At 39.0% G+C, this 71,155-nt stretch overlaps 5 protein-coding genes, 3 long non-coding RNA genes and 1 pseudogene across 12 annotated transcripts; 3 read left to right on the top strand and 6 right to left on the bottom strand.

The window, feature by feature from the left end:
- Positions 1–4,314: 4,314 nt before the first annotated feature.
- Positions 4,315–6,883, bottom strand: LOC130988480 (F-box/LRR-repeat protein At4g29420-like). 2 transcript variants are annotated; one of them, XR_009090113.1, is made up of 3 exons: positions 6,301–6,877; positions 4,490–5,814; positions 4,315–4,448 (listed from the first exon to the last, which is right to left on the bottom strand). XR_009090113.1 is itself a non-coding variant. In XM_057912343.1 (2 exons), the coding sequence occupies exons 1-2, from the start codon at positions 6,752–6,754 to the stop codon at positions 4,922–4,924; spliced, it is 1,347 nt and encodes a 448-aa protein (XP_057768326.1). In that variant the 5' UTR covers positions 6,755–6,883; the 3' UTR covers positions 4,315–4,921. The 2 variants fall into 2 exon arrangements, 1 of the variants encoding a protein (XP_057768326.1); XM_057912343.1 differs by having other exon boundaries at positions 4,315–5,814; positions 6,301–6,883.
- A 1,358-nt stretch (positions 6,884–8,241) lies between these two features.
- Positions 8,242–11,069, bottom strand: LOC130988502 (uncharacterized). Its single transcript, XR_009090117.1, has 3 exons — positions 10,774–11,069; positions 9,613–9,696; positions 8,242–8,671 (listed from the first exon to the last, which is right to left on the bottom strand). It is a non-coding gene; the product is annotated as an uncharacterized LOC130988502 (long non-coding RNA).
- Positions 11,070–12,553: 1,484 nt separating this feature from the next.
- On the bottom strand, positions 12,554–15,010 carry LOC130988490 (cation-dependent phenylpropanoid and flavonoid 8-O-methyltransferase 1-like). Of its 3 annotated transcripts, none has more exons than XM_057912358.1 (6): positions 14,957–15,010; positions 14,450–14,548; positions 14,286–14,365; positions 13,451–13,595; positions 13,232–13,363; positions 12,554–13,158 (listed from the first exon to the last, which is right to left on the bottom strand). In XM_057912358.1, exons 2-6 carry the CDS (start codon positions 14,522–14,524, stop codon positions 12,871–12,873), a joined length of 720 nt encoding a protein of 239 aa, XP_057768341.1. In that variant the 5' UTR covers positions 14,525–14,548; positions 14,957–15,010; the 3' UTR covers positions 12,554–12,870. The 3 variants fall into 3 exon arrangements, with proteins under 3 accessions (XP_057768341.1, XP_057768342.1, XP_057768343.1); XM_057912359.1 differs by having other exon boundaries at positions 14,450–14,591; positions 14,957–14,985; XM_057912360.1 differs by lacking the exon at positions 14,957–15,010 and adding an exon at positions 14,659–14,852.
- A 6,897-nt stretch (positions 15,011–21,907) lies between these two features.
- LOC130988492 (cation-dependent phenylpropanoid and flavonoid 8-O-methyltransferase 1-like) lies at positions 21,908–36,472 on the bottom strand. Its single transcript, XM_057912363.1, has 7 exons — positions 36,347–36,472; positions 35,844–35,942; positions 35,680–35,759; positions 33,328–33,343; positions 22,605–22,733; positions 22,386–22,517; positions 21,908–22,312 (listed from the first exon to the last, which is right to left on the bottom strand). The coding sequence occupies exons 2-7, from the start codon at positions 35,916–35,918 to the stop codon at positions 22,025–22,027; spliced, it is 720 nt and encodes a 239-aa protein (XP_057768346.1). The 5' UTR covers positions 35,919–35,942; positions 36,347–36,472; the 3' UTR covers positions 21,908–22,024.
- LOC130988507 (uncharacterized) lies at positions 23,056–26,250 on the top strand. Its single transcript, XR_009090122.1, has 3 exons — positions 23,056–23,224; positions 25,397–25,464; positions 25,823–26,250. It is a non-coding gene; the product is annotated as an uncharacterized LOC130988507 (long non-coding RNA).
- Positions 31,428–33,243, top strand: LOC130988506 (uncharacterized). Its single transcript, XR_009090121.1, has 3 exons — positions 31,428–31,596; positions 32,595–32,662; positions 33,021–33,243. It is a non-coding gene; the product is annotated as an uncharacterized LOC130988506 (long non-coding RNA).
- A 591-nt stretch (positions 36,473–37,063) lies between the features above and the next one.
- Positions 37,064–38,482, bottom strand: LOC130988488 (cation-dependent phenylpropanoid and flavonoid 8-O-methyltransferase 1-like; annotated as a pseudogene).
- A 1,213-nt stretch (positions 38,483–39,695) lies between these two features.
- Positions 39,696–44,196, bottom strand: LOC130988476 (uncharacterized). 2 transcript variants are annotated; one of them, XM_057912336.1, is made up of 7 exons: positions 43,928–44,196; positions 43,619–43,751; positions 42,881–42,984; positions 42,572–42,743; positions 42,304–42,441; positions 42,055–42,196; positions 39,696–41,980 (listed from the first exon to the last, which is right to left on the bottom strand). In XM_057912336.1, the coding sequence occupies exons 1-7, from the start codon at positions 43,993–43,995 to the stop codon at positions 39,903–39,905; spliced, it is 2,835 nt and encodes a 944-aa protein (XP_057768319.1). In that variant the 5' UTR covers positions 43,996–44,196; the 3' UTR covers positions 39,696–39,902. The 2 variants fall into 2 exon arrangements, with proteins under 2 accessions (XP_057768319.1, XP_057768320.1); XM_057912337.1 differs by lacking the exons at positions 43,619–43,751; positions 43,928–44,196 and adding an exon at positions 43,321–43,549.
- A 5,728-nt stretch (positions 44,197–49,924) lies between these two features.
- On the top strand, positions 49,925–50,677 carry LOC130990461 (uncharacterized). Its single transcript, XM_057914694.1, has one exon. It carries the CDS (start codon positions 49,925–49,927, stop codon positions 50,675–50,677), a length of 753 nt encoding a protein of 250 aa, XP_057770677.1.
- Positions 50,678–71,155: the final 20,478 nt, after the last annotated feature.

Below are 71,155 nucleotides of genomic sequence, written 5' to 3'. Positions count from 1 at the left end.
TAATACATATATAAAAACTTTCCCAACAATTCAAACCAATATTATTATTCACAGAATAAAATATCCGAACTCAAAATTTTGACATAACCAAATTTTTTTGACAGCCGCAATTGAGAATATTGCTTACGAATGCACGACGCTTGCTTCCGTAGTGAGGACATGCATGCTCAATTCTCAAACAAATTCTAAAAGCTGATATCTTTTTAGATATTATGATAACTTGAACACAAATACTTATTTTTTTAACATCCCAATTAGCCTGATATCTTTGAGAACAATCAGTAGGACCATATGATATTTTATAAGGATACACAAGAATTTACTTGGATCTCAATTCAACAAAGACAAGCTGCTTGCTTCTCATAGTGGCTCTGGTGTAGACGACAACCTGATCGGAGCGCAGCGGCGAGACAAGGAGAACAACGAAATATTGCTTACGAATGCTTCCGTAGTGAGGAGAACCCGATCGGATTGCTTCCGTAGTGGCGCTGGTGTAGACGATTTGCATACAAGACACCGATACATGTAAGATCTATATGGTGTACACAATTTGCGTACAAGTAAATTCAAAATTAAATAGAATTCTAATGCAATTAGAATTCTACTCTTATCATATTTTTAAGATCCGATACATGTAACTAATGGAATAAGAGTTTGCATTATTATAAAGTATTAGATTTATTTTATAAAATATATGATAAGGGTAAAATAGGCAATCCACAAGTTGTCCCATAAAATGCTTAGGCTCTTTTTCTATTAGTATAGATAAAATTACATTGTTACTCTTATTTTTTCTTTTGCCATTTTTTTTACTTTGCTCTCACTCTTCTTCCATCTCTCCCGTAACCATCACCTTCTCCTCCAATTCTCTCTCCCTCTCTCCACAATCCATAAGCATTCTCTCTCTATCCATTCTGATGAAGCTCCACTCATTAATTATAATGAACAGTGAAGAGGAGAAGCAGTGTAGAAGAAAAATCAAAAGGATGTGATGTAAGAGAGATAAGTTCGAACTGATTATGTATTTATCGAGATAATTCGATTTTGGTTAGAATTTGCGATTTTGAAGAACGGGATGGAAATTTGCTTCAATTCTGCCTCTATTTGATCAAAAGTTGAATACGGAAATGAACAACATTGTTCATTGTAATTAATTGAGTTTGCATCGTTAGTATTCTTAAATTCACAACTTAAACATAAGTTAGTTGTTAATTCAAAATTTAAAATTATAATTTATAATTTGAATATAGATTGATTGTGAATTTAAATTTTAAAATTAAAATTCACAATTATGAGTAGTCAGTTCGAATTATAAAGATAAGTCAAATTTTAGTTGTCAGTGTTATGGGTGGTAAAACGGATTTGGTTATTCGGTTATGACCGTAATCGAACCAAAAAATCGATTTATCGGTTAACCGATAATCGAAATTAGCCGATTTGGTTTGGTTACCGATTCGTAAATTTTAGGTATACATTATTCGATTTAATCAGTAATCGACCAGTTAAACCGAATTAACCGGTTTAACAATAATTAAATAATACCCCCTCGTCCCACTCTAATAGGCTCGTTTTTCTTTTTGGGACGTCCCACTAGAATAGGCTCATTTTTCATTTTGAGTAAAAAAAATGTATTCCCTCCATCCCACCGAAAGTGGTGCACTTCTTTTTGGCACAACATTTAAGGAGAATAAGATTGTAGTGTAAAGGTGTGTAAATGTGTGTTGGGCCACATTGTTTGTAGTGTAAAATTATTACCAAAAGAGGAAATGCACCACTTTCGGTGAGACAACCCAAAAAAGAATACGCACCACTTTCGGTGGGACATGGGGAGTACTTAATTAGTGTGGACCACACCACTTTACTCCTAAAAAGTAAGTTTATTAATCTTTGTGCCTAAAAGAAGTGAGCCTATTAGAGTGAGACGGAGGGAGTATATTTTATTAAGGGAAAAGGTGCAGATCTACCTCTATAGTAGAGGCCCCTATAGCGTATTGCTCTCCATAGTCGACATTCAATCAAATAGGTCTTCGAAGTTCGAAAAATCGATCAATTAAGCTCGTTTGACTAACCGTTGTTAGTAAAACGTTAGTTATTTTTTTTTACCCCCAATTTCTTTCTTCTTCCAATTTCTACCCCAATTCAAATTCAGCCACCGCCGACATCTCCCTCGGCCTATCTTCTCTTCCGGTGGCGACGAGGCCGCCGGTCACCTATCCCTCAATCCAACGCCGACATCTCTCTCAGCCTCTCTTCTCTTCCGGCGGCAACGAGACCGCCGGTCACCTCTCTTTCTCATCTCATTCTCTCTCGCTTCTTTCTTTCTATCGAGCAAAAGTAGTTCAGATTCCAGACGAAGGGAGACCCAGCGGCGATTGGTGTCTAGGGTTGTTCAAGCCCGATTCAGGGGGCTGTTGGGCCACTGGTGGTTGGAGGCGACGCCCCTTGCCGGATGATCGAAGGGGAAGAAGTTGGGTTGGATTTGTGTTTGTTCAAGAGAGATCTGAGCGAGGGAGAAGAGAAGAACTTCGTGTCGGACTCGGGAAGGGAGAGAGAGATAGAGGGAGGTGCGCTGCTGCCGCTGGCGAAGAAGAAAACGTTGCCGCGTGGGGCGGTGGCTAGCTGGGCGGACAAAGTGGGTAGTAATTTCAAAGTAAAAAAGAAAAAAAAAGAGGGTGCGTCTCCTTCCAGCCTGGTTCGGAAAAAAAAAAAGAAGGGGAGACATCCCTTTCTCCTGTAACCCTCCCTTCGTCGAATCAGAGAAGATAGTGTCGTTCAGTTCTTCGCCGGAAGAAGGGCCGTAGCAGTGGTAGACGTGGTCGTGGGGTCAAAGAAGGAAGAGCGGCAATGCTTCGCCGGAGGAAAAGCCGCCGCGGTGGTCGCTCCGTCTCAATCTCTCTTTCACCGTTCAACAGTTTTGGAGAATCGGCTCGTGAGATCTTAGACTAGAAAATCGAGCTTTAGAAATATGTCGGCGTTGGATTGAGGGAGAGGTGACCGGCGGCATCGTCGTCGCCGGAAGAGAAGAGAGGCCGAGGGAGATGTCGGCGATGGCTGAATTGGAATTGAGGGTAGAAATTGGAAGAAGAAAGAAATTGAGGGGAAAAAAATTTGACTAACGTTTGAGTAACAGCGGTTAGTCAAACGAGCTTAATTGATCGATTTTTCGTACTTCGGGGGCCTATTTGATCTAATGTCGATACGCTATAGGGATCTCATTTCCCTTTTATTAATGATGTTTGTATAATTTCAATTTTCAGACTTTCAGTTTAGGGATGCGCCTCCACTCCTGCTTTAATTATATACAAATTGGCTTACTTACACTCAGAATCTATGGCGGATGTTTGGTTTTATTCATAGTTTTAATATTTTCATTGCAGTTCAGAAAGTGTATCGCTTCCTCAGAAACAAATGATTTTTGGTGTTGCTGAATGATTTGATATTTTGGAGTTGTAAATTTGTAAAATGAAAATATGTTGGTTCAATTTTTCTTTTTCAATTTTAATTTTTGGTTAATATGAAAAGATATAATATTATTGTGGTTAGGATGAAGAGTATATATAAGTGGCGAGTCTTAATATAATCATGATATTTTGTTATAATGAATGATATGTAATTGTAAAAAGTGTAGGTAGAAAATAGAATGCAAATGTGGTTTCGAGTTTCGATGTTTTGCATATTTGAGAATTGGATACATATTTAAGAATTAGAAAGAGGAGTTAGAAATAATACTATCAGACATACTCATAGTAATTGTTAAATAAAACGGTTAATTCGATTAATTGATTAACTGATCCAATTATAAACCGGACCGATTAATCGGTTAATCAAACCAAAAATCGATTTGATTACCAATTAGTCATTTCATGCTTAATCGAGTCCGATTAACCAAAGGTTCAGTTATAACCGAATCGGGCCGATTACCATCCCTCGTCAGTGTAAGTCAAATTTTAGAGCCAAAATTACAATTCAATTATACTTTAGTTGTCAGTTCGAATTATAAAGATAAGTCAAATTTTAAAGCTAAAATTACAGCTCAATTATACTCTTAAGTGTGAAATTTTATTTATCATTTTTTTTATGATAAATTTACAACCAAAGAGATCGCACATTCTATGTCAATTTGAACATTATAAAAATCCACACTTACAAATTTACCCTCTAAAATATCCAATGCTATCAATAACATTCCAAAAAAAATTATACTTTCGAACCTTTATCCTAATCATCAGTTAAACATCACCTAAAAAAACCGTTGGTTTCGCTGAGTGGATGGTTACCAATTCAATTGACATCCAAATGGGATACACATGGATATTTAAAAGAAATTGGAAATGATAATTTGAAACTCATGGTCTTACGGAGGTAAAACTTGGAATGCTTGTAGAATTTGCTAAACATTATTGAGTTGGTCACCGGATAAAAGACGATTATGGGCTTTGCATATTCACCTAAGATGTGTACATTTCCATCTATATAACACACTATATACATTTCCTCAACAACAATCTTTCAGTCACAAATTCTTTACAGGTAGATACAGCTTATCAATTAAACAAATATGCTGACTTAACTTAACTGAAAGCTCATGATGCTGAAGTTATTAACTGATACCTGGCTTAAGCTACCGGGGAATTATGCCAAGGGTTTGCATCTTTTCTCGATTTTTCTCCAACTTGCATCCTCTGATTGTGGTCAAGCACCCAACTAGCTAATCAATCAACTTCACAAAACACCTTTTCATGGATAACTGTCCTTACCATCATCAGGATAACAAACACCAACTTGGCTGCATCTACCGGGTTGAACTTTCCGTTGCCCCACAAATTCTTTAGGTAAGTCAACTGACATAGAATGGAAAGCCCATTTATTTCAGAAAATCCAATCCATTGAACAGATCAGATGAAGTTTTTAATTGAGGTTCCTAGATTCCATCAGAAATCCAAGTGTCTCTTGTTCCCTCTTTCCACATTCCCCATTTCCATCTCACCCTAGTGCAATGGGCCATACACGCTGAGATAAGATTGCTCGTCACATTAGAAACAACATCACGGTGGATGAAGATTGCCATGTTAGACAGGCCACTACAACTATCCAGTAAAGAGAAAATGGTGGACAAAGTAACCCCAATGTCATTTACAGTTAAATATGCTGTAATCTCGTTCAATCCCTTCATCTGAACCCTGGACTCTAAGTCTTCCAGACCTGTATATGTTTCAAACTCAGACCAAACTCTTGAAGTCAAAGTAAGACAGCTAACATTAGGACACACATGAAGCAATAACTCGAGAATGGACTTGGAAACTGCGACTGGTGATTCCCACTTTGTTGAGACAGCAGTTAGATTCTCAACAGTTCTGCTGAAAGGAAATGCAAGAAGAAGATTGCGGAGGCCTGAAGATTCAAGATGAAGCCCTTTCAAATGAGAGAATTCTTTCACTTTCAAGTTGCAAGTGCTATCAACAGACAGATTCAAGCTGGACAATAACGGAGCTTCAATGAAAAGGAGATTTGGCTTCACGCATTTAAGAGTGAGATCGACAAGACTAGGTGCAATAATAGATATAGAGGTTGGAGCATTAGACACAGACCAATGACATGTTCTAAGGTGCATGAGATGGACCTTGGGATCTTTAAGTCCTCCAACCCCAATTAAATTAAGGTCTTTAAGCAAAGGGAAACTGTCATTCACCTTTTCAAGGTTCTCATCATCCAATCTAATAAATTGAAGCGTCAAGACCGTGAGGTTTGGCATAGGAGTTAAGCCATCAACAGATAGCCACGCATTTTTAACTTCTAACTCATGAAGTTCACAACCTGCACAGCCAGAAAATAATAATTCAGATTTCAATTTGTCTGTAAGCATCAAACTATGTACAAATATAAGCAATCATCATTCTCATTTCTCAATCCTCTTTAGAGGCTTAAACAAATTCATACTAAGAACCACTCTACAGGTTTAAACCATGAAAATCCAACAGTGATGAGAATCAATTATAAAAAGCTTCCAACTCTATTATGCAAAAACTAACCCGTAAATGAAATAACGATCAAGTAACTCAATCCCACATAAAACCAACGATCATTGTCCTTCTGTTTCCTAAGTGCTTCCAGAGAAAAGCAGCACTATTTTGATATCTCTACATTAAAATCAAAGCTCTTAACTTATTTATGAGTGATTGAATACACTTCACATACAACAAAACAGACGAATTATACGAAGCAGTATATCCGCACGAACAACAACAACAAAGCACGCACGTCAACAGAGTAGATAAGCAAGAAATGAGAAATGCAGCTCACAATAAGAAGAAATTAGGGAAAGCACGTCGGTTCGCCTCCAGCAGGACTGCACCCAAAAATCCGATATGGAAATCGACTTCAAATCCCGGCAAACCTTGGGCAGCCACTCCTTGGCGAAACTGACGTCGCTGAGGAACAAATCATCGTCCTCATCCTCGACGTCGTCGAACGCCACGAGGAGCAGCGGCTTCTCGACGCCGATGAAGACGCGCTCTACAACGTGCAACTCGGAGATCAATCTGCAGAAAACTTGCTTAAAAGGCGTGATGGAGGACCGGGTGAGAGGGGATCGAGACTTGGCGTAGCGGAGGTGGGAGCAGTAGAGGTGGACGGACCGAATCTCCCGCGCGACGGAGTTGAGTGCGCGGGAAGCGACGCGGCAGCGGGCGACGTCGGCGGAGTCGGAGAGACGGCCGAGGATCTCGAGGAGAAGAGGCGCGGGGAGATCTTCCATGGAAATTGAAGAAAATTGGATGAGATCAAATTAGGGGATTAGAGTTAATACAACGTCGAAATCAAAGTGTTAGATAGACTTCCAAACAGAGTGTTGAATTTGATGCCAATTTATAGTCTCTGTGTCCACGTATCTCACTCTAATGTTCTGTCTATATATCCCATACACGTATTAGGAATTTTTTCTATTCACTCCCTTGTGTTTGAAATCGTTTGATACTATAAGTTATAGTAATAAAAATATACTCCCTCCGTCGGTGTTTTTTTTCTATTCACTCCCTAGGGTTAATAGTGTTTTATATATCGAACTTTCAGTGTTTTTCACAAAATGTTCCAAACTTTCATTTTCTCCTAAAAAATTCTCAATTTTCAATTTTTTCCATAAAATGTTCCACTATACAAAATTCGGTAACAAAAAAATGAATTATCTCGCCGAAAGAAATATTTTGGGGACCACTATTGTTGGAAAATCATACTGAGAACCACCATTATTGGAAAACGGTGAAAGTTCGGAGTTTCTTTTATCATCTTTTTGTCACGGGATTTTATATAGTAGAATATTTTATGGAAAAAATTAAAAATTGAGGGTTATTAGGAGAAAATGAAAATTTGGAACATTTTGTGGAAAACACTGAAAGTTCGAGACATAAAACACTATTAATCCTTAAAAATATTATTGAAAGTATTGAAATACAGAAAAGATGTTGATAATGAAAAACTTTTTTCGTTATCAATTCCTTAGATAAATTTAATAGAAAATTCTTAAAAAAATTGTCAAGGATACTGACAATGGAAAAATGGTGAGTTTTAGATAAATTTATAAGAAAATTCTTAGAGAAAATTATCAAAGGTACTGGTGATGAAAGAAGGATGAAGGTGGGTATTCTTTTCATAGATAACTTATAAAAATTGATATTTTAAATTCTCACCCTTGATTTATATTTTTACTAAATTATGGTTTGAAGTTTAGAGTTAAGTTTTTAGAAAGTAACCCAAATCAAATCAAATCAAATTGTAACCAATAATACAATTAGAGAAATTACTCATTCATTGCTCTTCTCACAACAAAAAATAAATTTTTTACCGAGGGAATATTCCCTCGGTAAATGCATGGTTTTCCCTCGGTAAATTTTTTTCCGAGAGATCGCCGATTAAAACCGCCCGTCGTTATTTTCAATGTCGGTAAAAATTTTACCGAGTGAAAATTCCCTCGGTAATATTACCGAGTGATTCACCGAGGGATCCGGCCTCGGTAAAGTTTCGTCGGGTGTGGTGTCGGTTTATGTGTTAATTTTACCGAGGGACATTTCCCTCGGTAATCCCTCGGTAAATGCCCTAATATTACCGAGAATTGTGTTTCTCTCGGTAATTTACGGCTATATTTTTCAAATATACCGAGGGACATTTGCCTCGGTAAAGGTTTTTATTTTTATGTTTTTTCATTTTTGTTTTTTTACGTACCTAGTTACGACAACTTGTTTATTAATAAATCCAATCATAATTTAAAATTCATTCGATATTGTTCAATATCCAACAATATGTTTACGTGTAAATATCATAATAACATAAAAAGTAGTACTAAATAAACTACATATAAGCAAAATATCATAATAATATATCAAAATGTACTAAATATACTACATGAAAACTAAGAACCTCCTGAGCCACTACTCCTTGACCGCTGGGACCTCAAGAACTGCTGGAGCAACTCATTAGTTACCCGAAGTGACTCCTCCAATCGGACTCTCTGCTCACGCTCCTCCCGAAGCTGCTGGAGTGTATGCTCGCGCTCCTCTGAAGCTGCTGCTGTCTATGCTCGCACTCCTCCTGAGGCTGCATCAGATACTATCTCCTCTAACATCTACATCTGAAGCCGATGCTTGCAATGTCAATGATGCACGGGATGTTCATCTGCACTCTGAGGATCACTTAAGCCATTTACATGGAGGAGTAGTGAAAGAGTAAAGAAGCATTGCTTGAGAGTTGGGATCCAAATTAAATGGACATTTTAGCTACCATTACAACAGACTGTGTGAGCAGAGAAAATATTGTTTCAACAAATATGTAACTGCAGGAGAGCACCAGACAGAGAACTTCACCAATTATTGCAAGAAAAATCACAATTAAGAGATAAATTCTTGTGAAAGGCTGAAATGTTCTAAAAACACAATTCATTTGAAACTTAGCAACAGAAACTTCCAACTTAAGCTGAACATACTTGAACTGTTACAAGCAAAGGAAACTCTTAACGCGGAAGGAGATTTGTAAGGACTAAGATCAGAACATGGCACACAGTCAGAATCTTCATTGATTGACAAACAACGATCTCATTGTTAAAAGAAGGCTTAAATAAACCGCAGCTTTACATACATTTCAATTGTATAAACTGTAGCTTCACATGTGATTTAACCATACCAAAACCGGAGAGGATAGATAGCAATAAAATAAGAGGAAAGCAGAGAGCAAATCTGATCTTAATCAGCTAATAGCAACAATACAGAAAATTGAAATTATAGTAGACTAATCCAAATGACGCAACTAACAGAAAATTCAAGCTCAAAAACATCACAAGCAGCTGAGATCTCTACTAAACCGAAGCGATTAAACTGAGGACCGGCAACGTCCATTACCATCGTGTGGTAGGGATTAAATGTTAAAGATAATATTTATTTTCTAAACAAAAACACATACACGGCTCCAAGCCATCACCACAGCAACAAATGGGATGGAACACAGCCATCCCCCAACCTAATCTCCATTTACTACCTAGATACATGCTCATCTAACGTATTTAAATATGATCATGGCCGCCATTTGAGCCATAATTTAAGAATAAAAGAAACTGTTCAGAAAACTAACCTTTGTTGCTCACAATCTTTCGATCTCTTTTCTTGTTCTTGACTTCTTTCTATACTTCTCACGAGTCAAGCGCGGAGTGGTATACTGCAAAAGACATAAATTAAGTCATGTAACTTAAATATTAATTAGAGCTACTCAACTTCTCGATTAAAAACTTGCCCTATTGAACTTGGGCCTAAAATAGTTGTTTCTCAAATTGAGCTCTTGAAGCAAGTTAAAGTAGAGAGATCAGGCAGTCTTTTGTTGCTTGATTTCTTGGATAACCATTTCCTGAAATCGTATAATGAGAATCGGATGATCAATCTGCTAACAGATTAATTAGTTGGCAACAGTCTGTCAGCATCAATATAATTTAGACAGAGGGAGAATATATAAGTAATTGTCAAAATTTAGGATAAATAGCCAATGTTCTTAATGTTCTTATTTATAATGCTTATAATTAAACTTACATACATACATCATATTAATATTAATATCAGAAAAGGGACAACTACAGTGAGTATTCCCTTCATTAAAGTTGAGAAGCAACCTAGTATTCAAAATCCAAATCATAACACCCCATATCCAGACAAGAAAAAAACTTCATTTAACTATACTGTTTCCTATCAAAAACCCTTTTACTATATTCATTATTATTTCAAACTTCCCAATAAAGCATACTAACAAATTCACAAATCCCCCATCATCACTGTTTCTTACTCTGCAATCTGTTTATGTATCGACAAAAATGAGATGTACCTGTATATATAGTTATTTATTTTTTAGTAATTTTCTTATCTTTTTCTGCACTACTAAAATGCAGTTTCTTCTGCGAGAAAATTTAAATCCCAAAAGGGTCAGTAGGCAACAAATAGTAAATGTCATGAATACTTGCAACTGAAATTGAGAGAGGCTAAACCTATAGAGACAGAAACTGTATGCAAGAATAAAGAGAACCTATGTATCCAGCTCAACCCTCACAATTGTTCTAGCCACAAAAGCTATCTATGTATCCACAATAATCATAATGACCGAAGAAAAAATTGAGTATTAAACAGTTAAATTAAGCAACACACATTTACGAGCAGCTTAATTCAAATGAAGCAAGAAAAACAGGGATATCAGAATTTAAAAGTTCAACAAAAGTAGTATTAAAGGAAAGTATGAGAAATAAAAAATCACCTCAATCTCGAAGCAGAGCAGCAACAGCGGCGCGCGGCGGCGACGGCGAAAGCTGACGGAATTGCAATATACAATTAGAGAGAGAGAGAGAGAGAGAGAGTGCTTACAGAGGTGGGGGTGGCGGACGGCAGCGGCAAAAGGAGGTGAGGAAGACTAGCTAGGGCTTTGAATTTGCGGAGGGAAATGTCATTGGAAGAAGAAGCGGAGGGAAAGAAATGTCATAAGGAAGAAGCGGAGGGAAATGTCATAAAGAAGAAAGCCAGCAACGGTAGTGATAGTGTGATACTATGATTTTAGTTTAGTTTTACCGAGGACAAGCAAACTCGGTATATTTACAAACAATTTAGGGCCTGTTTGATATGGGTTTATAGGTAGGATAAATTAAATTAATAGAGATTAGTGTGATGTTTGATATCATGTGCAGTTAATATGGTCAACTCCTACTTAATCCCACTTCTCCATGCTATTTTGTGGGAATAACCCATACTAATAATCCGCCCCTCCCCCCTTGGATAACTTTAATACTGCGAAGTTGGATAAAACATCTGCTACCCTTCCTCACGCATATCGATGCAAATGCCCAAGTAATGGTGGACACACATGGTATTTTTAAAATTATATGAGGATAGTTTTGGTATTAGATAATATAATCCAACATAATCCTATGGATATCAAACACAATATAGGATTAAGTAGCCATGATATCAAACACCCGTGAAATAGTATAAATCGACACTAATCCACACTAATTTTTCAAGATAATTTTAATCATAATCAATCCTAAACTGCAAATCAAACGGACCCTTACCGAGTAAACAAATCCCTCGGTAACTTTAAAATATACATTTATAATTAAATTTATTTTGGATAAAATTAAAACTAACAAGTACCGAGTGATAAATTCTCTCGGTAATTTTTTCACTCGGTATTCCCTCGGTAAATTGTCGGTTTTCTTAAAAATATATTATCCCTCGAAAAACTCTCGCCAAATACTCGGTGATTACCGAGGGATATTATTCTGTCGGAAATCCCTCGATAAAAACATGTTTTTTTGTAGTGTCTTATTAGTTTAACATTCCCTTAATTAGTCCCTTAATTAGTACTCCCTCCGTTGCCGTCCCACTAAAATATGTTTATTTTCTTTCTTCAGAATGTCCTATTAGAATAAGCTCATTTTCTTCTTAAAAGTAATTTCTTAATCACCGTGTCCAAAAGAATTGAGCCTATTCTAATGAGATGGAAGGAGTATTAAACTTTCGGACACAAGAATTAAAGAGGTGTGAATTGGTTAAAAAATTTGTCTGTGAATTGGTTAAAAGTGACATGATTATATTTTTTCCAGGATTAGTTTTTGTTATTTATGAAATATGTCAGTTGTAATAGAACAATTCAAAATAAAATACATACCACTTATAATGAGATTAACATAATAGTATTATATAAGTACATACCATAATTTTTTAGGAATAAAGAATACTCTATCCGTCCCTAAAAATTGTGGACCAAAAGAGATGATACAGATTTTAAGAAAAAGTGTGGTAATTGTATTTAAGTGGAGATTTGATCCCACATTTTTTTGTAAATATTGAGAGAAAAAGTTAGTGGGGTTATTTCCAAATAAGAAAATACCACAATTTTTAGGGACGTCCCAATATAGTAATAAAGCCACAATTTTTAGCGACGAAAAAAGTATAATTATGAACAGCAAATCAAACACCCCACTAAATCATGATTTCATTTTAATACAATTTAATTTAATTTTGGTATTAATACACTTTAATTTGATTTCACAAAATCACTAAATCGTATATAGCTTACAATTTATTTCAGTTTTGATGTCAAATCACACCAAACTAAACCACAAACTTGCAATGATCCAAACTTAGATGCATAGGTGCACATTACATTTTCTCATGCACCCAATGAATCATATATATTCATTTTACAGACTCAAACCACACCAAAATTAGAGGGAATGCAACAAAACCATATCATATCATATCACATAATAATTTGCATGCAGAGCATCCAACTTAACAATTTATTCCGACATATTGAAATGCATGATGAGGAGCATCATCCAAAAGATGAAGAATTTCAGTTGCGGCGACAGATAGTGATCCCATCACCAAGAGGGACTTGAGAGATTTGCACTCTAGCATCACCTGCAATGTACTTGTTAAACTCTATCGAATCCTTCCTCGTCGCCAGCTTGCGCTCCGGAACCGAACCCTCATCCATCGCCACCGTCCCTTGCCAAAGGGTGTTATCGTAAACAGCAATACCGCCCGGTTTCAGAAGCTCCAACACTCTCTCATGGTAATTTGCATAGTCAGCTTTATCAGCATCAACAAAGGCAAAGTCGAACGTCCCCTTATTCTCAGGCTGCAGCATCAAACACTAATTTGGTTAGCATTGGCCATTGTCTCCTGGAGGAAAAGGGAAGCAAAACTCTTACATCTTTCAGCAACTGATCAAGAGCCGGAAGAGCCTCGGACTCGATAAAATTGATCTTGTGCTCCACCCCGGCCTTCTCGATGATAGGCAATCCAATCAGGTACGAGCTTCGGTTCATGTCTATGGCCGTGATCTATGCCCACATTTTTAATGTCATAATTAAATATGTAGCTATAGCAACCAACTAAAACGATATCATGTAGGAAAAAGTGTGTGTAACCTTTCCATCATCTGGAATTGTGAGGGCAGTTACGAGAAGGGAATATCCAGTAAACACTCCAATTTCAATCGTCTTTTTCGCGTTGATTGCCTTTAAAAGCAAGGCCATAAACTGTCCCACATCAGGTGCCGTACCCATCACAGCCCTTTGAAAAAAAATATGAAGATAATATTCATTAATCTCCTGATCAGATGCAATGATAACAAACAATTAATGTTGAACATGAACAAACTAATTAATCTTGTAAATATCTACCCAAAAAATAAAAAAATATGTCAGCAACAAATTTCACTGGAAAATTGTACATAACTATCAGAATCATGGAATGTTTCTATTTCTATTTCCAAGTATGTATTAACAGTGGCGGAGCTACGGCCAAAGGAGGTGGGGCAATGCTCCCCCTAATTTTTTTTTTAATATACCTAATATATTCTTATATATATACATATTTAATTATAAAAAATATATATATTTGCCCCACCAATTTTTTTTTAAACAAGGGGCAAATTATTATAAGATTTATACTAATATTGTTTATTTGTTAGGTTGGTTTGGTAATTATAAAAACGCCAAAAATGTACGAAATGCTCCCAAAAAATTTGTAATATATATTGAAATTATATAATCTATGAAAATGTTATTCTTTATTATTACTCTTATAATTGTCTTTTAATAAAAAATACCTAAAATATACGGAATGCCAAAAAATTCAGCCCCCGAACTAAATTCCTAGCTCCACCACTATACGTATACATGTGTTTGGATAGTTACTAGAAAGATCCACTAGTACTTACAGCCCAAACTAGTCTGAGTTTAGATGAAGCAATTATATTACCTTGGATGAGTGGATGTGATAGCTCTGAGCTCCTTGAGACATTGTTGTTCTCGTGGATACACGCTAGTACCCATTATATACTTGTGAAATTAATTAAACAGAAAATGTAATTAGTTTAGTGGTAACATACAAAATAAACATTATATTTGTAAGAGAATGGTGACCTTGTACAACTCTGCAGTTTGCAACAATCCTTTTTGTTTAGGAGTACTAGTATTGATCACAGCTTTGGTCTCCATCACCAATTCCTAACAACTCAAATCCTTCAAATACAATCAAGAAATCAGTATTCTTGCTGCTGCAGAGCTAACAAGTCCACAGAAATCGTAGCCATTATTTAGAATAAAAAGGCTGTCAATAAGGGAAAACTTACCTCGCAAATGGAAATAAACACCCAATTTTTATTTTTATTTTTGCAAGAAGAAATCAAACGAACATTCAAATGAGCCATAGAAGCAGATGAATTCTAATCACACAAATAGATAAATCAAATCAGAGCAACAAAAAATGGCAATATTAGCATTGGTTAGTGATCCATTACTGAAAGGACACAGCAACAACGAATCACGACAACAGAGCAAGCGAAAACAACACCAAACTCAAATCATTGCCGAAAAAGATCAATGTTGGGAATTAATATTTCATTTCAAAAAGGAAACACACACTAGTACCTCTGTGCGTGAAAATTTGAGATGGAAGCTCCAAGTCAAAATTAATTGTATTTGAAGCCACACAGATACTATTCCATTCACCTACTCTATTTAATAAAACACTAATGATTGCAAAAGATCCTCGAGCGCTATTTGTAGGAGAACTCTTGAATAGATCCGTTGGCGTAGAACGTCCTCAAGATTTCTTCCGTTGGAGAGCAATTCGAATTTGGGCTGAGGCTTCAATCTTCGAGGTTCCTTGTCTGGTGGAAACGGCTCTCTTGATAGACAGGAGATGTGACGTCTCTGATAAAGTAGCCACCAGATAGGAATGACCTCTACAAAGATAAGATCCTGAGATCTCTCTGTACTTCGTGATCCTGAGATCTCTCTGTACTTCGTGAGTACGTGGCTTCCTTTGAACGTTGGAAGTTCAGTCCGAGGAAGCATGTTCAACTGATACTTGACTTTAGTATCAGTCCGTGGCACGCATTAAGTAATCAGTTCCAAACTGATTCTTCAACTGATACTTCAGTTGGTATCTTCAGTCTTCAGTCTTCAGTCATTCGTACTTCAGTCTTCAGTCTTCAGAACCGCATGCTAAACTAGAAAAGAACTCTAACACTTGAGTTCAAAACAGTTCTAGTCTATTACAATTAAGACCTATGAATTTTGGTATCATCAAAACAAGGATTAGGATATTCCACAAGTTTCCCAACAATAAATAAACTGGAAAATAAATAAACTAGAAATAAAATTGTCAGAAAATAAGTAAATTGAAAATTCGAAAATAATTAAATAACTAAACCAAAAATTCAGAAAATAAATAAATAAACTGGAAAATAAATAAACTAGAAATAAAATTTTCAGAAAATAAATAAATTGAAAATTTGAAAATAAATAAATAAACTTAAAATTCAGAAAAAATATAAATAAACTGGAAAATAAATAAACTAGAAATTAATTTTTCAGAAAATAAATAAACTGAAAAATGAATATATAAATAAACTGAACAATAAATAAAATGGAAATAATATAATCGACCCATTTAATTAATATCAAAATTGGATTAATTAGACAAGTAATGATAGAGTGTGGTGGGTCCAATTGGTAAATTGTAGTAATTTAAAAAGTAAGGGAGAATATATATGTCCATAAAGCAAAGTAGGAAGTTAATTGATGAACAAAATTTTAGAGACAAAGAGGAAGTTGATTGGTGAATGGAGGGAGAATGTTACTAGTCTATCACCCATGCACGCAATATGCGTGGGAATCATTTCATTTTCATGACGTTAAATAAATTTGTAGATATAAGTAATATACATATAAATTTATATAAGAGCTTTATTAAATGAAAAAAAATTATATATGTACTGAAGTTATACAAAGAAGGCAAAAAAAATAATAGCAATAATAAACATACTCTATTAAACATATTTAATTATGAAAAAAAATAATAAAAATTGTCCCACCAATTTTTTTTTTTTTTAAAAAAGGGGCAATCATTATAAGATTTATACTAATATGCATGATTCATGTGTTAGGTTGGTTTGGTAATTATAAACTAGTACGGAGTATATAGCAATAATAATTAATAGACGGCAGGCATCGACAGTTACTTTTTTAAGAAAAGGGGCAAATTATGTAGTGTTCTCTTTAGGCTGCGTTCTCTTTTGTTGTAAATTTATCTTTGGAAAATAAAAGATAAACAAAATTTTACCATTTAAATTCTTCATTTCTTTTCCCACATTTCCTACTTGATCCTTACTCATTCATCATTTACACTACAAAAGAGGGATAATATTATCACACCATTTTTGGTGTGATAATATTATCCCTCTTTTGTAGTGTAAATGATGAATGAGTAAGGGTCAAGTAGGAAATGTGGGAAAAGAAATGAAGGATTTAAAGGATAAAATTTTGTTTATCCTTCATTTTCCCATGATAAATTTACAACCAAAGAGAACGCACCCTTAATTGTAAATTTATCATGAGAAAATGAAGGATAAATAAAATTTTACTCTTTAAATTATTTCTTTCTTTTCCCACATTTCCTACTTGACCCTTACTCATTCCTCATTTACACTACAAAGAAGGGACAATATTATCACACCATTTTTGATGTGATAATATTATCCCTCCTTTGTAGTGTAAATGAGGAATGAGTAAATGTTAAGTAAAAAATGTGGGAAAAAAAAGGAAGAATTAAAAGGGTGAAATTTTATTTATTCTTCATTTTCTCATGATAAATTTACAATTAAAGAGAACGCACCGAGTTATACTAATATATGATTAATGTTTGGGTGATTCTATTCACCGCCACTATTTTACTCCATATAGCCTCTCATATTAATGATAAAAAAATAATTATAAATTTATTATTTTACCCAATAGATTATAATTTCTAAATTAAATATAATTATTTTTTTAACTAAATTAATCAAATCTGTCTATTTTTTTTTTTTTTTGAAACATTCAAATCTGTGTATATTGTATAGCCCCAATCTAAGAGAAAACCCCCCTTCATCTTCATATCTTCTTAATCAAATCCATGTGTTGTATAGCCCCCAATCTAAGAAAAAATTCCTCTTCATCTTCTTCATACTACCGCAACTCTCCTATTCCGGCGAATATCATCGCCGCTTCGACCACCACCATCGGCCCTCTTCTTCTCTTCTTCTAACCCTCTCTCTTTTTTTTTCTCACGACCCAGTTGACGCACGCACACAGAGAGACGCGACCCATTAGTTTTGGGCGGTTCTTTTCCAAGCAGGCATTATTGTATTTAGAATTCGATCACATGATTTTTGAATCATGTGTTGATCAACTGTATATTACTCCATCATTTCATATACTATTACTTTGTTGATTTTCTCAAAATTGTATATTAGTGTTTAGATGACCATGTGCGTCGTCATCATCACCATAGTAGAAGAAATCGGCAGCTATTATTAGATTCCTCAAATCATTATCATCATCTTTGCATCACATTAATTCATTTCCGATTTCTACTGTATAGTTTGGGGCTGTATATAATTTGAATTTTAATTTGATTATAATGAATTATATATATTTTTTGAGAAAATTATAATGAATTATATTTAATTTATGGTTGTATATAGGATAAAATTGTAAAATTTATAATTATTTTTTTATTATTATTTAATATGAGAGGCTATAGGGAGTAAAATGGGGGCTGTGAATAGAATCACACATTTGAGAATCCCCAATTCATTTTCGTGAAAATCATACTTGAATTTGAGAATGTCACAGCCCAAAACCGTTTACTTCCTTTGCAAATTTTATTTGGAAATTATTATATTTTTAAGTTATTAAAATATATATCTATGAGTCGAGTTGTGATGAATTATCTAGTCGCGCCCCTACTTAGATAAATGACTTTAAATTATAAATTATATCCCCAGCAATGGAAATTTATTTTATACTCACATACATTAATTTAAAATTTAACCATGAATAAATATTCGCATAATATTCTTTATTTTGAGCCTAAATAATTTAAATTCAAATGTTGAACCTACTATAGTTAGTAAGAATTTTCTTTCATGAGCCAAATTGTTTTGCAATGATTCTAAAACAATTATTCAAATTTCAACATTAATGATTTCAAGGATTTGGATACCTGCAAATTTCCGATTCCTATTTTATTTATTTACATTTGTTTAAAGTAGTCTCCAAGCCATCAATTATAACATAGGGAATATAATCATGTCACCACTGACTTTCTATAACTACAATCATGTCACCACTGACTTTCTATAACTACAAATATTTCTTTGAACTGCATAGTATTATTAATCAGGTACAAATAATTTACATTAAATCACGTGATGGAATATTTTTCAATCTACATGTACAAATATAAAAAATTTGTAGTTGAATATTATTAATCATATCACCGGTGAGCCAAATGAATTTGGGTTATACAAATAAAACAAATTCAATCACACATTTTTTCTTCAAACTCCAATCATGTTTATTATTACCCCAATAACTATTACTCCCTCCGTCCCAATATTGTTGGCCACATTTTCTTTTTAGTTTGTCCCACTATTGTTGGCCACTTTCCTAAAATGGAAATATTTATCACATTCAATCTCTTATTTTATTACATTCTCTCTCCTACTTTATCACATTCTCTCTCCTACTTTATCATTATCTCTCTTACTTTATCACATTCTCTCTTCTACTTTATCATTTTATACTATATTACCCACACACTTAAAATACTAATCTACAACTCCTTAATTTCCGTGCCGAAACCAAATGTGGCCAACAATATTGGGACGGAGGGAGTACTATTTTTTAAAGAGTAAAATTTTGAAGTAGCCAAAATGAAGCACAAAACACAATTTATGGCCACACATTGAAAAAACACAAATTTTGGCCATTTTTATTGATTTGGACGTTTTTGCCCTTAATGAGGCGGACTGGGTAGGATCAGGCACGCGGGTCGCGTGCCGAGTCGGGTTAGGCACTTATGGCACTATTAGTGCCATAAGTGCCAAGATGGCACTTATGGCACTAATAGTGCCATAAGTGCCAACGAAATTCAAAATAAAACTAAGTAAAATGGTCATCAGCACAAATACAGAAACAACAACATCATTTAAACCCTAAATGGAACATCTAAACCCTAAATGGATAATCTAAACCTTAAATGGAACATCTAAACCCCAAATGAATAATCTAAACCCTAAATGGAATATCTAAACCCTAGGGGGAAGTGTGCACTTATGGCACTTATGGCACTATTAGTGCCATAAGTGCCATACGTGCAGCACAGATCAGATCAGATCAGATCAGTCGATGGCTGAAATCGAAGGAGGCGGAGATCAGATCTGCCGATGGAGGAGGCGGCGCAACGATCAGATCAGATCCACCGTCGCCGCCTCATCAGATCAGATCCACCGCCGCCGCCGAGGAAGGAGGGAAGCATGCCGCCGGAATTAGAATCGCGATCGATTTCTGCTCTTCATCGACGCGGAAGAGAGAGAGCGCGAAAGAGAGGGCGCGCGAGAGAGAGAGAGAAGGGAAGCTTGGATCACACGTACTGTTACTTGGTTGGAGATGGGTTGGAGATGGAAGGGCAAATTAGGCATTCCGCCTAATTAATGGCTAAAATTTGATGTTTTAAGATTTGAGGCTAAAATTTGATTTTGTATGCCCAGTAGGGCCATTCGGCCCTATTATCTCTTTTTTAAAATCTAATTATATTTAATTTATCGTTGACTCTTTCTCTTGATCTTAGCTATATCTATGTAATCTATGTAATATATAAAAGATGAGTTTTCTCCCTCTTTTTTTCCCTTTTTTTTTTTGTGTCTCTTATCCCATCAATCTTTTTACAATTTTTTTTTTCTTTTCTTTGTATAATTTTAATTCTTTTTTCAACATTTTTATATTTATTATTTCTTGTTTCTATTTAATATTTTAATTAATTTATTTAAATAGATCATTTAATTTATCCACAAATATATTCAGCAATATGCTCATCATATATATTAACTTCTGCTCCATCTCTGCAATTTTACAAAGCAAAAACTATACTCACAAAATAATCAAGTTTTTCTCTCTAGCAGCAGATCAATAAGCATCGTATTTGTTTTGAATCTATGAAATTTCTATTTCAAGGCAACAATTTATCATTTTCTGTTTTTACATCTCTGCAACTGCAAATTTTGTTGTTCTAAACATTCAATATACATATATATTCAGAAAATCACAAGCACACACCTAATCACTAATCATTTTCCTTTCAGTAGTAATCCATATATATTTTTAGCATAAATAATTAAAAGAATAATGAGAAATTAGAGAAAATGGGGGAAATCGGGTGTATGATTGCTGGAGAGCAGGAGAGGCGAAGGGGGAGCTGGCTATTAGGCGTCACCGGGCACTGCCGCGCCACGGCGGCCGGCGAAAATGGGCAGGGAGGCGGCGACGGTGGTTTGGCAGCACCAGATCTGGAAAAGAGGTGGCGGCGGCTGGGGTGTGCTGCTGTCGATGCAGAAGCGGCGATGGTGGCAGCTGCCGTCGACCAGTCGAGGGGGAGATGAGAGGAGGAGTGGTAGGCACTGACAAGGCGGCGGGAGTCGCCGGAGAAGGGAGGCGGCCGTGGCCAGGAGAGGGACAGAAAGGGGGACGAGAGATGAGAGAGAGAGAGACACACACACACAAAGAAGAAGAGAGGGAAATGGTGCGTGAGTTAGACATTTCCGTCAAAAAGGGGGTGCCAATATAAATTTGCATTTGCAAAACCACAGAAAAAAATGGACTAAAACCAGAATCAAAAAGTGGGAAGTATTGGTTTGTATGGGGGGACACGTGGCCCAAGATCAAGGGCCCTGCGTAGTGAGCGGCCGCCTAGGGTAGACAAAGCCTGCAAAACAAGAGTCCGAAAAACCGGTAATATGATTTATTACAAAATCGGTCTGGGTTCTCGAAAGTCTCATAAATGACGTGTCAAGCGATCAACGGCAGTGCGTTTTACGCCTCGGCCTAGGATAGACATTACCGATAAATGCAGCAAGAATCATGCGGACTTGGAATCAACGCCAGCTGTAGAGCATGCATTATTAATTTTTATAAGACTAGCGTGTAACCCGTGGAATTTCAAGAACGATTTTTCTGAAAGAATTGAACCAAGTTGTCGTAATCTAGAAGCTTCGGATGAACATGGCTAACTTTTTGGCTCAGTCTTTCTGTGGGGCAGTGAGGCCTGTTTTGCTAATCCCAGAATCTGCCTTGTCGGAAATGTGTTGATATCCCAGAATCCTTCAAGTTGTCCAATTGACTCGTATCTTTTTGGAGTTTCGTAAGTGGTGGCGTTTCAATCCCTGCCATCATCAGGATCAACTGCTTCTCATCCATACACACTACTTTTTCTCATGCACCCAATGAATCATATATTCATTTTACAGACTCAAACCACACCAAAATTAGAGGGAATGCAACAAAACCATATCATATCATATCATATAATAATTTGCAGAGCATCCAACTTAACAATTTATTCCGACATATTGAAATGCATGATGAGGAGCATCATCCAAAAGATGAAGAATTTCAGTTGCGGCGACAGATAGTGATCCCATCACCAAGAGGGACTTGAGAGATTTGCACTCTAGCATCACCTGCAATGTACTTGTTAAACTCTATCGAATCCTTCCTCGTCGCCAGCTTGCGCTCCGGAACCGAACCCTCATCCATCGCCACCGTCCCTTGCCAAAGGGTGTTATCGTAAACAGCAATACCGCCCGGTTTCAGAAGCTCCAACACTCTCTCATGGTAATTTGCATAGTCAGCTTTATCAGCATCAACAAAGGCAAAGTCGAACGTCCCCTTATTCTCAGGCTGCAGCATCAAACACTAATTTGGTTAGCATTGGCCATTGTCTCCTGGAGAAAAAGGGAAGCAAAACTCTTACATCTTTCAGCAACTGATCAAGAGCCGGAAGAGCCTCGGACTCGATGAAATTGATCTTGTGCTCCACCCCGGCCTTCTCGATGATAGGTAATCCAATCAGGTACGAGCTTCGGTTCATGTCTATGGCCGTGATCTATGCCCACATTTTTAATCTGATAATTAAATATGTACCTATAGCAACCAACTAAAACGATATGATGTAGGAAAAAGTGTGTGTAACCTTTCCATCATCTGGAATTGTGAGGGCAGTTACGAGAAGGGAATATCCAGTAAACACTCCAATTTCAATCGTCTTTTTCGCGTTGATTGCCTTTAGAAGCAAGGCCATAAACTGTCCCACATCAGGTGCTGTGACAGCCCGCACTCAATTTATTTATTTAAAATTGTTTATCTTTGAATTATTTGAATTTTATTTGTTATGAAGTCATTGGAAATTTTATCATGCTCAGTTTATGAATTTTCTAGTCGCGCCCCTAGTTAGATATATGATTTTAAATTATAGATCTTCTAAAAATATATACTATATAGATTTATGTTTTAAATATTTTTAATTAATTTGGACCATAGGCAGATATTTACATAAAATTATTATTTTGTTGGGCCTTATATTATTGATGGGCTGGTATCTTTTTATAGTAAAAGCCCACATATTAATTATATTGTTACTTATCTTGAAAGTTGAGGTGGCTGTAGCCGACTTTAGCCAGATGTTATGATCTAATTATGGAAAGACACGTATCAGTGTTCATTCTATTAAAACCCTTTCATCAGCTGAACCTACCCTATCTCATTTGTGCTCTCTGTTCTTTACCAGCATTTAACTTCTCAGAATTTCCATCGGTAAACTCTCTTCTTTTATGAAATTTTTCCATAATTTTGATCATCCCAGTTATCAATCTAAAATTGTTCATAAGAAATTGTAGAGTTGGAATATATATATATATATATACTGAATACACAGAAAAGAAATTAGAAATTTAGAATGGAAAATAGAAGAAGAGGAAGTGGGTTGAGGCTTAGAGTAGACAGGGGAGTGGGCGTCTGAACGGCGCCGGTGTGGAGTGGAGGTAGGCAGCGCCCTCGCCGGAGAAACAGGCGCGGTGGCGGCGCCAGATCTGGGGTAAAGGGGAGGAGGCGGCGGAGCAGCTCTGTTGTCCGCCGAGGTGACGGCGACAGCAGTCGTTGCTGCCGGCCGAAGAAAGAAGAGAAGGGGGACAGCGCCGGGCTGGAGGAGACGGCGTTCGGTGTAACGGCGGCGGCTGGCTGCTCGCTGGAACAGGGGCGGCGCCGGCGCTCTTCACCGGTGGCCGACTGGTCGAGAGGGTGAGAGGGGTCAGGGAGAGAGATGGAGGCTGGGAGAGAGAAGGAAGGCGCTGGGCGACGCCGTCTTCAGGCGGCGGCGGCAGCGGGAAGGCTGAGAGAGGGAGAGAGGGTGCGCTGGTTTGTGCGTGTATGAGTGTGTTTTCTGTGTGCGTGTGTGTATTGAATTAGGGAGAGAGAGAGTGAGATTAAATGAGGTATGAAATGGGTGTTGGGCTGCTAATTCTTGGGCCTAATTTATTTAAATGTGTGAGCTCAAATTTTATTTTATTAATGAACACTAGTACGCCCGCCTGTGCGATGCACAGAGAGCATCGAAAGTAAACGATATTTTTTTTACGTTCTTTTGTGCAATGCATGGGTACATGATATATTTTGTAATATATATATATATGCACACACCAAAAAATCATCATTTATGATTTACATCAATTGATAACAAAATAATAATTTATATTAATTGTATTTTATTTTATTTGAAGTAGTGTGTGATAATAATGTTATCAACTCAATGAATATTATATTAAATTTAATGAGTATCTTATATCAACATTAAATTACAAAGAAAGAGTAGAATTATGATAACAATAACACAATTTGATTTTATTTTATATAAATCAATATATATATATATATATATATATATATATATACATACATACATTACAAATTTTACAATAAATAGTCTATTCTAAATGTAATTAACAATAAAATAATTACTCTATCATATCATTACTTCAACTCTATATCAAAATTTAACATGTCACTGAAAAAAATGAAAAATAAAAATAAATATAAATTATATTTTTAATATATATGCATATCAATATACTTCCTCCGTCCCAACTTTTTGTATCCACTTTTAGTTGTATTTACAACTAAAAGTGGATACAAAAAGCTAGGACGGAGGGAGTACAATTTAATTTAATTGAGATAAGATAATAGAAAAATACATACATATGGTATTTTATAGCATATGCTGTAATAATTATTTTTTGATGCATGCATATATTGTAGTAACATTGAATATTGTTTCAATTTTATTATAAAATTGACAACTTGATTAAGACACAATGTAACTTATTTTTCTTCTTGTTTTTCGTTAGTTTATCGTTTTGTTTTTATTTAGTACAATTGACAAATGAAAAAATGAGGATAAAAATACTTATAAATAATTTTATCATCTCTCTCTTATATTTAGTTTGATATATATTTAGTATTTTATTATTGATCAAACTACATGATTATTAGATATAAAAAAAAGGGAAAAAAAAACACGAAAAAGTAATTGAAAAGGGATGAGATTGGCTCAACTTGAGTCATATCCACATTTTCAAAGTTGGACGACAGATGAAATGATTACGCCAAATGCGGAAGATAGTTAACAAAAACTAAAATTTGAAAGAAGGCGGTAATTTTTATCCGTTAAACTCCTGCTTTATATATAATATAGATTTGGGCTGCAATTTGATGTTATGTATATGCATTTAGTATTTGGGCCTTCGAATTTAAATATATATTTGAGCCCAATTTTTGTTTAGTAAAGGATCTCTTATAATTTATTAGATCAACAATTTTAATGGTCTTTTTTTAAAAATAAATTCTAAATATTTATATTTATATTATATATTTATATTATTTCTAAATTTCAAGTAGGTTCTTATTTTGGTTATTTGAATGTTATCTGACTAGGTGCGGCGCGACTAGAACGTGGACTGTGATTTTGAATTACTGAAGTTAAATTTGCAAGTCAAGTTAAGGTGTGGGATTTATTTCAGTACATGCTGTGGTTAATTCTTGTCCATTTTAATAATATGTGTTTACCATATGTGTTATGACGTATATTTTGAGGATATCGTTAGGGGCCCGTAAATAGGGTCCAGGACTTCACCGTCCTTGGATTGCCACAATGCGATTTGATGTTTATTTTGAGGATGTCGCCAGGGGCCCGTAAATAGGGTCCGGGACTTTAATAGTCCTTGGGTTGCCACAGTGCGAATATTGAGGATATATATGAAGTGACCGTATGTGTTACCGTTTTATTAACGTGGACAATTATTGCATGACATCCCACACTAAGTATACTTTGTATGCTTATCCCTTATTTAACATTTTCAGGCAACTGATGTTGGAGACGCGTGGAGGGTCGAATGGGCGCGTCGAATCTTTTTGAGTCAAAATAAATTATCTTCTTTTGAACTTTGTACAGTATCAGATACTTTTGTTTTAGTAACATCGTTGTTTCTTTGTCAAACTGTTTTTCAGGTCATGTTTGACTTTGTAAGTTATAATATCGTTGTGTTATGTATATATTAGAGTTTGATATTTTGAAGTTATCAAAAATTATTGATTATACGATGTTAGGTGTTAAATAGTTTCTTTAATTTATATTTTATTCTTTAGTTAGATTAGGGTGTTACAGCATGGTATCAGAGCAGGTCTACTTTCCTGTAGACTCTGCAAAATGATTTTTGCATAAAAATTTTTAAAAGTCATTTGCATTAACGCCATTCGACTACCACGCACTCCGGCTTCAAGGTAAATGTATTTTAAAGTTTTTTCATGGGGATAAGAATAAATTGTTTATATTCCGAAATTATGTTGAATTTGCTGCAATTGTTAAAGTTATTATGAGGAAGTTGATGTTCATATTACAAGTTATTATGTTGAGGATCAATTGCAGCTATGAATTTATTTCGGAATTGTCAGTTCATGATGTTAAATTTCGAGTTATGAAAATCTTATTTATGATGTCGTCCTCGAATTAGGAATAACCTAGAATTTTCTTAGAAAAGTCTTGTCATATATTCTTTCATTTCAGTAAGCGTGAGTAAGTTGAAACTGATAGTACCTCTGAGTGTAGGATCATGAGGAATACACGCGCTCCTCCCCGTAATACTGAGAACACAAGTACGAATCGCGAAGAAAACGATGGACATCAACATCAACCTGGTGGTGAAGAAGTCATGAACCAATTCTTGAATGTCTTGCAAGGATTTGTCCAACAACAAACTCAAACTCAGGCCACCCAACCTAATCCAACTCAGGTGACTAACATGACGGATCAAGCTGTGGAACGATTCCGAAATTACAACCCGCCACGATTCAACGGACGTGATGGGCCGTTAGCAGCCGAGGAGTGGTTGGAAGAGCTCGAACGAGTTTTCACTCATATCAACTGCACCGATGAACAGAAAGTATCTTGTGCTATTTTTCAACTCAAGGAAGATGCACGCCAATGGTGGAAGCATTTTTATCGCCTGTTAGGGGAAGAAGACCGCAGGGTTTTGAATTGGGATATTTTCAAGAAAGTGGTGATGGATAAGTACTTTCCTCTCTCGTTTAAGGAAAAGAAGGAGACAGAATTCTTTGAGTTGAAACAAGGAAATACGACAATAGAAGAGTACGAGCGAAAATTCAATGAGCTGGCTCGTTTCGCGCCACACTTGGTTGACACGGAAGATAAGATGATAGCTAGGTTCAGGAGAGGGTTGAGAACTGATATCAAGGGGATCATGGCTGCACATATAATTGATGATTTCAGCGATTTGGTCAAGCGAGCCGAAGAGGTAGCGACGGCTCTTGGAACAAACATCTCTACACCAAAGCCAATCAACCAACCTATGAAACGAAAATGGGAGAACTACAATCAAAGCAGAGGGAACTTCCAAGATAAGAGACAGAAGTTTGGAGGTGACACTGGTGCAGGATCAACAGGGACGAGACCACAATGTCAGAAATGTGGAAGGTTTCACTATGGAGAGTGCATGCGGGGCAAGGGAGTTTGTTTCTTTTGTCATGAACCAGGACATACCACAACTGATTGCCCTAAACTAAGGAATAATGTGCCAGAAGGGAGAAAGAATTTTGGGCCAGATAGAAGAGGAGGTAAAGAGCCAGAAAAGAGAGGAAACGCTCGTTTCTTCGCCTTAGCACATCAAGAAGCAACAGATGATGAGGACACTATGACTGGTATGTTACTCGTATCTGGAACACCTGCAGTCGTTTTATTTGATTCTGGAGCTTCGCACTCGTTTATTTCTGCTAAGTTCTGTCAAAAGAATAAGATCACTTGTGAAGTGGAAAACTTAGCACTGAACATAAGTGTCCCTTCTGGAGAATACGTTAAGACCAATAGAAGTGCTCGGAGAATTCTATTGAACTTTAGAAGTAGAGAACTTGAAGCTGACTTATATCTCATCGATATGCGTGATTTTGATGTGATATTGGGAATGGACTGGTTGAGTCGAAACTACGCCACAATTAGGTGTCGTGAGAGAGAAGTTGTTTTTAAGATACCAGGGGAAGAAGAATTTTCTTTTCGGGGATCAAAGATTGGTAAAGTACCTACGGTGATATCTGCGATGAAAGCGATAAAAATCTTAAACACGGATGGTGGAGAAGGCTATCTAGTGAGCATTGTTGGCAAGGAAAACGAAGAACTTACCCTCGAAAATGTACCAATAGTACGTGATTACCCCGATGTTTTCCCTGAGAACCTACCTGGAATACCGCCAGATAGGCAAGTGGAGTTCGCGATTGACTTAGTGCCTGGAGCAGTACCTGTCTCTAAAGCACCATATAGGATGGCGCCAAAAGAATTGGAGGAATTAAAGACACAATTGCAAGAGCTTTTGGACCTAGGGTTTATTCGGCCAAGCGTGTCACCCTGGGGAGCGCCAGTCTTGTTTGTCAAGAAGAAAGACGGAACAATGCGTATGTGCATTGACTACCGTGAACTCAATCGACTCACCATCAAGAACAAATATCCTCTGCCAAGGATAGAAGATTTGTTCGATCAACTGAAAGGAGCAGGAGTGTTCTCGAAGATTGATTTGAGGTCAGGTTATCATCAACTCAAGATAAAGGGGAGTGACATACCAAAGACGGCTTTTCGAACAAGATATGGTCATTACGAGTTTGTAGTCATGCCCTTTGGTTTGACCAACGCTCCTGCAGTATTTATGGATTTGATGAATCGTGTTTTCCACCCATATTTAGACAAGTTTGTTATAGTTTTCATTGATGATATCCTGATATACTCAACTGACAATGCACAACATGAGGAGCACCTCAAGATCGTACTGGAAACATTGAGAAGCGAGAAATTGTATGCCAAATTTAAGAAGTGCGAGTTTTGGTTAGATCGAGTAGTCTTTCTCGGTCATGTGGTGACTGCTAATGGAATTGAGGTGGACCCTGCTAAGGTCGAAGCTGTAAATAACTGGAGGACGCCTACGAATGCTACGGAAGTGAGAAGTTTCTTAGGACTTGCCGGCTATTACAGAAGATTCATCGAAGGGTTCTCAAAAATAGCAGGCTCGATGACACAATTAACGAGGAAAGGGGTCACTTTCAAATGGACTGACAAGTGCGAACAAAGTTTTCAAGAGTTAAAAAGAAGATTAACTACGGCGCCTGTGTTGGCAATACCTGATGGATCAGATAATTTTGTCATCTATACTGATGCATCGAAGCTAGGCCTAGGGTGCGTTCTAATGCAGAAAGGAAAGGTTATTGCTTACGCATCAAGACAATTGAAGACGCACGAGCATAACTACCCAACACACGACCTGGAGCTAGCTGCCGTAGTGCACGCACTAAAGATTTGGAGACACTATTTGTATGGTGGAAAATGTGAGATCTTCACCGACCATAAGAGCCTGAAATACTTCTTCACACAAAAAGAGCTGAACATGAGACAGCGGAGATGGCTAGAGCTCGTGAAAGATTACGATTGCACCATACAATATCACCCGGGAAAAGCTAATGTGGTGGCCGATGCACTAAGTAGAAAGAGCAAAGGGCAACTCGCTTCACTGATAACTCAACAGGATGTCCTGATAAGAGAATTTGAAAGGTTGAAACTGGAGGTGGTAACTCCTGATACCAAGAAGGCCAGGCTAGCAGCGCTAGTTGTTAAACCCACACTACGAGATAGAATTAAGAAGGCTCAGGAAACAAATGATTTTCTCCAGAAAATGAAGAATAAAGGAATGAAGGACGATAATATGGGTTTCTCGTTGGCAAGTGATGGGGCGCTTATGTATGCAGGCAGAATCTGTGTGCCCAAGGATAAGGAATTGATAAGAGAAATTTTAGATGAAGCGCATTGCACTACTTACACAGCACACCCCGGAAGCACCAAGATGTACCAAGATCTGCACAAAACGTTTTGGTGGAGAGGAATGAAGAGAACAATAGCCGAATATGTTGGGAAATGTATGACTTGTCAACAGGTGAAAGCCGAGCATCAACGACCATCTGGATTGTTGAACCCTTTGGAGATACCTGAATGGAAATGGGAACACATTACAATGGATTTTGTGGTGAGACTCCCGAAGACGACACGTGGACATGATGCAGTTTGGGTAGTCGTTGATCGACTTACTAAGTCAGCGCATTTTCTCCCAGTGAAGATGATGTACTCAATGGATCAACTGGCAAGATTGTACATTCAAGAGGTGGTGAGACTACATGGAGTCCCAGTATCTATTGTTTCTGATCGAGATCCAAGATTCACGTCCAAATTCTGGAAAAGCTTACACGCAGCCATGGGAACTAAGCTCAACTTTTCAACAGCATACCATCCTCAAACAGACGGACAGTCCGAAAGAACTATCCAGATTTTGGAAGATATGTTGCGAACTTGCGTCACGGATATGGGAGGAAGTTGGGAAGCTCATATCCCGTTGATAGAATTCGCATATAATAATAGTTTCCAAACAACTCTTGGCATGGCTCCATACGAGGCATTGTATGGGAGGAGGTGTAGGTCACCTTTATATTGGGATGAAGTCGGTGAACGAAAAGTGTTAGGCCCAGAGATCGTCGAGAAAACAGTCGAAGTGATTGATAAAATAAAAGAAAGGATTAAGATGGCTCAGGATCGACAGAAATCCTATGCGGATCGCAGAAGAAAGGAGTTATATTTTGAAGTTGGCGAAAAAGTATTTCTTAAAGTGGCACCCATGAAAGGGGTACTTCGATTTGGGAAGAAAGGGAAATTGAGACCTCGATTCATAGGACCGTTTGAAATCCTAGAGCGTATAGGGGACGTAGCATATCGTCTTGCTTTAACGCCAGGATTGTCAGCTGTACACAACGTGTTTCACGTCTCAATGCTGCGAAAATATCTACATGATCCTAGCCACATCGTTCATCATGAAGATCTTCAAATCAACAAGGACCTCACATACGAGGAAGAGCCGAGTGTTATACTGGATCGAAAGCTAAAAGTCTTGCGAGGTAAAGAGATACCCTTAGTCAAAATTCAATGGACTAGACATGGACCTGACGAAGCAACATGGGAACGCGAAGAAGAAATTCTAGCTCGTTACCCTCACTTAGAGCCAAGTAAGTTAAATTTCGAGGACGAAATTTTCTTTAAGTGGGTAGGGCTGTGACAGCCCGCACTCAATTTATTTATTTAAAATTGTTTATCTTTGAATTATTTGAATTTTATTTGTTATGAAGTCATTGGAAATTTTATCATGCTCAGTTTATGAATTTTCTAGTCGCGCCCCTAGTTAGATATATGATTTTAAATTATAGATCTTCTAAAAATATATACTATATAGATTTATGTTTTAAATATTTTTAATTAATTTGGACCATAGGCAGATATTTACATAAAATTATTATTTTGTTGGGCCTTATATTATTGATGGGCTGGTATCTTTTTATAGTAAAAGCCCACATATTAATTATATTGTTACTTATCTTGAAAGTTGAGGTGGCTGTAGCCGACTTTAGCCAGATGTTATGATCTAATTATGGAAAGACACGTATCAGTGTTCATTCTATTAAAACCCTTTCATCAGCTGAACCTACCCTATCTCATTTGTGCTCTCTGTTCTTTACCAGCATTTAACTTCTCAGAATTTCCATCGGTAAACTCTCTTCTTTTATGAAATTTTTCCATAATTTTGATCATCCCAGTTATCAATCTAAAATTGTTCATAAGAAATTGTAGAGTTGGAATATATATATATATATATACTGAATACACAGAAAAGAAATTAGAAATTTAGAATGGAAAATAGAAGAAGAGGAAGTGGGTTGAGGCTTAGAGTAGACAGGGGAGTGGGCGTCTGAACGGCGCCGGTGTGGAGTGGAGGTAGGCAGCGCCCTCGCCGGAGAAACAGGCGCGGTGGCGGCGCCAGATCTGGGGTAAAGGGGAGGAGGCGGCGGAGCAGCTCTGTTGTCCGCCGAGGTGACGGCGACAGCAGTCGTTGCTGCCGGCCGAAGAAAGAAGAGAAGGGGGACAGCGCCGGGCTGGAGGAGACGGCGTTCGGTGTAACGGCGGCGGCTGGCTGCTCGCTGGAACAGGGGCGGCGCCGGCGCTCTTCACCGGTGGCCGACTGGTCGAGAGGGTGAGAGGGGTCAGGGAGAGAGATGGAGGCTGGGAGAGAGAAGGAAGGCGCTGGGCGACGCCGTCTTCAGGCGGCGGCGGCAGCGGGAAGGCTGAGAGAGGGAGAGAGGGTGCGCTGGTTTGTGCGTGTATGAGTGTGTTTTCTGTGTGCGTGTGTGTATTGAATTAGGGAGAGAGAGAGTGAGATTAAATGAGGTATGAAATGGGTGTTGGGCTGCTAATTCTTGGGCCTAATTTATTTAAATGTGTGAGCTCAAATTTTATTTTATTAATGAACATTTGGGCTGCAATTTGATGTTATGTATATGCATTTAGTATTTGGGCCTTCGAATTTAAATATATATTTGAGCCCAATTTTTGTTTAGTAAAGGATCTCTTATAATTTATTAGATCAACAATTTTAATGGTCTTTTTTTAAAAATAAATTCTAAATATTTATATTTATATTATATATTTATATTATTTCTAAATTTCAAGTAGGTTCTTATTTTGGTTATTTGAATGTTATCTGACTAGGTGCGGCGCGACTAGAACGTGGACTGTGATTTTGAATTACTGAAGTTAAATTTGCAAGTCAAGTTAAGGTGTGGGATTTATTTCAGTACATGCTGTGGTTAATTCTTGTCCATTTTAATAATATGTGTTTACCATATGTGTTATGACGTATATTTTGAGGATATCGTTAGGGGCCCGTAAATAGGGTCCAGGACTTCACCGTCCTTGGATTGCCACAATGCGATTTGATGTTTATTTTGAGGATGTCGCCAGGGGCCCGTAAATAGGGTCCGGGACTTTAATAGTCCTTGGGTTGCCACAGTGCGAATATTGAGGATATATATGAAGTGACCGTATGTGTTACCGTTTTATTAACGTGGACAATTATTGCATGACATCCCACACTAAGTATACTTTGTATGCTTATCCCTTATTTAACATTTTCAGGCAACTGATGTTGGAGACGCGTGGAGGGTCGAATGGGCGCGTCGAATCTTTTTGAGTCAAAATAAATTATCTTCTTTTGAACTTTGTACAGTATCAGATACTTTTGTTTTAGTAACATCGTTGTTTCTTTGTCAAACTGTTTTTCAGGTCATGTTTGACTTTGTAAGTTATAATATCGTTGTGTTATGTATATATTAGAGTTTGATATTTTGAAGTTATCAAAAATTATTGATTATACGATGTTAGGTGTTAAATAGTTTCTTTAATTTATATTTTATTCTTTAGTTAGATTAGGGTGTTACAGCACCGTACCCATCACAGCCCTTTGAAGAAAAATATGAAGATAATATTCATTAATCTCCTGATCAGATGCAATGATAACAAACAATTAATGTTGAACATGAACAAACTAATTAATCTTGTAAATATCTACCCAAAAAATAAAAAAATATGTCAGCAACAAATTTCACTGGAAAATTGTACATAACTATCAGAATCATGGAATGTTTCTATTTCTATTTCCAAGTATGTATTAACAGTGGCGGAGCTACGGCCAAAGGAGGTGGGGCAATGCTCCCCCTAATTTTTTTTTTTAATATACCTAATATATTCTTATATATATACATATTTAATTATAAAAAATATATATATTTGCCCCACCAATTTTTTTTTTAAACAAGGGGCAAATTATTATAAGATTTATACTAATATTGTTTATTTGTTAGGTTGGTTTGGTAATTATAAACTACTAGTATATAGAAATAATTCATAGACGTCAGGCAATGACGTTGATGTGAGCTGATATTATGCTAATCAAGATATTAGGTTGTTTATAGTTAATTTATGTTCAATTATCTTTTTTGTCATGAGATTATGTTATAATTACGGCCTTAATCTATTTGGAGTAGGATTCTAGTTAATACATTTGTTCTATGTTCTTAATTGAGTTCTAAGAACGTTTACTTATAAAGATTTTAATTAAAAAGGGACGAATATTTTAAATTAAGTGTTCGTTTGGTTCAAGTAGAGCAATGAAAAGGGGATAGAATCAAATAAAGGAGTGGAATGATAATAATAATCCATTACTTTTATTGAGTGTTTGGTTTAACAATGAAAATGAATAATTAGTAAGAGATTCGCTTTCTTTTGTTTCCCCTCTATTCCGAGGGGTAACAAATTGAGTGATTGAGTTACCTTCAAGTAAGAGTAATGATAAACTCATTACCAAAACCAAACAACATATATGTAATTAATTAAATTAATTGAATCCCTTTCTCATGCCATCACTATGTCCTAACGTGCAACCTAACATGAAATATAAAAGTAAAACTTAAACCATAAACCAACAACTTGCTTAACAAGAGAGGAAATATGGACATAGCTTCAACCACAATTCAATACAAGAAGTATGAATATATGGGCAAGGGCGGAGCCAGGAGGCTCTAGCCCTCTCCCAAATTTTGTGATTTTTTTTTTCAAATTTTAAAATAGATATATATGTATAAAAGAATGTTGTTTTACAAAAATTGATTTGTTTGTTGTATTCCCTCGTATATATTTAATTTAAGGTTAAATGTGTTATTTAAAATTATATAATCTATTGAAAATGTTGTTATAAAATTAATTTTAAAATCCTAAAAATTACATTAAAAAATTACTCCTTCCGTCCTACGAATCTTGACACGTATTCCTTTTTGAGCCGTCCCACGAATCTTGACACATTTCCAAATAAGGTAATAATTATTACTTTCTCTCTCATATTTTATCACTTTTATTACCTTATCTCTCCTACTTTATCACTTTATACTTTATTAACTACACTTAAAACACTAATCTACAACTCCTTAATTCACGTGCCGAAACCAAACGTGTCAAGATTCGTAGGACGGATGTTGTTTTACAAAAATTGATTTGTTTGTTATATTTCCTCATATATATTTAATTTAAGGTTAAATGTGTTATTTAAAATTATATAATCTATGAAAATGTTGTTCGTTATTATTATTGTGCTTATGAAAATGTTGTTCGTTATTATTACTATTGTGCTTTATTTTTTTAATAAAAAATGTCTAAAATGTAAGGACTGCCCCCCAAAAAATTATAATGTATTGAAACTAGTTTCTAATGTATTGAAATTATAGAATCTATGAAAATGTTGTTCTTCATTATTATTATTATGCTTGTCTTTTAATAAAAAATACCTAAAATATACGGAATGCCCCAAAAAAATTTGGAATGTACTAAAACTAGTTTGTAATGTATTGAAATTATATAATCCATGAAAATGTTGTTCGTTATTATTATTATTATTATTATTATTATTATTATTATTATTATTATTATTATTATTATTATTATTATTATTATTATTATTGTCATTTAATAAAAAAAATGCATAAAATGTACGGAATGCCCCCCAAAAAATTGTAATATATATTGAAATTATAGTATAATTTATGAAAAATTGTTCTTTATTATTACTCTTATACTTTTTAATTAAAAATGCTTAAAACGTACGGAAGGCCAAAAAATTCAGCTCCCCAAACTAAATTCCTGGCTCCACCACGGTATGTATACATGTGTTTGGATAGTTACTAGAGAGATGCACTAGTTCTTACAGCTCAAACTAGTCTGAGTTTAGATGAAGCAATTATATTACCTTGGATGAGTGGATGTGACAGCTCTGAGCTCCTTGAGGCATTGTTGTTCGCGTGGATACACACTAGTACCCATTATATACTTGTGAAATTAATTAAACAGAAAATGTAATTAGTTTAGTGGTAACATACAAAATAAACATTATATTTGTAAGAGAATGGTGACCTTGTACAACTCTGCGGTTTGCAACAAGCCTTTTTGTTTAGGAGTACTAATATTGATCACAACTTTGGTCTCCATCACTAATTCCTAACAACTCAAATCCTTCAAATACAATCAAGAAATCAGTATCGTTGCTGCTGCAGAGCATCCAAGTCCACAGAAATCGTAGCCGTTATTTAGAATCAAAAGGCTGTCAATAAGGGAAAACTTACCTCGCAAATGGAAATAAACACCCAATTTTTATTTTTATTTTTGAAAGAAGAAATGAAACGAACATTCAAATGAGCCATAGAAGCAGACGAATTCTAATCACACAAATAGATAAATCAAATCAGAGCAACAAAAAATGGCAATATTAGCACTGGTTAGTGATCCATTACTGAAAGGACACAGCAACAACGAATCACGACAACAGAGCAAGCGAAAACAACACCAAACTCAAATCATTGCCGAAAAAGATCAAAGTTGCATTTCATTTCAAAAAGGAAACACACACTAGTTAGTACCTCTGGGCTCTGTGCGTGAAAATTTGAGATGGAAGCTCCAAGTTTGTCTCCTTTGCGTTAGGCTTGCTGTCTTTATATTCGTTTTGAGATGAGAAATTATTTGTGCCAACTTTTAAAATTAATTACTTGAAGCCATACAGATACTATTCCATTCACCTACTCTATTTAATAAGACACTAATGATTGCAAAAGATGCATGATAAATGCAGCAAGAATCACGCGGACTAGGAAGCAACTCCAGCTGTAGAGCATGCATTATTTAATTTTTATAAGACTAGCGTGTAACCCGTGGAATTTCAAGAACGATTTTTCTGAAAGAATTGTCGTAATCGGATGAACATGGCTAACTTTTTGGTTACTAGAATCCTTGTTTTAGGAAGTCTTGTACAGCATCTGTGTCTTTACATTTGGCTCAGTCTTTCTGTGGGGCAGTGAGGCCTGTTTTGCACTAAGCTAAGATTCTTGCATAATCCCAGAATCTGCCTTGTCGGAAATGTGTTGATATCGCAAATTTGAGTTTGATGAGCTGGAAAGATGAGCATTTCCCTTCAAGGACTGAAACTGTTGCTCTTTGCTCCATTCTGATAGAAGTCCAATTGACTCGCATCCTTCTGGAGTTTCGTAAGTGGTGGCTTTTCCATCCATGCCATCATCAGGATCAAGTGCTTCTTCTTCTGAGGGGCTCATCCAACTAAACCTTAAACTTGCAATCATTCAAACATGGATACACACTACTTTTTCTCATGCACCCAATGAATCATATATTCATTTTACAGTCTCAAACCACACCAAAATTAGAGGGAATGCTACAAAACCATATCATATCACAACAGACGTTGTCAAGTGCTTTTCACAAGAAAATAAGTATCCCGATAACTCCAACCTTGGATAAAAAAAAAAAAAAAGAAGCGTGTATATATATCAGAGCATCCAACAACAATCATTTAACAATTTATTCCGACATATTGAAATGCTTGATGAGGAGCATCAACCAAAAGATGAAGAATTTCAGTTGCGGCGACAGACAGTGATCCCATCACCAAGAGGGACTTGAGAGATTTGCACTCTAGCGTCACCTGCAATGTACTTGTTAAACTCTATCGAATCCTTCCTCGTCGCCAGCTTGCTCTCCGGAACCGAACCCTCATCCATTGCCACCGTCCCTGCCCAAAGGGTGTTATCGTAAACAGCTATACCTCCCGGTTTCAGAAGCTCCAACACTCTCTCATGGTAATTTGCTGCAGCATCAAACACTAATTTGGTTAGCATTGGCCATTGTCTCCTGGAGGAAAAGGGAAGCAAAACTCTTACATCTTTCAGCAACTGATCAAGAGCCGGAAGAGCCTCGGACTCGATAAAATTGATCTTGTGCTCCACCCCGGCCTTCTCGATGATAGGTAATCCAATCAGGTACGAGCTTCTGTTCTTGTCTATGGCCATGATCTACGCTCACATTTTTAATCTGATAAACATGTAGCTATAGCAACCAACTAAAATGATAGTAGGAAAAAGTGTGTGTAACCTTTCCATCATCTGGAATTGTGAGGGCAGTTACGAGAAGGGAATATCCAGTAAAAACTCCCAATTTCAATCGTCTTTTTCGCGTTGATTGCCTTTAAAAGCAAGGCCATAAACTGTCCCACATCAGGGGCCGTACCCATCACAGCCCTTTGGAGAAAAAAAATGAAGATAAGATTCATTAATCTCCAGAGATGCAATGATAAGAAACAATTAATGTTGAACATGAACAAACTAATTAATCTTGTAAATATCTACAAAAAAATTAAGTGTCAACAACAAAATTCACTAGAAAATTGTACCTAACTATGAGAAGCATAGAATGTTTCTGTTTCTAGTTCCAAGTATGTGCAAAATCAACAACATAATACATGTGTTTGGATAGTCACTAGAAAGATCCACTAGTTCTTACAGCCCAAACTAGTCTGAGTTTAGATGAAGCAATTATTTTACCATGGATGAGTGGAAGTGATAGCTCTGAGCTCCTTGAGACATTCTTGTTCGCGTGGATACACACTAGTATCCATTATATACTTGGGAAAATAATCAAACAAATAGATAAATGAAATCCGAGCAACAAAGAATGGCAATATTAGCATTGGTTAATGATCCATTACTGAAAGGACACAGCAACAAAGAATCAATTCGAAGAATCCTTTGACAACGACAACAGAGAAAAACAACGCCAAACTCAAATCATTGCCGCATAAGAACAATGTCGCGATTTAAGATTTAATTTCAAAAAGGAAACACACACTAGTACCTCTGTGCGTGAAAATTTGAGATGGAAGCTGCAAGTCAAAAGGCTGTCTTCTCTTCTTTCCGTTAGGCTTGCTGTATTTATATGGAGTATTATATTCGTTCAGAGATGAGAAATTGTTTGTGTGAATATTTATTTGTGCCAAACTTCTAAAATTAATTGTATTTGAAGGCATACTATTCCATTCACATATTTAATAAAACACTAACAATTGCAAAAGATGCATGATAAATGCAGCAAAAGAATCATGCGGACTTAGAAGATCCGACAACTGTAGAGCATGCCTTATTTAATTTTTATTTTTTGTAAAAGGGGTGCTTCCACTAATCACTATCACTAGAAGTCTAGAAAGAGAGAGCAAGCATTTCAACTTTCAAGCATTACTTTTAAGAATGACGAGACAAAACAAGTTAGAACGATTGTAGATAGAGAAACCCCAAAATGGCAAAATCTCTCTCTAAGAATTGGGGCATCAATTTGATTTGGAAGCTTCTAACTCACGGCCCGTTTTGGGCTCGGTCCGTTGTTTCGTGGAATTAAATAAATGAGCTTCTTTTAGCAGGTAGGCCTAGATGGTCCCTCCGCCCCTAGATGGTCCCACATTGAGTATATTGATAATCGAGAAAGAGTCTCGCGTTAACATTAAAATTGTCAAATAATGTGTAAGATAATGTTCAAAAATATAAAATGCATATATTTGGAGGACGTATAAAAAAAAAGATAAATGCATAATTTTAATTTTTAAGGGAAGAAGAGAGTATTAGGTTTGGGTATTTTCATTTTGGTAGCAGTAGCGTGCAAAGTTTAGTTACAAAAATACTACTCCCATGAATATTTATACTGTCTTCCACTTCGTTCCAACTATTTGAGACTTTTCAAGCTTTCAGTAATTCAGCTGATCTAACAAAAATCTCCAAAACGTTTTAATTCCAACAATCTTCCCCTCAAGCTTTTGGGGGAAACGTTTTAATCACAATAAATATGTGAACACCTTAAACTTGAACCTGTCTTATAAAAAAGTTAGTAATAAAGCAATAGCATTTATTCCAAAATTTAGACACATTTAAAACCTGGACGCAGGAAAACATATAGTATTAGCTAGATAATGAACTCCAGCAAACAATTCTATGTGCATAGCTCATATATATTGAATAAAGTGTTCCATGAGATACACATATATACACCAAAACTGCAAACAATATCTATATATTCACAAGCATTCGAGCTTCACCTTGAACATCTTCCCAAAGAGAACTACTAAGTCAGCTCACTAAAATATCAAGAACGATTTTTCTGAAAGAATTGAACGAAGTTGTCGTAATCTGGAAGCTTCGGATGAACATGGCTAACTTTTTGGTTACTAGAATCCTTGTTTGAGGAAGTCTTGTTCAGCATCTCTGTCTTTACATTTGGCTCAGTCTTTCTCTGGGGCAGTGAGGCCTGTTTTGCACTAAGCTTAGATTCTTGCATAATCCCAGAGTCTGCCTTTTCCGAATTGTGTTGATATAGAGATCCACGCAAATTTGAATTCGCGGGCTTAGTAGGCACTTTTGATGAGCTAGACAGATAAGCATTTCCCTTCAAGTACTGAAACTGTTGTTGAGGTTCTGATGAGGTTGGTCTTTGCTCCATTCTGATAGAAGTCGAGGTATGCTGATCATAGTTGTCCGATTGACTTGAGTTCCACTTAGTCTCGTGTCTTTTTGGAGTTTCGTAACTGGTGGAGGTGGTGGCTTTTCCATCCATGCCATCTCTAGGATCAAGTGCTTCTGATCTGAGCTGCAGCTTGGAGTACTTTTCCTTTTCGTGGTTAGAAGGGATTGCTTTTGTTCTTCGAGAGATTCCACTACGCAGACGGCTTGTTCTTCTGAAGGGCTGATCCTCATCCACATCACTGTTGTCGGATCCAAACATTGGATTTGAAGCTGCAAAACTAGGCTTTGTTTTAAGAGTATGAAGTTTGTGTTTGTGGCCCGAACTCTTCTGCAATGAGTCTTCTTCGTCTGAACTGTCAGTATCTGATGTAGACTGGAGATCAGGCTTTGTATTCTTAGGTTCCAGCATAGTTTTCATCCTAGGACTCGCGTTCTTGGAAGGCGACATGTCAAATTGTTTCTTCCCAACAGATGGATAGTTGTATCCTTTATGGCGAAAACCACCTGTGAGTTTTGCAAAATTCAACCCCTCCTCTCTCTCAGGACTTGAGTTACCAATGTCGTTCAGCTCTGTCCGATTCATTTTTGATACCAAAGTCGGCTGATCAGCAGAAGGTTTTGCACGATTGAACTTTGCTGGAGGATCAGCATCAAACTTCTTCCCTTGGTTCCTTTCACTATCTGTTTCTTCAGACTCATCGTCAGAAGAAAGTGACAGTTGTGTTTGGTCATATTGAGGCCTACTTTTATCCTTAAACCCAGAAGTATGCCCATCTGGTTCATCAAATGTCACAGCCATGGAGTCATCCAGTTTCGAGACATGCATACTTCTCTCCGGGAAATCAGAAGACGAGCTCTTTCTAGTAAAAAATACAGATGCAGGTGACTTCTCTGTCTTTGTAGAGCTCGATTTAGGACTCCCAGAATCAGTGTTTGTTGAAAGGTGCTCACGCGTTTTTTGGCTTGATAATGGCAGTTGGAACCTCTGCTGTGGTTCATCATATGTAGGGCTTCTATCGAATCCATAATTTTCAGAGTCTGAATCAGATTTGTCGAAAACTACAGGCGATCCATGAGAGCTTCTCCGTGAGGCCTCTTCGTTAATGCCTTCATTCCCAAAACCCAGAGAAGAGCTCTCACCATCATCATATCTAAAATCTTGGTGTTTGGGATTTGAAAATGTATTCCCATTATTGGATATGCTAGAATGAGAGGAAACAAAACCTTGTTGCCTTGGCATACTACTCTTTTCACCTCTATAGACCTCATTCAACGAGTTCTTCCGAGAATACCTGTCTACCACTGAGCCATCATCATCAGTTGAAGCTCTAGATTTTAAAGAAGACAAGTGACTGTAATCCTTTCTACTATCAAGACCAGCCTCGAATCTTCCACCACTATTGTTAAGGTTCCCCTTATCCATTTGCTCATTCATATTTGACCTCATGTATGTGTCAGGTGCCCCGCCTCTTGAAGAATGATCATCCGATTTATGTGATTCAGTAGAGCTCTGCCTCGAAATCCTGCCACGACTTGAAAGCTCTGCAGCGGCTCTAGCAGCCATGCTTGCTAGTTCTGCAGACTCTGCAGCTGCCTGTGCAGCGGAGGTGGCATCCTTGAAATTCATGTTCCACCTCTGTCTATCGCGTGGAACGTTATCACTATCTCCTCGAAAAAATTGTGCCCTCTCACCACCTAATGCTGGACAAAAGGAAAAAGGAAAAATATCAGCAACAGAAGTACGAAGATGCTCCATTCAGTTGAAAGATCAGTACCCGAGTTGAAACCAGAAACTTCTGTTCTTGGTGATGATCCATGATCAACCTGGGTGAAGTTCAACGTTGAATCATGCAACTGGTTACCTCGAGGAGGTTCAGGAAGGCGTTCACTCTCCTTCACGAAAGTAGTTGGTCCACTCTGATAAGATTGAATAATGGAACTCATAAATCACGAAAAACTTTAGAAATGTTAGTCCAACTTTAGATAAAATATCACATCATAAACTGTAGATAGGAATATTATACCAGCAAATCACTGGCTGGTGCGGAGTTCTGTTCGAATGATTTAGCTTCCCACTTGACGTTGTGCTCCTCAGCTATCGTGCTCAAAATTTTAGTTTTGGTCTCTCCATCTGGTGCCAATGCAGATAACTTCTCAACCAACTGCAATAGAACAACGTAAATAACAAACTAGAGATAAGATTCTGTCGTTTGGCAACCCGAGCACATTTACTTCTGTACAACGTTACATTATGTACTAAATAAATAGAAGGGATCGGATTCCAGAACATACCATACGGCTGACACCACATTCTGGACGAAGTTCTATGGCTGCAGTTACAAAATCTTTTCCGTATTTCTCTGTAAATTGTTTCTTGACTTCTACAAGTTCAGGTACGTCTCCACATCTCGGGGAAGCATAGACCACGCTTGCAATTGCCTCTTTCACGTCAATGGGGCAAATCCTACAAGATAATGGAGAAAACAGATAAATGAAATGCCTCATAAAACAGTCCAAGTGGATATGCCCTCATAAAACAGTCCAAATATAATTGGATTATTTAAAAAAAATAAAAATTTATTGCTTTAGTGATCCACGTACTTTTGAGACTCAATAATAGGCAGCCTTGCAACAATAAGTTCGCAATAGATTCCGATAAGATCAAATGCAGCCAACATCTTCTCTTCCCTAATCACATGCTCAACCTGAAAGATTACGATAGTCATGAAAAGATGGTCACATCTAGGAATAGTGTTGGAATATAAGTTACAACCAAAATAGAGAGGAAATGGTTATAAAAAACCAAAAGCACACACGACTTGGTTCATCAGGCATCATTTTCAGCTAATCGCAAGCACAGCTCATATATTGTGCTTGATGAAACATGGACATATATATGTATAATGTGGTGCTGTAAATCATATATGGCCAACTACCAACAAACTTCAATCTCCAGTTTTGTAAGAAAAAATTGCAAAACAAATTTAGGGACAAAAAAGTAGCCCATGAAATTAAAAGGAAAAAGGTAACAGTAGCCAAACTGAGCATTTCACTTTGAACAGATAAGACTGACAACTCGGCTTCTGTGATTTGTTGTGTCCTAATTTAGTCTTAAGCCGTTTGGAACATTATCATCCGAAACCAGACAACGTTATCCTTCACTGTTACAAGTCAATTCTAGATCAACGTTTATGCGGTCCCTACACAAGTCTGATTTGGATCTAATTAATATCCACGCTTTTTCTGCGTAATGATTCTCGATCAGAACACATAGCCAATTGCAGGAAAATGATAAAATAAAAAAATTATGACATAGCCAAAGAGGCGCGGAATCATTACTCGGATTCGAGCCGTTTGATCTTGTCCGGATTCGAGCAAGAGTGATATTTCCCGCCTCATCTGCTTCACCTGAGCTTCTTTCTTGTTCCTCAACAACTTGAGCCGCGACGCCGCCAGCCTCAACGACGTCTTGCTGCATAACCAAAAGAGAACAGATTCATTCATTCAAATACTCCTACGCAAGAATGAATGCATACAGAGTTTCATATAAAAAAGAATGGCGCATAACAAATCAATTTTGCTTTTATGTTTTCCTATTTTAAAGTGATGCGGAATAAGAATTAGGTGGAGGATTCAAGAGGACTAAACCATTTGGAAGGATTGAAGCTCCGAGAGAGCAACTCCTTTGAGCTCTTGAGAAACTTCGATTTCTTCATCGTTTTGGTCGATAATTTTTTGCAAACTAATCAACCGAAGCCAGCTAATCAATCAACTGAGATTTCTGGATTCTAAGAACAACGGATTTCGAGGCTATGATCACTGAGTTTCTGATATTACTTGTAAAAGAGAGAAAATGGATTTATTTGATAAGTATTTGGATTCGTGTTTCGCAACGCAGACATAGGCGAATAACTTTTCTCTGTTTGGTATTCAGTTATTTGTGGCTTTTGCATTGAATTTGGGGGAAATTGTAATAAGGGAAAAAATCGGGGTATTTAACTGCTAGGTTGACTTTTTCCAATGTCTTTTTAGGACCAAATTGCAACTGGCAACTGCTCGGCTGTATTAATTCTTCCTCATCTTTGTTTTGAGTTCATAAAAAGACAGAAAAAGGGAAAAAAGAAATGGTATTTTTGTAGGGGTGTAACTGTAAAAGTGAGACATTACAAAATGATTGAAAATATTCTATAATCCAATATAATACCTGAAAACTAGATAGCTTTTAATTCTTAATTAATTGGCAAAGTGAATGCATAAGACATATATAACGTGAGAATGCATTGGCCTGTTTTGTTGTTAATCCCGCTTTATTGTGGACTGCAAATAGAATAATGTTAAACAGCCACGTTGTGGCCACTCACAACTTATCTAAATAAAAAATATTTAATTTATTTAATTTATTTTTTAAAATAAAAATAAAATTTAGTTATTTTATCATATTTTCTACATTGTAGTTATTTTTTTTGCAATGTTTTGGTAATTTTTTATTTTTATTAAAAAATAAATTAAAAATAAAAAATGCAAAAAAAAATTAAAAAAATAAGTACAATGTAGAGAATATAATAAAATAACTAAATCCTATTTTTATTTTAACAAATAAATTAAATAAATCAAAATTTTCCTTATTATACTAGTTTATGGGTGGCCACAATGTGACTGCATAGATTTATTGCTACAAATATATACTCCCTTCGTCCAGCTAAGAGGGGGCGAGACGACGAGTTACTTTATTACACATAAAATAAAAAAATAAAAAATAAAATGTAAAGTGATTTAAAATTATAGGACACCTACATCTTTTAATGGATTAAAATTTATCATTTATAGAAATAAGTCATTTATAGTGGGACAACCCAAAATGAAATACAAATCACTTTTAATAGACAAAGGGAATACACACACACACACAAGTTTTTAAATAAAAACCCCTATTTAAAATTAGAATGGAGAATCATTCCTAAATGTTCGATTATAAAGATTTACAATGAATGTATTATCTGATAGATGAATACAACACTTAGGTTCAAATCTTGGAGGAAGCGATTTTTTTATAAGTGCATTAAAATAATTTACCTACGATAATGAACTGAACATATAATATTATCATAGTGAAATTACTTTATACTTTAAATGCATTTACTTTGTTTTTTCAGTACATTATCATAGTGAAATTACTTTACACGTAAAATGCATTTACTTTATACGTCTCGTGCTTCTCACAGTTCTCACGATAAGAAGTTTGTATTTGAACTACTTCATATATATATAGGAATAGATTTACACCGTTGATCTACTCATAATCTAACGATTGAGATTTATCGTTTGTAAATGTATGAATTCTATATAGAACATGTATGAATTTGTTATATAAATGTCTGAATTGCGAAAATTAAAATTTTCGCTACCTATTGGATTCGAACTCAGTACCATAAATTCATCTAACAAGGAGATGAATCAATCGTAGATTTTGATGATCTAAGAGTTGAAACGGGTGCCTATTTTATATTCTAAGAGGTGTTTTTATTTTCGCTCATTCGGTCATTCCTATCTTTTAAGGGTTGAAGTTAATTTTATTAGTTTTGACATTGATATGACACTGCTATAGGGGGACATTTACTTTGAAGGATTAGCATTGATAGATAAAAATAGTAAGGCTAATCCCTTATTTTTTTTTTATGGATTTAAACTTTGGGATATACCAAGGCCATTGATTATTTCTATCATTTAAGCTAGTTTTGCTTGAATCTTATCTCATTTAAAAGGTGGGATTGAAAAAATCATATTATTGAGGATAAAAATACTCAATCATGCATCTTATCAATCATGCAAAGTAAACGCTCCCTATACGGATTAAGATTCAATATACCACATTTGATATTCCACTTCGTATTCCATTTTCAATTTTATTTATTTTCTTATATATTTTTTCTTCAATTTCAACTTTGTATATTTTACTTTAATTTTATGATTATTAACTAGAGTTTATTCCATCTAATTGGGGAATATAATTATGTTTCATCATTTAATTTCACTTTTATTAGCTTATAATAGGTTGATAAATTAAAAATTATGATATATAATTTTTAAATTTTTAAATTTTTAGAAATAAAAGTTAAGTATAATTTATAGTATTATAATAAATTTATTTTTATAAAAATTATTATTAAAATAATAATTATAAAAGTGAGACATAATGATACACATAAAACTGTGGAACTCTAATAATCTCCTAGAGAAAATCAATAGCATCATAGTGATGCTCCAATATAAGCATATTACATGTACAGGATTGAGATGCAGTGAATAACAACCTTACTTTATTAGCTGAACAAAGCATTAATTATTGTAATCTTAAAAAATATAATTGTATACACAAAAAACATTATTGCATGGGTGAAAAGGCATTATCATACAAAAGGCATTGTTGCATGTACATAAAAACATTATTTAATTTTAAAATCAAACATGACGCACCATTCATTATAAGGATGGTTTTATTTGATCACACATACTTGTTTATAAACTAAAAACTAACTTCTACAGAATTAGGAAAAAACAAATTGCGGTGTGGATTTGTATTATCTTGGAATAGTTAGTACTAATATATAAATTCAATTGTTGTTGAATGGAAGTATTATGAAACAATTTATTGCTATCTTATGATAATTATTTACTTTCTTTTAATTTGGGGTCATTTAATTTTCATTTACATATATAATGGTATTTTTTTTCTTTTGGCAGCAAACAAATTGTATATTTTTTTTAGGGAAAACAAGTTGATACTATAACAACTTGCAAGACATACTTATTTCTTAACAAATCTATTCATTGTAACTTGTAAGACATGTTTCTTAACAAATCTAGAAAGATGGGCATCCACGTTGATCTTTCTTAATTTATTTCTTTCTGATATTCTTCGCCTCTTCGGATGATTTCTAAAATACACATAAAGTTATTGTAGATTTCACTTTCTTATCCACTTCAAATAAATGCATCTAAAGAAATCAACTTCGAATAAATCAATCAAATCAATTTTTGGGAATACCTAATTTTTTTTGTAAAAGAAATCAAATTAGTCACTTGGTCAGTTGGGCTACTATGTATTTTCAATAAAAGAAATTTTACGTATCTAAATTAAAAAAACACACAACAAAAAAGACAATATATATATATATATATACAGAGGCGGATCCAGGATTTGAGGTTAGGGGGGAGGGGGCTGAATTTATTGATCTACGACGTCTGAAGACATTTTACACGAGGATTCGGGGGCGGGAGCCCTCGAAGCAAATTTTTTTGAGCATTCCGTACACTTCATTTTCATGTATTTTTTTAACAATCACTTAATATAATAGATAATTGTTTGCAATTCAATTAATTCAACATCAAGTAGATTGAAAGCATACAAAAACATACTTTTATGCATTCTTTTAAAACAATATATTTCATTTTCTAAACAAATAAACTAACTTTCATAGTTAATAATTAGTAATTTTACTTTTAACTTTAGAATGGACTCAAATTCAACATTAAAAATTAAATAAGAAAAAAAAATAGGATAAAAATAACATAAATATAACAAATCAATGTACAATGTCAAATAATTAATATGGATAGTTGGATATACTATAAATAATGTATTATATTGTTTCTTCTATTTCTTATTTATATACATACATATATATATATATATAGATATATAAAGTGAAATTTATATCTATATTTAAAATTTAAAAAAAAAACCTCAAAAATTGGGAGGGGGCTTCAGCCCCCCTGAATCCGCCACTATATATATATATATATATATATATATATATATATAGGGAGAGGTTCAGGAAAGAACCATAAATAAAAGAAGACCGGAGAACCATTTTCAGCCATTCGATCATCAAGATCTACGGTGGATGCATCATCTTGTTGGATGAATGCAGATCCTGGGTTCGAATCCTGAAGGGAGCATTTTTTTTTATTTTTTTGAGTGCATTAATTTTAACAGCGGATGCATTAATTTTTACAGTGAATGCATTAGATTTGATGGTTCTCCCGTTCTCACAAATAATGTAGTTCTCTCTAGAACCACACCCTATATATATATATATATATATATATATATATATATATATATATATATAAAATAAAAAAAATGCTCCCTTCAGGATTCGAACCCAGGATCTGCATTCATCCAACAAGATGATGCATCCACCGTAGATCTTGATGATCGAATGGCTGAAAATGGTTCTCCGGTCTTCTTTTATTTATGGTTCTTTCCTGAACCTCTCCCTATATATATATATATATATATATATATATATATATATATATATAATATACATATACTATATACACACACATTTATATGGTTAATGCCTAAGGTCAAAGGTCTTGGGTTCGAGTCCTCTGCTGTGCGACTTTTAAATTTTTTTATTTAATACTGTAATTTATCAAAAAAAACACACACATTTATATATTATAGAAGAAGAGGCTATGTTTAAATTTAGAAATTGTTGAATTTTTTGTTCTTCCTTCACCAAGAAATGAAATAAACTTTAGAGTTAGCAAAATAAAACATGTTCGAAATTTTATTTGATTCATGCCTGTGCTCATCTCCCAACATTGGCTCAACTCGAGCTATTATTAGTAATACGTAGCTTAAATTTATAGTCATTAATCGAAATTTGTAGATGCACCTAATTCGTCGGTGTTACAACTTGTTTTATATATAAGATAATAGCGAGATTAATGAGAAAGAAAAAAGATTGCAATCAACCTGACTTCTATTCTATAGAGTGTGTGAGTGTGTGTGAGCTTAATGAGATATTTTAACAGACTTTAAAATGAATAGGGGGCTTTTAAGATACACAAAATCTCCTGTACACCCGGGTCGTATTGGACCTGGATTCTGATCCGGATCTAACTCAATTGGATTATCCTACTCGAATGTCAAGTGTTAGTGTCATTTTCGAAATAATGTCATTTGTAAAATAAAATAGTGTTAGTGTTATTTTTGAAATAGTGTAATTTGTAAAACAAAATAGTGTTAGTGTCATTTCAAAATCGTGTTAGTGTTAGTGTCATTTTAAGAAAAAATGGGTCAGAATAGTTCAACTGAGTCAGGATCCGGGTCGGGTACAATCCGGATATACGGTACACCCGGGTGTACAGGAGACCACCTCTTTTAGATGTCAGTCATATTTATGATCTTCGTATATAGATAAATACCAATTCTGCCAATTCTATTTATAAATTATTCATGATCCAAATCACTTTCAAGAGTGTAACTAATTTACTTACTCCCTCTGTCCCATCAATTTAGTCTTCTTTCACTTTTCATACATATTAAAAAAATGCATTTAATCTTCTTTATATCCTTATTTATTATGTTTACTTTACTACGACTTATTCAACACTAAATACTAGTACTTTATTTTTTTTTATTTCTCACAAAATTAAATAATCCTTCTCATTATAACTTGACCCTATCAACATATATGTATGTATATATTAACATATAATATTGAGCTGCAACTCGGGGAGGGAGAGTCCATCTCCTTTTGGCACCATGCGTGGACGGAAGAGAAGAGTTTAAGTGATCGGTTTCCGAGACTTTTCCGCCTCAGTAACAATCCCGAGGGCTGCGTTAGGAGTATGGGGAGATGGGTGGAAGGACAGTGGGTGTGGAATCTTGAATGGAGCCGTGCTTTGCTGGATAGAGAGAAAAAACAAGCAGATCTTCTTCTTTCATTTATCAACAACTTTCAGATAAATGAAGGAAAATTGGATTGTTGGAGATGGAAACTCTCGCCAGAGGGTCTCTTCACAGTCAAAACGGCATACAAAGCAATTTTCAATCAGGGGGCACCTCCCACCCAAAGCAAGAATGGGGTTTTCTCCACCATCTGGAATACCCCAGCAATGCACAAGGCAAAGTCAACTGCATGGCGAATCATAAATGGAAGGATAGCGACGTGCGACAACCTTTTGAAGAGAAACGTTCCAATCCCAAACTCGGAGATGTTATGCGTTTTTTGCAAAACACACAATGAAGATGCAGATCATCTCTTTTTTTCTTGCCAAATGTCCTCTGAGATCTGGTACAACCTCTTTCGTTGGGTTGGCAAGCAGTCTGCACTCCCTTCATCTGCAAAAGCTCACTTTGAAGTCTTCATTAATTTGGGGAGTAAGAAAGAGTTTGGTTTTCTCTCTGGTGCATGGTTATGTGCGGTTTGGTGTTTGTGGAAACAGAGGAACGCATGCAGATTTAATCAAGTTCCATGGGTCAAAGAAAAGGTGATCACTGAGATCAAAACTAGGCTTTGGGGATGGCAGCAGATTTTCAGCCGGTCACCACCTTCAAGGGATTTTAGATTCTGGTTTGGAGCCGCCTGTGTTGAAGATTAGTTTTGACTTGGCCTCCTCGCTCCTGCTGATGAAGGCTTTCTTTCCTTTTGTCTTTCTCAGTTTTTTGGTAACCTTGTTTTGACTTCTTTTGGCATCCCTGGTGCCTGTTGCTTTTTTATTAATAAAATCCACTATCCTTTTCCTGATAAAAAAAAAAATATATTAACATATAATTATAACTTTTTCTAAAAATGAAAAAGATATTTTAATGAGAAAATAAATTATTGTATTTGCTAATAGTTCTCTTTATAGATTAACATTTATAGATTAATAATATCTAAGAATAAGGACTAAATTAATACAAAGTTTGACAAAGACCAATGCTAATTGAAGTGAAAACTTATGGTCGTTATTTATAATCAGTAAAAAACTGGTTGTTGCACCGTGAATTGATATTTATAATAACGTGTGACAAATCAGTCCACGTCAATATCAATTCAATATGTATTAATTCTAAGTCGGCGTCAATCATTTTACTACTGAGTTGCAAACTTTGAAAACTAATTAGGACAAAAAAGAATAATCAGTAGAAAGTGAAGATTGTCGAGACTTTACTGTCGTTTGCGAATCTTCCTCCCGAAACCAGCTAATTTTACGTCGAATACTTCGCCGGAATGTAAGTCCATATTTAATTATAAATTTACTACTCTCTCCGTTCCATAGAAATATGCATAATTTTTTTTCATCTATCCATAAAAATATCCATATTTCATTTATAGTAGTAATAATTATTCGTCTACACATTACAATCAATGTGGGAGGTAAGGACAGAATCATAGGAAACGTACCCTTCTGCCAAGTGTGCTCCATACCAAATCATATAATGGACCGATGTTGGCACATATGTGATCAAAGTTTTGTGCCGAAACAACAACAAAGTCAGCCACAACAACAATGGTATCATTAAAATCGTCAGTCTAGACCTCAGTTTCACTTGAAAACTGGAGCTAATGTGGCAGAACTTCCTTTTGTATCTCAATACCATAACATGTACATTGGTTTTTCTCACTATGCTCTTTTTATTATAATGGTGTGAACACTTGGTATCCTGATTCTGGAGCAACCAATCATGTTTCTTATGATCTGTCTAATCTGAATTATGGTTCTGAGTATCACAGTGGAACAAAGCTTCAAATGGAGAATGACCAAGATGTTGACATTGCTCATATAGGTAAAGAGATTATCTTTGTTAAAGTATTTAAATTTTCACTTGTATTCTTGCTGAGTCAGCAAGTAGTTAGGCTGTTGCTAGTTAGTTAAAACCGATTAGCTAGGAAGCTTCCATTAATTTCTTCTGTTAGTTTGTTAGATAGCAACTTTGTATAATATTGTTGTGTTTGTGATCTGATTTGAGCAATGAAAACATAAATCAAATTCTCTCTTTCTTGTATCTTTTCTCCTATTAGTCTCTATCCCTTTTTCTCTTATGTTTAACATGGTATCATACGTCAAAAATTAGTCTAGGTTCATCATCTTCAATCCCTGCTTCCGCTCCAATCTCTCTCACCTTTCCTATTCTCGTTCTGCACTTTCATGGAGAATTCATCCACCATCGTCAATCTTCCACACTTTCCACAAATTCTCAAACTTGATTACTCCAATTTTTCCTCTTATGAGTTCATTGCTCCCACGGTTGCACTGCCGTCGCCTTTACATTCAACTTCTTCCACCAATGTTCCTCCACAAAATACAGCTCACTCAGCGTGGCTTCGCTGAGATCAATTCCTCCTCAGCTGGATGCTATCATCCGTCACCAAATTAATGCTCGGACATGTTGTCCGATGCACCTCCTCGCGTGAATTATGGTCTGTTCTTGAGCGACTCTTCATGTCGCAATCTAAGGTTCGTATCATGCAGTTGCGTCTTCTTCTCTAGACCACGAAGAAATGCTCAATTAGTGTTGAAGAATTCTTTCTAAAAATGCGCATTTATGCCGATCAACTATCTGCAGTTGGTCAACTCATCAATGATGATGAGCTTGTGATGTATATTATCTCTGGATTTGGACTAGAGTATGAAGCTCTGGTTGTCAACATTATGAATCAAAGTGATACTCAGAATTTGCAGGAAATTCAATACTCATTCCAAGCCTATGAACTCAGACTTCAGCAACAAAATTCTCTCTGGTTTTGAGTTATCTGCAAATTTTGCCTATCGTGGTAAAGGAAGAGGTATTTTTCCCCCTCGTGAAGGTTTCAATCGCTCTATACCTTCCACCAAGAGCATTGTGTGTCAATTATGTGGTCGCTCTGGTCACGTTGCTCTCAAGTGCTTCAAGCGCTTTGACATAAATTTTACAGATAACACAACACCTCAAGCTTTTTTCTCTGATGTGCAACAGTCACCTCCTATAACTTCTGTTGATGTTGTTGCTTCTCAGGATCTATCTGCAATCTGTGTTACTCAAACACGACATTTGGGCCAAGGTATCCGTGTTGACACGACACGACACGTAGTAGGACACTGGATACTTGTTCGACTCGTGACTTTCATTTCGGACACGGCATTTTGGGCCCAAGATTTCTTGATGTGTTTTAACATCCACAATTTGTATTTTACAGCACTTTTAGCTACAACTTTTGACTCTTTGAATTCACTAATTTAATTAAAGTAACAGCCACTACGGTAACAACCACAATCTTAACAGCCACAATTAGGAGTTTTAAATTTATAAGACTTTTCATTTTCTACTATTAATTGTAGGATTTAAAATTTATTACTATCAATTTGGAGTTACTAACTTACTACCCCGGACAGCCGCAAAACTTTTCAATTTCGAGAGTTACAAACTTACAATCATTATTTCAAATTTAATTATATATTTATTAATTTTAAACTTTTCACTTATCCTCACTTTACAATTTATAATATATATATATATATATATATATATATATATATATATATGCCGTATCCCCACACCCGTGTCCAAAGTTAGGACGGTGTCCCCGTATCTAAAATTTTCAAAAATTAAGTATCGAAAACTCGGATCCGGACCCGAGTCCGATACCCGTACCCGTGTCAGGGTAATTTAGTCTGCAGTTGATCCTTCTTAGTATGTGGACAGTGGAGCTATGACTCATATCACTAATGATCTACAGAACTTGACTATTGTGGCTCTGAAAGTCTCATAGTTGGAAATGGTAACTCTCTATCTATATCTTCCACTGGCTCCAACTCTATACCTTTATCTGTCAATCACTATTTGCTTCTTAATAACATTTTGTATGTTCCTCAAATCACCAAAACTCTCCTTAGTATCTCTCAATTTACCAAAGACAATAATGTTTTCATTGAGTTCACTCACAACTCTTGTTTTGTTAAGGACTTCAAGACTTATCAAGTCCTACTGAAGGGAGTTCTGTCTAAAGGCCTTTACCAGCTCGATCTGTCTTCACTTTACAACAGTAATGTTTCCTCATCATCATCCAGCTCTCATCTATCTTCAGTTAGTCTTCCTTCTAGTTTTGCTTGTAATAAATCTACCAGTACAAACTCACATGTAACCACTTTCAAATTTGTTGGAATATGTACCACTTTAGATGTTTTGCATAGGTCTCTTGGTTATCCTGGACCAAATGTAATGGCTACAGTTTGTACTCATCTTAAGCTTCATTTTCAATCAAATAATCTCAGTTTTTGTGAAGCATGCTAAGTAGGAAAACTGCATAAAAAATCTCATGTCTCACAACCTATTAAAACCATAGCTGCTTTTGACCTAGTGTACTCAGACCTTTGGGGTCCTGCCTCCACACCTTCCTCTTTTGGTTATCAATATTATATAATCTTTGTTGATGACTTTACATGGTATACTTGGATTTACCCTTTAACCTTAAAGTCTCAAACCATCACTGCCGTCAAAAACTTTCTTCAAATGATCAAATGTCAGTTTTCCATTATCGTCAAATCCTTTCAAACTGATTGGGGAGAGAGTTCACACCATTAACACAATATCTCACCTCTCTAGGTGGTGTTTACGAAACCAACACCTAAAACTATAGAGAGAAACCGCGAGCTATACCTAGTGTGGTGACTTGAAGAAGACGAAGTAAAAATGATCGGAAACCTTGCCCCAAAGAGAAAATAGCGGTTGTATTTGAAAATATGAGATAGCGTAAGTAACAGTACACGAGCTCAGGCCCTATTTATAGATTTACAAACGGAGGTGTAAAATAGTAAAAACATCTGCGGTGCATGCGTCTTGCGTGATGGAAGGGTACGCTGGTAATTTCGATAATATGCGGGAGACCTTCCCGCGCGTTTGTTGGCTCCTCTGATGGAAATGTCTTTTCTGGCGAAGGCGTCTTCTCTGGTGATGTTGACATCTCTGGTGGAGGTGACTCTTCTGGTAAACACGTCTTCTCTGGCAAGGGCGTCTCCTCTGGCGGTAATGACTTCTCTGGCATGAAGGACTCCTCTGACGTGGATGACTTCTCTGGTGTGGAGGACTTCTATGAGGATGGTGACTTCTCTGATGTGGAGGACTTCTCTGAGGATGGTGACTTCTCTGATGGAATTGACTTCTCTGATGACGATGACTTCTCTGACGATGGTGACTTCTCTGGCGAGTGTATCTCCTCTGCCATATTCGTCCCGCCAATGGGGTCGATTCCTCTGATTCGTATTCCTTCCCTACTCTGCACATATTACTCCTCATCAACCACTCCCCCCTCTAGTCTGGTTGAACCGGGTATTCTTCGTGTTCAACCATTGTAGTATTGTTAAAGCTGGTGCTATGATGTTTTCCCTGATCCATTTTTATTGTTCTGTCGGAACCCTTTTTGTCTTCTTGTAGGTGGAGGCTCGGATGTGGGGAGCTGTCAAGTGTATTCATGACTATGACATGGCAGAGAAAGAAAGAGAGAAGGAGCAGGCGGACATCGCCAAGCGTGATGATGATGTCACTGGGGTAGTGGAGCGTCTGAGTAAGGCTGAGGCAGAAATTGCTGAGTTGAAGGCTCAGCTGGCCCAATCGGAAGTGGAGAAGTCCTCCCTGGTTTCTGAATTGACCAGGACGACCAAGGAAGGCCATGAGAACTTGGCCCGATTCAAGGCAGGATATGAAGAAGCCTATAAGGCGACTCGGCGTGATTGGAAGAAGACGCTCGTGGAAGCGCAAAATCGTGCCTATGTCCTGGGGGCGCGAGATCAACGCCTGGAGTATTTCTTGTCTCCGCAGGGCCAACACTTCCTGGGGGTGATGCTGGAAGGCACTCTGGAGGCTTTCAAAAAGACTCCCGAATACCTGGAGGACTTCGGACCCCTTTTTGCTTACGTGATAGAGCGTACTGCTACAAAGGCATTGGAGACGGCGGGAGCCACCCCAGAGCAACTTGCTACCCTGAACCTGCACGCCTTGATGGACAACCTCAAGGATGAGGAGATAAATGCGTTGATGGGGATCCCTGCGGATTCTCCAAGGAAACCGGAATGGTGGTACCCAGTGCTGGAGAAAGCCATTCCCTATTTTACTCTCGGGATTGGATTTGACTCGTTGCCCTCCGCACCCATGTACATGCCTGCTTTCTCTGCTTCTCTGGTGCGCTTTGTGAACCGGCTGCGAGATCCCTCTGGCAAGAACACCCGGAGATTTTCTCAATTCAGCATGGAGCCTCCCCTGCCCTCTACCTTGGCGCCTTCAGCTTTTTCCGACTCTGCCTCCTCCTCTGCTGCGGTGGACCAACTGTTTGAGCTGTATCGAGATGAGAACCTATATGTGCAGGAGGCTGTGAAGCTGTTGGATCCGGGGGCTCGTCTTCCGAAAGTGAAAGAAGCTGGCATGCTGCCAGTATTTGCAGGGGGGGCCTCTGCTAGCCAGACCTCCGCAAGTGGTGTCCCTCTTCTGGTCTCCTCTGCCTCTGTCCCTGCTTCCTTTACCTCCCCTGCAGATGCCTCCGTCCCTCCTGCCTAACTTGATGACAAATTTTGTAATTTTCCTAGTTTGTATAAATTGGATACTTACTTCTCGTTTTGGGGTGTATAGCTCTGCCTCACTGGCATATTTATGTGAAGTTTTTTCCTTGCTTGTGCCGCTTTTCTCCCTTCGTTCTTTACGTTGTTCTCACTGCCCATTGATGTTTGAGTTTATATTCCCGTCTTTCCCCTGCTGATTTGAATTGACTTGTTACGCTTGTTGTTGATGCTTCTCTGATCCCCTCCCTTGGGATTTCTTTTAATTTCTGCTATAAGGATTCCGTTGACTCCTCTGGCGAGGATTGTGATGACCCCTCTGGCGAGGATTGTGATGTCTCCTCTGGCGAGGATTGTGATGACCCCTCTGGCGAGGATTGTGATGTCTCCTCTGGCGAGGATCCCGATGACTCCTCTGGCGAGGATTTTGATGACTCCTCTGGCGAGGATAGTGATGACTCCTCTGGCGAGGATAATGATGACTCCTCTGGCGAGGATCCCGATAACTCCTCTGGCGAGGATTGTGATGACTCCTCTGGCGAGGATTGTGATGACTCCTCTGGCGAGGATTTTGATGACTCCTCTGGCGAGGATAGTGATGACTCCTCTGGCGAGGATTTGGTTGACTCCTCTGGCGAGGATTTCACCGCCTCCTCTGACAAGGATTTGGTTGATTCTTCTGGAAAGGATTTCACCGCCTCCTCTGACGAGGATTTGGTTGATTCCTCTGGAAAGGATTTCACCGCCTCCTCTGACGAGGATTTGGTTGATTTCTTTGGAAAGGATTTCACCGCCTCCTCTGACGAGGATTTGGTTGATTTCTTTGTTAGTGATTTCGTGCTTCCCATCCAAGCTGCTTCCCATCCGCGCTGCTTCCCATCCAAGCTGCTTCCCATCCAAGCTTGAGCACTCTGCGCGGAGCATGGAAGACCCGGGGGGTGCAACCAACTTTCGCGGCTTATGATTAAATAGTAACCCTCTGCGCGGAGCATGGAGGACCCGGGGGGTGCAACCAACTTTCGCGGCTTACGATTAAATAGTAACCCTCTGCGCGGAGCATGGAAGGCCCGGATGGCACGACCAACTTTCGCGGCTTACGATTAAATAGTAACCCTCTGCGTGGAGCATGGAAGGCCCGGGTGGCACGACCAACTTTCACGGCTTACGATTAAATAGTAACCCCCTGCACGGAGCATGGAAAACCCGGGGGGTGTGACCAGCTTTCGTGGCTTACGGTTAAGGACAACCTCTGCGCGGAGCATGGAGGACCCGGGGGGTGTAACCAACTTTCGCGGCTTACGATTATGTGCCACCTCTGCGCGGAGCATGGAAGGCCCGGATGGCACGACCAACTTTCGCGGCTTACGATTGAAAGAACACCCTGCACGGAGCATGGAAAACCCGGGGGGTGTGACCTGCTTTCGTGACTTACGGTTAAGGACAACCTCTGCGCGGAGCATGGAGGACCCGGGGGGTGTAACCAACTTTCGCGGCTTACGATTATGTGCCACCTCTGCGCGGAGCATGGAAGGCCCGGATGGCACGACCAACTTTCGCGGCTTACGATTGAAAGAACACCCTGCACGGAGCATGGAAAACCCGGGGGGTGTGACCAGCTTTCGTGACTTACGGTTAAGGACAACCTCTGCGCGGAGCATGGAGGACCCGGGGGGTGTAACCAACTTTCGCGGCTTACGATTATGTGCCACCTCTGCGCGGAGCATGGAAGGCCCGGATGGCACGACCAACTTTCGCGGCTTACGATTGAAAGAACACCCTGCACGGAGCATGGAAAACCCGGGGGGTGTGACCAGCTTTCGTGACTTACGGTTAAGGACAACCTCTGCGCGGAGCATGGAGGACCCGGGGGGTGTAACCAACTTTCGCGGCTTACGATTATGTGCCACCTCTGCGCGGAGCATGGAAGGCCCGGATGGCACGACCAACTTTCGCGGCTTACGATTAAATAGTATCCCTCCCTCTGCGCGGAGCATGGAAGGCCCGGATGGCACAACCAACTTTTGCGGCTTACGAGCGCTTTCCTCTGCTCTGCTGGAGCGTGATCCCTTTGTTTTTCCCTTTACTTGTTGAGAAGTCATTTTTGAATTTGAAAATTGGGGACTACGGGTATACATCCTACTCCCCCCTCTGGTGACATGTGCAATACTCTGTTATGAACATGTTGGCCCAATTACTTCTTACTCCCTTCTCCGACCCATAAATTCGCATATGCCCATTACCCCCTGGCCCCTTACTTAGGCCCGATACCATTTCTATATATACCCCTCTATTCTTCATGACCTAGCTCAGAATCCCTTATTTTCTTTCCGCCGCCCCAAGCTGCTCTCTTCTCAAACCCTAGATCTCCCGTTTTTTTTTTTGGCTCAAAATGCCTTCTTGTCTTGGTTGTAATGCCCTCAGTCGGGGGAGCGAGTCCTTTTGAGAAAGTACGCCGGCGCCCGTTGGTGACTGAAAAAACAGGACTCCCCCCCGCCTGAGGGTTTTATCTCCAAGATTCTTAGAGAAAGCTCCCTCGTTACCCTTTTCCGACCTCCTCTCAAACCCTAGATCTGTTATTCCTTCTCTCCTACTTTCCGTATTTTTTCCCATCTTGGTTGTAAAGCACTCAGGTAAGGGAAGTTCCCCTCTGAACACTCACATCCCTAAAGGCTCCGCCTTTTACTCTGTATTTCTGGTGCAGATCTCTAACTTTGTGGTTGTGATGAGCGGGCTTCCCTTGCTTGAGAGCGTTATTGCCGTGTTTCCCGGATCTGGCCGTTGTTTCTCCAGATCTGAGCGTTGATTCCCCGGATCTGGACATTGGTTTGTTACTTTTCTGTATTCCTTCTCTGTAGCATTTTGACTTGTTATTTTTCTGGATATTCTGCAGGCGTGTGGTGGAGCTGAAGTAGATCTGAGAAATGAGCATGTCCCGGCAGCGAAAGAGAACTCGAAGTGTTGGGTCGTGGAAGAAGAGACGTCCATCCCTGATGCTTGCTTTCCCTTTGACCTGCTAAGAAGCAGTTTTTGTATTTGTTTCTCCCTTGTCCTGCTAAGAAGCAGTTTGCATTTTGAATTTAAAAATTGGGGACTACGGGTATACACCCTACTCCCCCCTCTGGTGACATGTGCAGTGCTCTGCACGAACATGTTAAGTAGCATATGTAATGTAAGAAAACAAGAATTGAAATAAACAAACACAACACCAGGGAATTCCCTAGAACCACATATCTGTTTTATTGATATTATGGCCCCGGACCTCGTTAAAACCCCTGTGGGGAAAAAAAGTATCCGGTCTACAAATGATCATTCTTGCTAGGCAGCAGTTACACATAGAACCTTTTAAGCGTGTTTATATTCCATGGTCTGGGGAGAGCTTTGCCGTCTGAATCCGACAATATGTACGCACCGCCTCCCAAGACCTCTGTGACGATGTATGGCCCTTCCCAGTTGGCCTCGAACTTGCCCACCGCCTTTAACGCATCAGCTCGCTTGAGAACCAAATCGCCCTTTGACAATTTCCTCACTCTGACCCGTTTGACATATCCCGCTTTGATAATGCCTTTGTACTTGGCCGCTCTGATACGGGCTTCCTCCCGCTGTGCTTCCACCAAGTCCAGCTCTGCTCGGCGGAGCTCCTCATTGTGCTCAGTGTTATACGTGGTAATCCGGTATGATTCTAGTCGTGCCTCTGCTGGTATCACCGCGTTAGATCCGTACACCAGCGTGAATGGTGCCTCCCCTGTTGCCGTTTTTGGACTAGTTCGGTAAGCCCAGAGAACAGTGTCCAGCTCTTCCACCCACTTCCCTCTGCTCTGAGTCAGCCTCTTCTTGATTCCCTCACATATGGTCCTGTTAGCTAATTCCACTTGTCCATTTGCCTGTGGATGAGCCACTGAGACAAACCTCTGTGTAATATCCATTCGATCACAGAAATCCGCAATCCTCTGCCCTGTAAATTGAGTCCCATTATCAGACACAATGATTCGTGGTACTCCGAATCTGCAACAGATATTCCTCCAGATAAAGCGTTCCACTGTAACTTCATCGATCTTGCTCACAGCCTCAGCCTCGACCCATTTAGAAAAATAGTCTACTGCCACAATGAGAAAACATTTCCCTCCAGGTGCTGTAGGCAGCTTGCCGACTATATCAATGCCCCATTTGTCGAACGGACAAGCAGCATACATGACCCCCATGGGCTCCCCTGGTATGTTGATTCTCCCGGCATGCCTCTGACAAGCTTCACACTTGCGGACGAACTCTCTGGCTTTCTGGTTGATATGAGGCCAATAGAACCCTGCCCGAATGATCTTGCGTACAAGGTCCCGAAATCCCGTGTGCCCACCGCAGCAACCTGCATGAATTTCTTCAAGAGCAAAGTTAGCTTCATCTGGTGACAAGCATTTTAACAGAGGTTGGGTGAAAGATCGTTTGAAGAGTTGATCGTTGATTAGACAGTAATTCTCATAACGGGCCCTCTGGTTGGACTCTCTGCTTAGCCGCTCCCCTGTCTTTAGGAAGTGTATGATCGGAGCCCGCCAATCATCCCTGATCTCTACCGAGAACACCTGCGAAGTCTCTATCTCTCTGGTATCACAGAGTAGAATAATCTCATCACTCCAAGTTTGCTCCACCGAACTAGCCATCCGCGCCAGTAGATCCGCTTTTGTATTTTCCTCCCGTGAAATTTGCTCGAGCTTGAATTCCATGAATTTTTCTTTCATTTCGTTGATTTTGGTGTGGTACGCTTTCATCCTCTGATCTTTGATATTGTATCCTCCTGAGAACTGTTGAGCTACCAGCTGAGAATCTGTCCTGATGATGACACACTCGGCCTTAAGCTCTGACAAGATATGTGCCCCTCTGACCACTGCCTCATATTCTGCCTCATTGTTAGATAACCGGCAGGTAAATTTAATAGCGAACTGATATGTTCCATATCCTGGCGAAGTGATATATACCCCGATTCCGCACCCCTCTTTTGTCACTGATCCATCCACACAAGCCACCCAGAACTCTGGTATGGGACGACGAGTTGTTTCTTGTATGAAGTCTGCCAATGCCTGCGCCTTGATCGCCGTTCGTGGCTCATACTCTACATCATATTCCCCTAGTTCCACAGCCCATTTAACCATTCTTCCCGACAAATCCGGGCGCCCCAAAACTTGTTTAAAAGGTAAAGACGTGCGTACCACCACTCGGTGTGAAAGGAAATAAGGCCTCAGCTTTCTTGCCGTGATCATGACCGCCAGAGCAGCCTTCTGGATCTCTGTGTAGTTGAGCTCAGGGCCCTGAATAATTCTGCTGACAAAATAGATAGGTCTCTGATGACTTCCCTCCTCTCTGATTAGCACAGAGCTGATTGACTCCTCCCCCATAGCTATGTATAAATACAACGTTTCTCCCGGAACTGGCTTGGTCAGAGTTGGGAGTTTTGCTAGGTATACTTTAAGATCCTCAAACGCCGCTCGGCATTCCTCTGTCCATAGAAACTTGGTTCCCTTCCTCAACACTTTGAAAAACGGCATGCTTCGCTCTGCCGATCGCGAGATGAACCTGCTCAGAGCAGTGATGCGCCCATTCAGAGTCTGCACCTCCTTGATTCCTCTAGGCGGTGTCATTTCCATAATAGCTTTGACCTTTTCGGCGTTAACCTCGATTCCTGCAGGCGTGACCTTATATCCCAAGAACTTCCCTGTTGTGACCCCAAAGGTGCATTTTGCTGGATTCAACATAAGCCTGTGGTCTCTGACTACCGTGAAGATCTCCTCCAGGTCGGAAACATGATCCTCTGCCCTCACACTCCGAACCAGCATATCATCCACGTATACTGAGATATTCTTAGCAAGTTGGTTTTTAAAAAATTTTTCCATCATTCGCTGATACGTGGCTCCCGCATTCTTCAGACCAAACGACATACTTTTCCACCCATATACTCCACAACAGACGGCAAAGGCCGTTTTGGCGATGTCTCCCCTGTTCATCTTTACCTGATGATACCCTTGGTACGCATCCATCATGGATAGCAGAGCGCATCCTGAAGTAGAGTCCACCAATTGATCAATCATTGGCAAATGATAGTGGTCCTTTGGGCAAGCGGCATTTAAATCTCTGAAATCTACGCACATCCTCCAAGTATTTGTTTTCTTGGGTACCATCACCGCGTTTGAGATCCACTCTGGGTATTGCACTTCCACAATATGCCCAGCTTTCAATAATTCATAGACCTGCTCTCTGATCGCGGCGTCCTTTTCAGCCCCAAAATTCCTTGTCTGCTGTTTTTCCGGCTTAACCTTAGGGTCCACGTTGAGGCAATGCTCTGCCAGTTCTCTATCAATTCCTTTTAAGTCTGCGGTGCTGAATGCGAATACATCCGCGTTTCGCCAAAGACAGCCAACGAGCTCCTCTCTGACTTGATCACTCATGGCTGATCCAATCTTTGTCTGGAAACCCTCTTTCCCTGGAAACAATTCGATCATGTTGCAAACATCGCTGGTAGACACCAACGCGGTTTTCTCTGTGGAGTCTCTGTCCTTTAATAAATCCGCCAACTCTTGGCGTTCCTCTGCTGAGGCATGCACCTCGCCCACTTTCCCCTTCTTCCGGGTGTCCGACCCCTCTGTCCATTTTTTGCCTTTTTTGCCCCGCTGACTGTGTGAGCATTTGCACGTGGCATGCTTTTGATGTCGTTTGATCGCCGCAAACTTCTCCCACTCTTCCCCCCTCAATGGGAAACTTCATTTTCAGATGAAACAGTGATATAACCGCTTTGAACGCTGTCAAGGCAGGCTGGCCGAGTATGACATTATATGAGGGCTTAGGCATATCCACCACTAAGAACCGTACCATCCCTGTTTTGTTGCCTGCAGCTGTATTGCCAAGAATCAACGGCAGCTCTACATACCCCAGGGGCATGACCATCTCTCCTCCAAATCCAAACAGATGAGCATTTGTCGGCTCAACATGAGCGTTAATTCCCATATTTTGGAGACATTCCTTATACAAGATGTTTACAGCGCTGCCCGAATCCACGAAAATATGGTGAATAATGCAGCCGGCAATGTCCGCCGTGATGACCAGCGCATCATCATGCGGATACATTAGTGTGCGTATATCCTCTGCTCCAAAGGTGATTGCAGGCTCTTCTGCTGCATTCGTAATTTCCATGACCCTTTTAGGATAGTACCCTGTTTTTACTGCTCTGACGACTTGTTTTTTAGCCCGATTTGATGTGGGCATCCCGTTCTCTCCACAAATCATGTGAACTTCCCTCCTGTACGGGGGGGAGAGGAAGAGCTTGCCTGTCTGCCCCCTCTCTGCGATTATCCTGGTTGTCATCAAGCCTGCGATCTCTGTTGTTGTTCCCCTGTTCTCGTCGCTGATCCCGATTATTTCTTTGATCCCTCTGATCTCGCTGATCTCTCTGATCCCTCTGATCTCGCTGATCTCTCTGATCAGTCCTCCTCTGACCTTTATTTCCCCTGTCAATGAGATGGTCGAGATATCCCTGACGCACCAGTAACTCCAATTGGTGCTTAAGGTGTCCACAATATTTCGTGTAATGCCCAAAGGAATTGTGATATTCGCACAACTTATTGTTAGGCCCTTCCTGCGGCGGCCCAGTCCGGTAGGTCCCCGGTGCCCTAAAGAACGGCTGATCCTTTATCAAATGAAAAATTTCTTCTTGTGGTTTATTCAAGGGCGTGTATTCGGTAAACCGCGTTACCTCATTCACTGTACGCTGTTGATTAGATGGCATTCCTCCCTGGGGTGGGAGTACCCTGGGAGGCAACCCTCTGAATGGGGCCCTATCTTGCTGCCTCTGCCTCTCCGGCGCTTCCTCAGCTTTCTTGACCCTATGCTTATCGTTCTCCACTTTTCTTGCCATTTTGGCGTCCTCCAACTGCAGGTAACCTGGCAACCTTGCCATAATGTCATCAAAATCCCTTGCTGGTCGGATTTGTAATTCGTCGAAGAAGATCCCTGGCCTGAGTCCTCTGACATATGCGCAATTTTTTATTTGGGATTCTGCCTCTGGCACCTCCAGAGCAGCGAGATTGAATCTTGCTGTATATTCCCGCAACGTTTCACCCTGATCTTGCTTGATATCCATTAACGAAAGAGCCGATTTTCCTACCCTCCGTGAACTCGCGAACTGACGTAAAAAACGAGTTTGTAGATCCTCAAAGGAATGAATAGAGTTCGGGGGAAGCATCCCAAACCACAACTGAGCCGGTCCAGTAAGCGTAGTTGAAAAGATGCGGCACTTGATGCCCTCCGTGTACATGTGCAGCGTAACCAACCCTTCAAACCGATTGAGGTGTACCTCCGGATCGGTAGTGCCATCGTAATCCAGTGAGATGGGTTTGTAGCTTCTAGGTAAGGTATCTGCCAAGATATCGTCCGAGAAAGGACTGCGGTTGTTGATCGGGTGGAGCCTTGATGTCTTAGCTCTCTTGTCCCCCTTATGCCTCCCCTGCTCCCTTCTGTCTCTGGGCGCATCACGAGCGTGGCGCTTGTGGATTCTATATTCATGTCTGCCAGAGGAATACTCCAGCTCCCTTTCCTCTGACCTCTCTGTGTAGCGCGATTTTTCCGATCGATGGGACTTCTCCACCCGGTGCGATTTTCCTGACCTTTGTTCCCTGTCTTCCCTTCGGGATTTCTCCCTCAGTGATTCCTCCAGATCCTGGAGTTGATGTTTCAGCTGAGACACTTGGTTTTTTAACCGAGCCTTCTCTTTTGGTCTCTCCTCTTCGAACACCAGGGAGACGGATTGACTATCAGACTCGTCAACCCTCTCCTTTCTAACAACGCTGTTGAGCCTGACACGGCTCCCCTCTGGTCTTCTTTCCACTTCCCTGTCAACGGGATCTCCTTGCACTTCCAAGGGCATCACCGCCTGTTTGTTGATTGCCAAAGTGTTTATCTCCTGAGCAGCGGGAGGTGGGGCCTCAGTGCCCTGCAAAGTAGTCGTTCCCACCAGTGGAGCTACAGTGGGAACAGTGGACAACATGGGAGTTCCTAGTGCCTGACGCACAGCGGAGTAGTGAAGCAGCGCCATCATCTGTTCCATCGACCCAAACGTGAGCTGTCCCGCTCCAGACGCGGGAGTTAAGCATGGCATGTCAGATCCTGGAGTCACCAGAGCAGATCTCTGGAGGCTTGCATTCAACCCTGTCAACGGAGTGGCGGAGATAGCCTGAAACCCTGGTGGGGCAGTGAAGGTAGCATTGCCCTGTAGGCCAGTGAACAATGAAGGAGGCACCTCAGTGGTGAGAGCAGCGGAGTCGAACTCCTTCTCCAGGTTGCGGTGAGCATCTGATGATCCCATGGTACCTAGTGTAGACAAAGTGAGAAACAATCCTAATGACGAAAGAATAAACCCTCCGTTACCGATGGGAGTTCCGATATAAGAAACCCAATAAAGAATCCCGAGCACCGGTACGAAGACCGTTAAAAAATTCCCTTACAAGTAATTCTACACTCGGGGAAATAAACCCAGAGTATAGATTGAGTAGGTTGCTCTGTTTGTACTTATCTCTGGGTATCTTGCGTCTGTTGGATTTTACTGAGGGCTCTGTTTTCTCAATCTATACTCTGGGTTTATTTCCCCGAGTGTAGAATTACTTGGAAGGGAATTTTTTAACGGTCTTCGTACCGGTGCTCGGGATTCTTTATTGGGTTTCTTATATCGGAACTCCCATCGGTAACGGAGGGTTTATTCTTTCGTCATTAGGATTGTTTCTCACTTTGTCTACACTAGGTACCATGGGATCATCAGATGCTTACCGCAACCTGGAGAAGGAGTTCGACTCCGCTGCTCTCACCACTGAGGTGCCTCCTTCATTGTTCACTGGCCTACAGGGCAATGCTACCTTCACTGCCCCACCAGGGTTTCAGGCTATCTCCGCCACTCCGTTGACAGGGTTGAATGCAAGCCTCCAGAGATCTGCTCTGGTGACTCCAGGATCTGACATGCCATGCTTAACTCCCGCGTCTGGAGCGGGACAGCTCACGTTTGGGTCGATGGAACAGATGATGGCGCTGCTTCACTACTCCGCTGTGCGTCAGGCACTAGGAACTCCCATGTTGTCCACTGTTCCCACTGTAGCTCCACTGGTGGGAACGGCTACTTTGCAGGGCACTGAGGCCCCACCTCCCGCTGCTCAGGAGATAAACACTTTGGCAATCAACAAACAGGCGGTGATGCCCTTGGAAGTGCAAGGAGATCCCGTTGACAGGGAAGTGGAAAGAAGACCAGAGGGGAGCCGTGTCAGGCTCAACAGCGTTGTTAGAAAGGAGAGGGTTGACGAGTCTGATAGTCAATCCGTCTCCCTGGTGTTCGAAGAGGAGAGACCAAAAGAGAAGGCTCGGTTAAAAAACCAAGTGTCTCAGCTGAAACATCAACTCCAGGATCTGGAGGAATCACTGAGGGAGAAATCCCGAAGGGAAGACAGGGAACAAAGGTCAGGAAAATCGCACAGGGTGGAGAAGTCCCATCGATCGGAAAAATCGCGCTACACAGAGAGGTCAGAGGAAAGGGAGCTGGAGTATTCCTCTGGCAGACATGAATATAGAATCCACAAGCGCCACGCTCGTGATGCGCCCAGAGACAGAAGGGAGCAGGGGAGGCATAAGGGGGACAAGAGAGCTAAGACATCAAGGCTCCACCCGATCAACAACCGCAGTCCTTTCTCGGACGATATCTTGGCAGATACCTTACCTAGAAGCTACGAACCCATCTCACTGGATTACGATGGCACTACCGATCCGGAGGTACACCTCAATCGGTTTGAAGGGTTGGTTACGCTGCACATGTACACGGAGGGCATCAAGTGCCGCATCTTTTCAACTACGCTTACTGGACCGGCTTAGTTGTGGTTTGGGATGCTTCCCCCGAACTCTATTCATTCCTTTGAGGATCTACAAACTCGTTTTTTACGTCAGTTCGCGAGTTCACGGAGGGTAGGAAAATCGGCTCTTTTGTTAATGGATATCAAGCAAGATCAGGGTGAAACGTTGCGGGAATATACAGCAAGATTCAATCTCGCTGCTCTGGAGGTGCCAGAGGCAGAATCCCAAATAAAAAATTGCGCATATGTCAGAGGACTCAGGCCAGGGATCTTCTTCGACGAATTACAAATCCGACCAGCAAGGGATTTTGATGACATTATGGCAAGGTTGCCAGGTTACCTGCAGTTGGAGGACGCCAAAATGGCAAGAAAAGTGGAGAACGATAAGCATAGGGTCAAGAAAGCTGAGGAAGCGCCGGAGAGGCAGAGGCAGCAAGATAGGGCCCCATTCAGAGGGTTGCCTCCCAGGGTACTCCCACCCCAGGGAGGAATGCCATCTAATCAACAGCGTACAGTGAATGAGGTAACGCGGTTTACCGAATACACGCCCTTGAATAAACCACAAGAAGAAATTTTTCATTTGATAAAGGATCAGCCGTTCTTTAGGGCACCGGGGACCTACCGGACTGGGCCGCCGCAGGAAGGGCCTAACAATAAGTTGTGCGAATATCACAATTCCTTTGGGCATTACACGAAATATTGTGGACACCTTAAGCACCAATTGGAGTTACTGGTGCGTCAGGGATATCTCGACCATCTCATTGACAGGGGAAATGAAGGTCAGAGGAGGACTGATCAGAGAGATCAGCGAGATCAGAGGGATCAGAGAGATCAGCGAGATCAGAGGGATCAAAGAAATAACCGGGATCAGCGACGAGAACAGGGGAACAACAACAGAGATCGCAGGCTTGATGACAACCAGGATAATCGCAGAGAGGGGGCAGACAGGCAAGCTCTTCCTCCCCCCCGTACAGGAGGGAAGTTCACATGATTTGCGGAGAGAACGGGATGCCCACATCAAATCGGGCTAAAAAACAAGTCGTCAGAGCAGTAAAAACAGGGTACTATCCTAAAAGGGTCATGGAAATTACGAATGCAGCAGAAGAGCCTGCAATCACCTTTGGAGCAGAGGATATACGCACACTAATGTATCCGCATGATGATGCGCTGGTCATCACGGCGGACATTGCCGGCTGCATTATTCACCGTATTTTCGTGGATTCGGGCAGCGCTGTAAACATCTTGTATAAGGAATGTCTCCAAAATATGGGAATTAACGCTCATGTTGAGCCGACAAATGCTCCTCTGTTTGGATTTGGAGGAGAGATGGTCATGCCCCTGGGGTATGTAGAGCTGCCGTTGATTCTTGGCAATACAGCTGCAGGCAACAAAACAAGGATGGTACGGTTCTTAGTGGTGGATATGCCTAAGCCCTCATATAATGTCATACTCGGCCGGCCTGCCTTGACAGCGTTCAAAGCGGTTATATCACTGTTTCATCTGAAAATGAAGTTTCCCATTGAGGGGGGAAGAGTGGGAGAAGTTTGCGGCGATCAAACGACATCAAAAGCATGCCACGTGCAAATGCTCACACAGTCAGCGGGGCAAAAAAGGGAAAGACGGACAGAGGGGTCGGACGCCCGGAAGAAGGGGAAAGTGGGCGAGGTGCATGCCTCAGCAGAGGAACGCCAAGAGTTGGCGGATTTATTAAAGGACAGAGACTCCACAGAGAAAACCGCGTTGGTGTCTACCAGCGATGTTTGCAACATGATCGAATTGTTTCCAGGGAAAGAGGGTTTCCAGACAAAGATTGGATCAGCCATGAGTGATCAAGTCAGAGAGGAGCTCGTTGGCTGTCTTCAGCGAAACGCGGATGTATTCGCATTCAGCACCGCAGACTTAAAAGGAATTGATAGAGAACTGGCAGAGCATTGCCTCAACGTGGACCCTAAGGTTAAGCCGGTAAAACAGCGGACAAGGAATTTTGGGGCTGAAAAGGACGCCGCGATCAGAGAGCAGGTCTATGAATTATTGAAAGCTGGGCATATTGTGGAAGTGCAATACCCAGAGTGGATCTCAAACGCGGTGATGGTACCCAAGAAAACAAATACTTGGAGGATGTGCGTAGATTTCAGAGATTTAAATGCCGCTTGCCCAAAGGACCACTATCCTTTGCCAAGGATTGATCAATTGGTGGACTCTACTTCAGGATGCGCTCTGCTATCCATGATGGATGCGTACCAAGGGTATCATCAGGTAAAGATGAACAGGGGAGACATCGCCAAAACGGCCTTTGCCGTCTGTTGTGGAGTATATGGGTGGAAGAGTATGCCGTTTGGTCTGAAGAATGCGGGAGCCACGTATCAGCGAATGATGGAAAAAAATTTTAAAAACCAACTTGCTAAGAATATCTCAGTATACGTGGATGATATGCTGGTTCGGAGTGTGAGGGCAGAGGATCATGTTTCCGACCTGGAGGAGATCTTCACGGTAGTCAGAGACCACAGGCTTATGTTGAATCCAGCAAAATGCACCTTTGGGGTCACAACAGGGAAGTTCTTGGGATATAAGGTCACGCCTGCAGGAATCGAGGTTAACGCCAAAAAGGTCAAAGCTATTATGGAAATGACACCGCCTAGAGGAATCAAGGAGGTGCAGACTCTGAATGGGCGCATCACTGCTCTGAGCAGGTTCATCTCGCGATCGGCAGAGCGAAGCATGCCGTTTTTCAAAGTGTTGAGGAAGGGAACCAAGTTTCTATGGACAGAGGAATGCCGAGCGGCGTTTGAGGATCTTAAAGTATACCTAGCAAAACTCCCAACTCTGACCAAGCCAGTTCCGGGAGAAACGTTGTATTTATACATAGCTATGGGGGAGGAGTCAATCAGCTCTGTGCTAATCAGAGAGGAGGGAAGTCATCAGAGACCTATCTATTTTGTCAGCAGAATTATTCAGGGCCCTGAGCTCAACTACACAGAGATCGAGAAGGCTGCTCTGGCGGTCATGATCACGGCAAGAAAGCTGAGGCCTTATTTCCTTTCACACCGAGTGGTGGTACGCACGTCTTTACCTTTTAAACAAGTTTTGGGGCGCCCGGATTTGTCGGGAAGAATGGTTAAATGGGCTGTGGAACTAGGGGAATATGATGTAGAGTATGAGCCACGAACGGCGATCAAGGCGCAGGCATTGGCAGACTTCATACAAGAAACAACTCGTCGTCCCATACCAGAGTTCTGGGTGGCTTGTGTGGATGGATCAGTGACAAAAGAGGGGTGCGGAATCGGGGTATATATCACTTCGCCAGGATATGGAACATATCAGTTCGCTATTAAATTTACCTGCCGGTTATCTAACAATGAGGCAGAATATGAGGCAGTGGTCAGAGGGGCACATATCTTGTCAGAGCTTAAGGCCGAGTGTGTCATCATCAGGACAGATTCTCAGCTGGTAGCTCAACAGTTCTCAGGAGGATACAATATCAAAGATCAGAGGATGAAAGCGTACCACACCAAAATCAACGAAATGAAAGAAAAATTCATGGAATTCAAGCTCGAGCAAATTTCACGGGAGGAAAATACAAAAGCGGATCTACTGGCGCGGATGGCTAGTTCGGTGGAGCAAACTTGGAGTGATGAGATTATTCTACTCTGTGATACCAGAGAGATAGAGACTTCGCAGGTGTTCTCGGTAGAGATCAGGGATGATTGGC

The sequence above is a fragment of the Salvia miltiorrhiza genome, chromosome 6 (genome assembly GCF_028751815.1).
Source record: "Salvia miltiorrhiza cultivar Shanhuang (shh) chromosome 6, IMPLAD_Smil_shh, whole genome shotgun sequence".
In the NCBI taxonomy this organism is placed as follows: Eukaryota; Viridiplantae; Streptophyta; class Magnoliopsida; order Lamiales; family Lamiaceae; genus Salvia; species Salvia miltiorrhiza.
Note: the sequence above shows the minus strand (reverse complement) of the source record. Positions and strands in the feature narration are given on the sequence as shown.

Coding starts and splice junctions, on each gene's coding strand:
- LOC130988480 (XM_057912343.1), bottom strand. CDS start 6,754: ATGGAAGATCTCCCCGCGCCTCTTCTCCTCGAGATCCTCGGCCGTCTC. Junction 5,815..6,300: donor TTCCCTAATTTCTTCTTATT/GTGAGCTGCATT, acceptor CTGGCTGTGCAG/GTTGTGAACTTCATGAGTTA.
- LOC130988492 (XM_057912363.1), bottom strand. CDS start 35,918: ATGGAGACCAAAGTTGTGATCAATATTAGTACTCCTAAACAAAAAGGC. Junction 22,518..22,604: donor CAATTCCAGATGATGGAAAG/GTTACACACACT, acceptor ATGTGGGCATAG/ATCACGGCCATAGACATGAA. Junction 22,313..22,385: donor TTGATCAGTTGCTGAAAGAT/GTAAGAGTTTTG, acceptor TTGATGCTGCAG/CCTGAGAATAAGGGGACGTT.
- LOC130988490 (XM_057912358.1), bottom strand. CDS start 14,524: ATGGAGACCAAAGCTGTGATCAATACTAGTACTCCTAAACAAAAAGGA. Junction 14,366..14,449: donor AAACTGCAGAGTTGTACAAG/GTCACCATTCTC, acceptor TAATTTCACAAG/TATATAATGGGTACTAGCGT. Junction 13,364..13,450: donor CAATTCCAGATGATGGAAAG/GTTACACACACT, acceptor ATGTGGGCATAG/ATCACGGCCATAGACATGAA.
- LOC130990461 (XM_057914694.1), top strand. CDS start 49,925: ATGGGGAGATGGGTGGAAGGACAGTGGGTGTGGAATCTTGAATGGAGC.
- LOC130988476 (XM_057912336.1), bottom strand. CDS start 43,995: ATGAAGAAATCGAAGTTTCTCAAGAGCTCAAAGGAGTTGCTCTCTCGG. Junction 42,744..42,880: donor CCTATTATTGAGTCTCAAAA/GTACGTGGATCA, acceptor ATTATCTTGTAG/GATTTGCCCCATTGACGTGA. Junction 42,442..42,571: donor AATGTGGTGTCAGCCGTATG/GTATGTTCTGGA, acceptor GTTCTATTGCAG/TTGGTTGAGAAGTTATCTGC.